The sequence below is a fragment of the Tamandua tetradactyla genome, chromosome 7 (genome assembly GCF_023851605.1).
Source record: "Tamandua tetradactyla isolate mTamTet1 chromosome 7, mTamTet1.pri, whole genome shotgun sequence".
In the NCBI taxonomy this organism is placed as follows: Eukaryota; Metazoa; Chordata; class Mammalia; order Pilosa; family Myrmecophagidae; genus Tamandua; species Tamandua tetradactyla.
In genome coordinates this window covers 9,298,737-9,370,825 of record NC_135333.1, presented here as the reverse complement: position 1 = coordinate 9,370,825, position 72,089 = coordinate 9,298,737, and the positions used below count along the sequence as shown (strand labels likewise).

The window sequence follows — 72,089 nt, the reverse complement described above, 5'->3', positions numbered from 1 at the left end:
TATCCTTCGGCTTTAGAAAGTGGCAGTCCCACCCCTTCCAAGGGCCTATGCAGTGGCCAGCCTCTTTCCAAATCAACCTCGGGGAACATCGAGGAGACCACCTCTGGGCTCCACTCTCTCCAGGCATCAGGGCCACCCCTGGGCTCTCTGCCATTTCTGGGGCACACGCTCAACCCCTCCACATGGTGGCAGCCAGGCTCTCCCAGTCCCCCAAGGAGCGTGCTACTCCTTTTCCAAGGCCCGAGGCTGCACAACTATTCCACTGCAATGAGGGGGGAGACTCATCCTCGTCCTTCAGGGGAAACTCACCCTCTCCATGCTTACAGGTGGGTCCACTCTCCTGGCCGAGGTTTCTTGGCTTCAGACCCGAACTTCCATGGTTCTCACTCTGCAAACTCCAATCTCTCCCTTTTGTGTCCTCCTTTGTCAAGATTGGCGGTGGTTTCATTTACACCAACAGTCTCTTCGAGCCCTCCAGGTCTTCTCCATCATTCTCTTCACAATTCCTCCAAAATCTTCCCCTTAGCCATCCAAAACACCGTTCAAACATATCTGGCATTTGCAAACCGCAGCAGCACCCCACTCTCCGGTACCAAATCCTCCAAATACTTTCACGTCCCTCCAAATACTTTCACATCTGAACCAAAATGAAGCAAAAGGCTGAAACCCAACATGAACCTTATCAAACTTTAGGCAAAACCAAGATTTCTCTAAGAGAAAATGGCACCTTAAAAGTCTGTCTAATCCCCTCTGATTGAAGTAATGAAAAAAATGATCAGGTCCTGGAATATGTGAAGTAACAGATGTGTAGATTTTGTTCAACATGAGAGTTGCTAGGGAGATAGAATTCCAAATACAACTTTAAAAAAAAAATTCTTCTGTGATCTAGGGAGACAGATTAAAGGATGGAGACTAAAGTAATAATTTCCACACTTAGAGGACTTTGCTAGGAACAGGACTTGAAGCTAACTAAAAACTGAAAGAAGATATATCTGTAATGTGTGGCAAATCTCCAACAGATTAAATGAGAGAGATTTAGAGAAGGAAATACAAATTTGATTCAGGGTTCTAGACCACCTCAGATTACTCCCAATATACACCCCCCCCCCCAGTATAGAATTTACAAAGACCTGGTTCAATTTAAAGATAGGTGTTACAAAAAAAGAAGGCATAAATTCCATCAAAAATGGAGGAATATTCTGAACAAAATTCTCCAGAATTTAAGATTCGTACTGATGACAAATTGAATCTACAAAATGGATTGCAGGACAAAACAGAAGAGCTTCAGAAAACAGATTATAAAGCAAGGCAAGGAGAGGAAAATTGAGCTGGGAAAGCTCATGAATAAAATTGAAAGGCACAATGAAAATATTAGAGAGAAAAATCATATTTAATGCAAAAACACAGGATGAAAATAGTCTGGCATATGTTCAGCAGACTTGAGGAAACTACACAGGCACAATGGGAAAAAACGATGATTAAAAACTAATTAGAGAAAAGATGATATATATGACAAAGGAGATCCAGTGTGCAAATGTTATTCTTAATGGAAAAGACAGCAGAACAAATAAATCTAAAAAGTTTTAAAACTCAGAATTTAACGAAAATAGTTTTTACAAATGCAGTTGGCAAAAATTAAATTATCAGATAATATCAAATGTTTCAAGATTACTGGGAAGCAGTTTTGGTAGTAAATTGGTAGAGCCAAGTATCAGGAAATTTGACAAATAATTAACAAAAGGTAAAATTTATATATCCTATGATTAAGCACTACTCTTTCAAATTTCTTATTCTAAAGAGATAATCACAGAAGTGCATACAATTTTACATTCAACTATATTTATTGTAGCATTGTTTATAGTGAAACAAAATGAATGCCTAGAATTCACTAATTGAAAAGTATCCCATGGTAATTAGATGCCTCTATGTTCAATATACATGCAAATGGTTGGGAAAAAAGCAGAATGATAGGCATAGTATAATACTGTATGGTTAACATTTAAAATGACAAACACATATCAAAAAGCAATATTGCAGAGATATATTCTCTACAGATATGTGGAATGTATATAATAGTATAAGACTGAAGTTATATGAAGCATATTTTAAAGACGATTCTTAGGAGAAAAAAGGGAGAATGGTTATATGTAGTGCTCAAAGGGAAACATTAAAACTCTAATGCTTTAATTTGTGTGAGGAATATTGTATTCACTCAGTATACTTTTGTGTACTGTATGAATAATGCTACCTTGGCCTTAAAATAAAAAAGGACAATTTATAGGCACTTTGAAGAATGTAATAATTTGGAAAATAAAATAGAGATGAGCACAAACTTAGGGAAATATTTCTGAACTAAAAAAGTGTCACAAAAGAGTTTACATGCTGTAAAGTACAACAATGCAAAACTAATGACAAACCTAATAAAATAGAGATGGGTGAAAAGGAGAAACAAGGAATTAACAGAAGTTGTTTAGAATTGTAGTTGAAATATACAATGATTCATTTCCTTAAGAGATTTTCATATTTCCCTCCTTAAGAGAAGAAAGTTCTTTCCAAACAATCTCTTTCCTGAAATTCAGCAACTATTCGATATTTGTTACAGATCACCTTTATTAAAACTAAGAGTCATTCAACAAATATTAAGATGCTTGTAATAATACAGTTCTCCTTTTTAATCTCTATGTATGTAAGTGTGTATTGACACATACACACACTGATGTACTATTTGGGAAATATAATTAAAGATTAAGCCTCCTACCCCAGAAAATCTCTCCACAATGGTGGAATAAAAAGGAAACATTTTTTATTTCATAAGCCTTAAACCAAAATGTGGTATGTCACAGGCAATCTGCAAAGACAGAGAGGCTCACCTATTTTAAATGTGGTTAAGGGGATACAACTCATTTATATTCATTCACAAGATATTTGGAATGAGTGAAGTCATGGGCAGACCGAAAACCAATTTGTGGGGATGCCTTCTGGGTTCTTGTAAACTTTTCTTTCCTGAGCTTGTTTTACCAGCAATTAAACTGGCTATAGGTTATAAATTGGAGCATGCACAGAAACACAAATTCTTGTCCCTTAGACACTAGAAACTTACCCTCCTTAGAACCAGACATTACAAGAATGAGGAGACATCCGAAGCAAATAAAACATGAGGTGCCCTTCAACAAAGAAGATCTGGTCCACAAGTATATTTCTACTACACATGGATCATTCCATAAGGAATCGATCAGAATACACCAAACAGAATCCCCATCGCTGTCCCCACCTCCCTTTGTTCTCATTGTATAAAACCCCTTTAATTCTCAGATCAGGGAGATAGGTTTGAGCTTCCGCTTGTTTCCTTGCCAGTTGACCTCGCAATGAAACTCTTTTCTTTAAACCCCGGGAGCTTATTGCTCAGTAACTTTGCAACTTGAATCCAGAAGTCCCTGAAAGTTACCTTAATCTCTTCCCAGGAAACTGGGAGGTGAGATCGGGACAAAATCTTCCTTGATTGTGTTCTAGAAGAAGAAAGAGAGAATTTATAATTCCAGGTTTCCTAAAGTACTTAGAGATAGGAGGGAGGAGAAAGTCTCTTCCGTTATGTTCAAAAGGGAAGAACCTGCTTATTATTATTGTTGTTATTATTATACATTTGTATTTCCCTTACAATCTATAACTATCTACCTACATATAATGGTATACTTTTTTATATTTAGAACTATATTTAAATATATGTTAAATGAAGGCTGAAAATACTTGCATCTAGGAAATTTTTGAGAGTTTTTTCTTTTTTAGTTTCTGCTTTCTTTTTTTTATCTGCATAGGCTGCTTATATTTAAAATATATATAATGAAAATATGATGGATTTATAATGATGAATCTATTTTACCTTTAATTGATGGACAACTGGAAAAAATTTATTTATGAAACATTAGGGCCTGGCTAATGTATTGTCAGTGGAAATAGAAATGAAGTGCTGGTTTCTAGAACTATTTTACATATAGAACATAAAGCATTTGATGGACAATTGGGTGTTGTTTGGAGATAAAAAGGATAACAAGGAAAAGCTGAAATAACTGATAGAGAAACATCAGATTAGGAATAGTGAATAGTGATAACATTCATTAAAGAAATAAGATTTGGAGGGCAAAAAATGATTTTTGGATGCATTAAAGTTTAGACAAATGTGTTCAGGTAGTAGTTGTATAATTTTTTTAAAAAGGAAGTCAGGAGAAAGCTAACAGATTGGTAGTTAATAGGGAATTATTTCTTGACGCTTGTAGCCATACTCCAATGTTGGCTGTGTAACTTATTTAATTTAAAAGGTGTATATAAGTTATTATATATTTTATAGATTGAGTTTTCTAGAACTTCTTATTATAAACTGCGTCTCATAAACAGGGGCATACAAGGAATAATAAATTGCTCATTATTGAATCTAAAAATCCAAAATTAAAATATGATGGTAATATCTTATCTTATTTGCTTCAAATTTTATTTAATAAATAAAACATAGCAGATATTATTAAAGTCCATTCTGCCCACACCTGTCTAGTCCTTCACTCTCTCCTCATTTGTGTGATTCAAAACATTCACCGCGTATATATGCATCCACGAAATCTAGGACTGTCTTGCATGTTTTACCCTTAATCTTAATATTATCATACAGTTTGAATCTCTCCGAAATTTTTTATCATTTCAGTTGTTCTTGAAATTTGTTCTTATTGAAACACTATCCTCAGTTCATTCACATTAATGATCTCACAATCTCTTATATGATTATATTACACTTTATCACTCTCCTATTAATGGATTTTTTTCATTTTCAATTTTTGCTTTTATAAATAGTGTCCTTAGAACATTCTTAAGCATATCTCCTCAGGTACAAGTTAGAAAGTTTATCTAATTGTGGATAGGAGTAGAATTCCTGAGTCAAAAGAAGTTATCATAAATTGTGTCCAAAGTTTTACTAAATTGGCTTTCAGACTTTTGAGGGCAGCTCTTTTCCATATTTTGGCCAAAGCTTTTTTCTATTGTCAGATGTTTAAATACAGTCTAATCTAATGAGATAAATTGTTTCTCATCATTGGTTTAATTTACCTTTCAATGATTTCTAGTAACCATTTGGACTTATTTTTCACAGAATTACATATATCCTTTGCTATTTTTAGCTGTGTCTTTTATTTATTGATGTATAAGCCTTTTTATATCATCACTACATTAATATTGTATAATATATGTACACTGTGATATTTCCTTCCATCTTGTGACTCAATTTTCATACTTTGTTGAAATTTTTGGCAAAGAGGTATATTCAACATTAATGTGGCCAAATTTATCAATCTTTTCCTTTCTGGTTTGTGCTTTTGTTTGTCTTCTTCAAGAGATCATTTCATATCCCAGTGCTAAAAAGTATCTTATAATTTCTTCAAAAATCACACAATTTTCATGTTTTACATTTCGTTTTTAATATACCTGGATCTGACTTGCAAATTTGCACTTAAATGTACTACACATTTTATTATATTTACTCCCAGGTACTTTACTATTTTCTTTGGGATATTTTTTCTATCAAATATGTAAATGATTATTACTAGCGTGCAGCAGCTCTGTTGAATTCTATAATTAGACCTGTATGCAGTAACCATGCAAAACTCTTTTAAACTTTTTCTATTGCACTGTATAGAAATGTTTATGTTCACATCTTATTTAATCATAATTTTGTCTCTTACCCTCCTTTTAGAGCTATAATATGTTTTTGTCATTTACCATCATTTAGGACCACAGTTGCAATACTATAAAATAACTTATTCTTGACCTTAATACTAGTTTCTATGTTTTGCCAGTGTGTGTATATGTGTCTATAAACTTGTGATGGGCAAAATTAACAGGCCAGGGAATTCCCTTTAATTTCTTGTTTGCTAGGAGGTTTATCCCAAATCAGCATACGACTTAATCAAATGGTTTTCTGCATCTGTTGAAATGATTATGTTTCTCTTATTTCATCTATTACTCAGTGAATTATATTGATATAATTTCTAATATAACTTTTGTACCTTTAAGATTCATCTTATATGATCATAAGATGTATTTTATATTAATTGTGGTTTTCACAAGCTAATATTTCCTTAGGATTTTAAATTTAACTTTCCAAATGGCATTGTTCTAATAATCTCTTATATTTTATTCTCATTTCCCAAGTTTGCTATACAAATACTGGATAACTGTATAATTAAAAAATAATTTTGGAAGAATTCTCTATTTTCTTCTTTCCTAAGATAATACATAAAATAAGGACTATCTATTCCTTGAAGTTTTGGTAAAACTGAAGTATAAAACTCTATAGGCCTGGTACCTTTCGTTGTGAAATACATGGGTTTTTAAACTACTTATTTAAGAAAATAAAAACATTGATTTATACAATTCTCCTATTTCTTCTGACAGGACAATAAATTCATCCCAGTTTGCCCCACCACTTCTGCAGCTTTAGCCCTGTAAGTCCCATATCTTGGAAACTCACTCCATTCAGAAATCAGACCATGAGTCACTCTGTGACTGGAGTCAATTATAGCCCTTTATATTGTTTAAGAATTTACATAAATTGTGAAATTTACTAGGAAAAAATGTATTCCAGGTATTTTCTTATATAAATTTCTGCACTGTCATTAGATGTTGTGTTTGTTTCTAAAATATATTCATCTGTGTCTCACTTATACTAGTGAACAACAGGGCTTAGAGTTTAAATATTTTATTATTCTTTACAGAGAATGAAACTTTGGTTTATTTATTATTGCTTTCTGATTTTTTTTACTTAATTTATTTATGCTCTACTGTTATTTTATTTCATCAACTTTCTCTGAATTTTCATTCTGGATGCTAATCATATGAACAACTCTACCCTACTTAGCTATCACCCATCTGGGAACAAGACTGTCAGAGTACAGGATATATGTTGTTTGTAAAAGTTTTCCAGAATCAGGCAACTGTGTTAGAAGGGAGGGAGGGAGGGAGAGAAGGAGGGAGGGAGGGAGGAAGGGAGGGAGGGAGGAAGGAAGGAAGGGAGGAAGGAAGGAAGGAAGGAAGGAAGGAAGGAAGGAAGGAAGGAAGGGAAGAAAATACAGAAAAAGCATTTACCTAACTTAACCACTTTCTTAACCTTTCTTTTATAAAATTATTGTTTATATCTTTGTTTAGGATACTCAAATATGCATCCCAATTGTTGTCAATTAATTTCCCCTTTATTTCAAAGCCTGCCCTTCAAATATCACACTGAGGAAGAGTACAATTTAAGGTAAAGCATATTTTAGCAAATGTCAGAAGAGAATTTGGCCATTCAAATGACACTTGTTTTGGTCAATCCTCAGAGGTGGTTGCGTGTCACTGTTACAACATAGTAGGAACTGTCTTTGATGATATCTCTCCTGGAGATATCATCTCTGACACAGGACATTCTTTGGTGCTGATTTTGAGCACAGGTAAAGGGATGAGACAGAGAAATATGGTAGTATTTCAGTTGTTGGACTTTTTACTGTCTCACAGCCATTTACATTATTTTCATAATACCACACACATTTTTCTTTGATAATACCATTTTTCCCATAGCTTATTCCACGGTACATGAGTTTATTGCTTCTACCCATAGTTTCAGAGGTGTTTTTTATTGTAATTTCTATTCCCTTGGCCAAATTTATTGCTTCAGAGATGCATATTATCCAAATTGTTCCAATAGTATGAATCTCAGAAATGGAAGGGTCTATCAGGAAAAGATAATAACTTTCTGCTGCAATCAAATCCCAATTGCATTTGACAAAACAATTCTGCAGCTTAAAAATTCCACAAAGTTGGTACACCAGAAGAATGGTCTTGAACCAGTGCAAAACTTACTTCATTGCAGGAGAAAGCTACTATCTTCGTGTTCAAAATAAATGTTAAAATTCAAAATTTACATGTTGTTAAAAATAACAATTTTGCTTGCAAAGTAAGAGTAATAACTAGTAGAGATATTTCCAGCAACAGAGAAAATAAAAGGAAAACTCATACATCAATTCAAGGTTTTCTTTATTTTCTTTTAAATATACTGATTTAACATTAAAAAACATTTTTTTAAAAATAACATTGCCTTTTTAAAAAAACATGCTAGAGCCCTTATATATTTTGACATGTTTTATTTTTTTCTGGGCTGAAGAAAGGTTAAATCATCATTGCATAAACAGCTATTTGAAATGAAGAGATAATTTCCAGAGAGAAAATTGCAGACTCTTACAGAGCAAAGCAGCCTTACATATTTCCTTTATTCCTGTACAAAAGGATGATGTACAAAGAAAGTGAGAAAACATTCTTTTTCTTTTATCCAAATCCTTTTGTTCACATGCACATCTGCATACACAGGCACACATAATCTGCTCACAATATTTGCAGAAGTAATTATCTTGGCTGCAAGCTAATGACAGTATAATATACCTGCTGCTGGTGGAACAAGCAGAAATATTCCCAGGTGAATAACACAAGTAAGTAGTCAAAACTAGATTGTATTTTCAACAAAGTAAAACTGTGGTCCAAAAGAAATAAAATTTTCTTTCCAACTTTTAGAACATTCAGTCATGACTTAAGGTCTTTTCCTGTACTTAAATAGCATCAGACATAAACACAGCGAACTCTGTGACTGCCATCTTAAACATCTTAGCAACCATCAGCAGGGCTTCCTTGACAGCTAAGAAATGACAAGAATCTTTAGCGTCCTTCCCATCAAACTCCAGTTTTCTCCACAAGGGAATGTACATCCAATTCCAGGTGGGAGCCAGGCTGTTCGGATGCTATGATATGAGTACAGCTGAAATCATCTTTTTGTGCTGCATCTCACCAAGCAGCTCTAACTCTAAATCTCCATCTCCTTGTATTTCTCGGTCTTTATCGCTCTCTTACTCTCGCTTCCTTCCTTCTTCCTTCTCTCTTTATTCCTTTATCCTCTTTATTCCTTCTTTCTTCCTTCTGTCTTTACCCTTTCTCCTTCTCTGCCTCCCTCTCTCTTTTTCTCTCCCCATTTCTCATCTTGGTGTACTAGAATATTCTTCACTGTTTTTACCTCTGCCAGCCATGGTAAAAGTACCATGGTTAAGAGTACCAGTCCGTAAATGGGAAAGATCATTTCCATATGCTATTGCTGCTTGTTAACAAATCTCTTTTGGAACATCAAAGAGATTGACCTGTGAATTGCATGCAGTTTTTACATTCCTTGTTTTGCTGGCCGCTGCTCTCCACAAAACTTCACAAAATCACAAACTAAGAGTGTCCAAGGCAGACAGATTTTTACCTGAAGAATGAATAGAAGGCTTATAAGAAAAAAGTACATTTGCTTTTCAATACTGGGAAAAATTAGCCCCAAAGAAAATTCAAATGGCAGAACACATCTCAGAAAATAAAAGTCTGCCTTGTTATAAATGCATAAGATATCTTCTATGATCTAAAAAAAATTAAAGACTTCAGAAATATTACTTAATACTGCCATTCGCTACAGAACCTTAAGACATTAACAAAGTTCTCAGTCAGTACAGGAATCATAGATTTTCAAAGATGGCATTTTGGTGAATGCAGGGTTTACATCAAAGCAGGGTATGTATTTCAGCGTTCAGGGTGCTGTGTTTAAAATTATATTCTTGGCAGTCCTTCCTGAATCTATGCTCTTCAGCATTAGTGTTTGAGCTCATTTTCATGAATTAAACTAATTCCCTAAAGGGATTAAGAAAAAGAAACCAAACATACAACGTCTCCCTCACAAAAGTTAAAATTTTGAAAGGTATTTGTAAAGTATAGGAGCTATGAAATGTTTGATGTGAAAATGGTGTTAAGCAACTCAGCATGAAATTGACTTATAAGGTCCTCTGGTCTTGGGAACTGTGAATTTGCTCCTACAATCATCTTCCCGAAGTGTCAGAACTGTCAGCTCCTTATACCTTCTTCCCTGAGATCAGGAGGAATGAACGCTGAACAGCCACCCACACCATTTAACAATATTTTATCCAAGTAACTTTGTTTATCCAGTTGTAATTGATCATTTTACACTTCAATATGTTTCATCTGGAGCTGAAAGTGTTCAACAACCAAATGCAGTAAACAGCCCTGTAGGAAATGTTTTTAGAACTAAATCCCGTGACTGAACATTGCATGCATTAATGTAGTTCCTCAGTTACACAACAGTATAATAAATGAAATTTCTATTGCAGACACTTAGTTTTTACAGGATTCATCTAATAAAGGATCACACATTTTCCTTGATCCTATATTGCCAGACCATACAGATTAATCCCCTAAATTTCCCTTCCACACCTATTAGTCCACAGAAAAAGCTGGGATGGGGGGATGGAGAGTTGGGGGTGGGTCAATAGGTAAATGTAAAAAGGGGCCTACATCCTTTGAAAAATGACCTGAACCTGTAGCATCAGCAGCCTCTATTCAAGCACAAGAGGAGGGAAAAGCATCTGCAGCTTCCATGTCATGATAGCAGATAAGAGTTTTCCAGGGCCTGAGCTTGAATTTTTGAGCTCATATTTATTTACAGAGGGAGGGAGGCAAGAAACTGAGATGGCTACTTTGACTTTAGAAGAGGAGGAGCTTTGGGAAAAATGTGAGGGCAAATAAGAAGGAAATGGGCATGCACAAGTCCCTGTTTCATGCACAACTAAAAAGGACTCTATTTGAGGGAACTGTTAAATTATGCTTTTTAAAAATAATATGTATTTATTTATTATGAAATATTTAAGATATAATTATTTGCACAGTTACTTCAAACAAGGAAATCTGATGTAAAGACAGATTTATCTTTACTAGCTGCTACAGCACAGAGTTTCTGGAGAAACAACTTCTAAGGGAGCAAGCGGGCAAGGATTTTTATAGGTCTTGAAGGGATACAGTCACCCTGAGGGCAAGCAGCAGAGGTTCTAGGAATGGAAGCCACAATGTTTCAAGCAGTCTTGCATTCAAAATTTCAGCAAAAAAGAATGTTGATTAACATGAGGATGGGACAAAATACCTCCTCTGCTGTTTCCTTGAGACAGTCTTCAGAGGTTCTTCATCAGGGACTTAGCTCTCCACCTGGGACACATTCATACCTCACTAAAGACCAATGAAAGAGAGAAGAACTTCTCGAGTGCAGCATACTATGCAACTCTTGTAAAAGTTATGCGGAGTTTAAGAAATTTTAGAGCACTATTTAAGACTTTCACACACACACAAAAATATTTATTCAAAGACATCGAGCCCAGCCAGTAGTTCTTCTGAGTCATGGGGAAAGAAGCAACCGTAAGCATACAGGTAAAGAATAAAAAAAAATTTTTCCTTTTTTTTCCCCCTCTGAGCAGTTGAAGGGTACACTTTATCAAGGCAGGAACTAGATCTTTAAAATAAGACCTACTTTCAAAAATAAGTACTAAATAAACTTTTGAGGTATATCTATTATATATGCCTCCTTCCTATTTTGGGGGGTTAGATGTGCATATACATTTTAAATTGTTCTTATCATTTAATTGTTTACACACACACACACCCAAACACAAACAACACTGAGTACCTACCATATGCCGCATACTGTGATAGGCATTTGGAGAGAATATGTTTATTCAGATATTTACATTTTTAAATATTTTAAGCAAAGCAGGGTTTTCTCTACCTGCAGCTTGAGACCATTAAATGCTTCCCAGGAGCAAGTAAATGAAACATTGGAGGGCCCCCGTTTTTGTACTTAGTGTGTGCTTTAAGTAGGTATTATTTCAACAATTGTAGGATTGACATATTCATTACTAAGTATATACTTAACCGTGTTGAAATACCAAGAAATGATGTGAGTTTTTAAAAACCTAAAGAAGAATTTATTATTTTCAGTAAAATTTTACTTTTCACATTATTCTCTAGAAAAGTATCATTTATTTACTCAAATTTAACGGTTTCTTCACACAAAAGGAAATTGATCAGTTAATATTTAATGATGAAAATGAATACTTGTTTCACTGTGGCATTGGAAAAGCCTTAATCATTGGGTGCTGATTTTTTAATTCTTATTGCTTTCCTCTGTACATTACTGAACATAGAAATAAGGGAGACATTTTGCAATTGAAGTAGGAGAGGATGGTTGGAAAACAATCCTTTGAAGAAATTTAGTTGGATTTTGAACATTTAGTGTCATTTATGAGCAAGGCTGCAGGAAATATTCTTATATATTCTAATTCAAGCAGAGTTTAATTTCATAGTAGTTCTGTGGGTGTTTAGCATCTGGAAATCGCATCTAATTTCTTGATTGATTTAATGCCTCTCTATTTGGCAGATTCCAAATTTTGCCCCTATCTCTGTGGACCTGAGATTAATCTGATTCTTTTATCTGGCCTTTATTGCTATGGCTGAATGGTTTAATCTCTATCCTCAGGAGTAGAATCAAATTCATCAACATTGAAATCTTGACTCCTATGTGACTTAGCTTTGCATCTGTGTTTCCATCTGTCAGATATTTCACTGGATTATCATTATTCTTTTCCCAGAGACTATTTAAAAAGAGTAAAACAAAAAAAAAAAGGAGAGTGGATGCAGCACATGTCCAAACAGTACAATGGTGACCCAGCACCCCGACAGTGCTGTGACATTCATCCATGGGATGAATACAAATGTAACATGAGAAATGTTATAAGCTAATCAGAGGTTGATCTGTACTGAAATTTTGGAGGACTTTTTCATTCCCTCCACTATGTACAGGAAGCCTGGGCTTCAAGCTTAATAAATGTCATTAATTCTCATATGTCTCTGGAACTGTCTCAATAAGGACCTAATCAGAAATCTTCCTTTATGTACTTCTCTCATAACTTTAGTATTAAAGTACCACAGTCCTCAAGATTATCACAATCAATGCAAGAATTCTGTACATCATAAGAGAGCAATATTGAATGTCTTCCTCCTACCTTAAATTCCCATATGCCTGTTTACTTCTAATAATAACAATAGCAATAGCTGTAGTAATATATCAGGCATCATATCATCATTGCCATAGTTTATAATATTGGGCCATTCAGTGGCAGATACTGAATTCAATATTCTGTTCAAAGCAATGTCCAGACTTCAAAAAAAATTTAATATCCCATTTGCCTGATATCAAAAATCACCTGTGAATTCTAAAAATTGGATCAATTTTTCATTTGTATTACAAATTAAAAAAAAATAAACTAGGAAGGTCACCACATACTTTTTCTCTGCGTGGTACTATCATTGGAGATTTTCATTTATTTCTTTTCATTTCAAAAATGAACATCTATATAATTTTATCTATCAAGTCATGACTTTTTTATCTATATCTTCATTTTTGTAGTTTGAAAGTATTAAGAATAGTTTTGTTTTATTTTCTGCATGTATCAGAAAATAACTCATTTTTCAAGGGAAATTGACAAAGGTAAAAGGTACATAGTCTTTGATGGTGAATAAGGAGTAGGAAGTATTCATATCTGGCAAGCTCTTTGTTTGGAAAAGTGTAAGCATTTGACAATTTTACATCAGCTTTTAACACACTCTCTCCCTCTCTGCTTTCTCTCTCTCTCCCTCTTGTACCCTATGCCTCTGAGCCTTATCTTATACTGTATATGCTGAATATTTTACAGGATTCCCAGAGAAGAGGAAGTATAAGGAAAGGTAAGATGTGAAAACGAAGCCCATTTATTGAGAGAGAATTCATTTTTTAAAAAATAGTTGAAGAGGATTTGGTTGGACTAGAAGACTTTTAAAAAGCAGGCTAGGGCATTTGCTATCATACTCAATAGATGCAGGAAATTAGAAATATCTGAGCACAGTAAGTGATACCATGCTAGAGAGAGCCCTAAATTTGATTCATCTTACATTAAGAGACTGCAGAGAGTCAAAGGTTCTACTAGTTCCACAAGTACAAACCAGGCAAACATCCATGGTGGCCTTGGATCTACTCTAAAGCTGAACCATCTTTTACCACCATGATCTTCTAAATCAGTGTGGAAGGAACTCTGTAGGTGCCTGATCTAAGGACGGGAGCAACTTTAGGAGACTGAAATTACTGGAATAGACTTTTCCCTTTAATTCCTAACACTGTTTCTTGAGACAAGAAAAATCAGCACGCATGGCAAAGGACCCTGCCATGGGAGGGTGGGGTAGTTCATACCAGTCCCAATACTCCCTAATACTGTGGCTATCGGAAAGTGTCTTTGAATCAAGATCTCAATTCCCTATTCGGTAAAAGTCAGACAAAATTATTTCTCGCGGTCTCCCTTAGCACAGCAAAATGACATATCTCAAAATTCTCTCCTTGGCTTCTGAGCTTAAGTAGACAGAAACAGTCCCAAACCATGTCATCCTACTTGTGCTATGTGACTGACCAGTTTTCTACACTTTAAACTAGTACATTGAAAGGCTTTCCAATTATTTGAAAACCCATCAAACAGCATGAGGCACACCTGAGATTTTGTTCCACCTTCCTGGGCAGGTAAGAGACATACCCTCTACAAGTAGACAACTTTCTTAAGTGCTTTATTATGACTGTGAATTCAGGGCACATGGCAGACCTCATTTACAACAATTGTATCCTGAGAAACTTAGAGAGATCTTGGAGGCTAGCTAATACATGCAAGGTTTCTTTCAATTTTATGGACACTCAATGCTCTCCCAACACTTTTTCCATACTACAGTGAAGAGAATAATACTTGTTCATATACAAACTTGCTATTAGTATCTTTAGAAATGTAAAAAAAAGTGAGCAATCACACTAAAGAAGTCAAATTTCAAGGCTTGAAAAATTACTTAATTTTAAAGGTACCTTCTAGTTACTCAGATCTGGATTCTCAGTTGTTAGCAGAAGAAGGAAAAAAGAGAAAACATTTCTCTGTGTGCCAGTTTGAGAGTATTGTGTACTCGAGAAAAGCCATATTTGAATTCTGATCCAACCTTGTGGGAGCAGCCTTTTCTTTTAATCCTGATAAAATACGGTAGATTGGAAACTTCTGATTATCTCCATGGAGATGTGATGTGCCCAATTGCAGGTGTGACCCTTTGATTCGCTAGAGATGTGACTCCACCCATTCTAGGTGGGTCTTGGTTAGTTTACTGGAATCCTTTAAAGGAAGAAACATTTTGGAGAGAGTCAGTAATGAAAGAGCTGATAGAAACAGAGCAGAGTTGATGCAGATACTGACATTTGAAGAACAGAGACACAGATGTTGGGAGATGTTTGGCTCTATCAAATATTACCATGAGCTGTTAAGCAAGCCAGCCCCAGAGAAGCTAAGTGAGGAACCCCCACAGGAACAGAGGCTGAAAGCAATGGAGCTCAGGAACAAAGGACCAGAGTGGCTTCCCAGCTGAGAGAGGTGTTCCAGACTCATTGGCCCTTCTTGAATTAAGGTATCTCTCCCTAGATACCTTAGTTTGGACATTTTCATAGGCTTAGAACTATAAACTGGTAACTTATTAAATTCCCCTTTGTAAAAGCCATTCTAGTTCTATTAGAGTACATTCCGGCAGTTTGCATACTAAAATAAATAGGCAGGAATATTCACTGACTTTTTAAATACCTTTGAAATCTTGCTTAAGAATATAGGGCCAAATGAACTCAAATGTTCATCAGATGAATGGATAAACAAAATGCGGTATGTACGGTGTGTGCAATGGTAATTCAATGGTAGAATTCTCACATGTAGTGTGGGAGACCTGGGTTTGATTCCCTGTTCGTGCACTTCCCCCAAAACAAACAAGCAAACAAAAATTCAACAAATAGTGTTGCAATAATGGGATTCTCACATGGAAAAATAATGAAACGTGATCTCAAGATACAGCATACAAAAATGTGGTATATACATACAGTAAGCAGTAAGAAGGAATGAAGACCTGAGGCATGCAACAACATGAATGACCCCAGAGGACATTATGTTGAGTGAAAGAAGTCAGACACAAAAGGACAAATATTGTATGAACTCAGTAATATGAACTGATTATAATATGTAAATTCATCAACATAGCATGTAGATATAGGTTACTAGGTTATAGAATGTGGCTAAAGATTGGGGGGAGGTTGCTTAATATGTGCAGAATCTTTAGCTCAGTTGAATTTAAAAGTCTGGAAATGGACAGAGTTGATGGTGGTACATTATTGTGATAAAAATTAACAGTATTGAATGGTGCATGAATGTGGCAGAAAGAGGAAGTTTAGAGTCACGTAATTCCCCAAAAAGAAAGCTGGAGTTTAAAACATGGGATTGTATAATACAGTGAGTCTTTTGGTGGACAATGTCTGTAATGAAAAGTTCTCTCATGAAATAGAACAAATGTATGACACTATTATAAGGAATTAATAATAGAAGGGTATCTAGGGAAAATGTATCGATTGCAAACTATGGAATATACTGAACCGTAATATCTTAATACTCTTTAATCAGGACTAAGAAATGGACTATACCAATACTATGGGCCAACAATAATAAGGTGGTACAAGGGTGATAGAAAGATTTGGGTTTCCTTTTTTTAAAAATTTTTTAATGGAGTAATGGAAATATTCTAAAATTGATCATGATGTTGTATGCCCAATTATATGATACTGTTTGCCAGTGATGGTACACATCAGATGTTTTGTATTGGGTATGCATATTTTTCAATACAACTACATTAAATGAAAAAAAAAAAGAATATAGGACCATATTATGTTTTTGGTCTAAAAATTTGATCCCCACGAATATGCTGAGCTGGCAGCTACAGAATTACGTAGGCTGCAACCAGAACTAGAACCCAAATATAGCCCCTGGCTGGCATGTACTTCTGTGGCTTGTCAGAGAGGAAGAGATATTTTCATCACTTTTGGGTGATATGACAGCAACCATACACATATTTGAAAGTAATACAGTTGGCAATGCAAAATATTCTCCCTAATAAATGATAGGTTCTTCTTTGAAATCCATATTAGTGTGGATTTTAAGCTCTGAGCTACCACATTCAGACAGAACACTAGTATTTTACACAGCAGCTTCCTTTCCATTTTTCTAATTTGGTAATCTACTTTGACAGAGCAACTAAGTATTTTTCCTTCTAACTAGGCCATTAAAAATTGTATGTAATACTTTCAGCCAACCCTTATTTATCATTTGATGTGCAATTGTTTTGCAGGTTTTTCCTTGCAAAATCATATCTTCTTTCAGTAGCTACTACACTGTGTTAGAATGTTAGATGGCTATGTTTTGCTAATCAATACTACAATGTAGTCTAGAAATTAAAAGGGCTAATGGTTAAAGAAAGCATGTTATCCAGTTTCTAGCAACTTCAAAAGCATGCAAAATGGTGGCACATCCAAGATTCTGACTCATTTTCAAAGTAACACAGAGCTATATTTTGAACTAAAAAGTAAATTGGTGAAGCAGGGCAAGATCACTGCATAAGGAGATATGGAATTCAATTAGTCCTCTAGAACAACGAGGAAATAGGCAGGAATTGTTTGGGTGACATCCACGACCAGACATGCATTGTATACCAGTCTGTATTGGATGGAAAAGCTGAGGTCAGAGCAGAGAACTCTAAGTAAAGCCCCAAATTGTGGTGGCTGGTGCCCCTTTCCCTCTGACATGGCAGGCTCTGTTGGATACACTTTCCTGTGGGAAAAAGAAGCAGTCTCTATTAGTAGCAAGGAAGGTAGCTTAACCAAGTTCCAATTGCAGTTTTAATTAGCAAATTTGGACTGCTGAATATAAGTTCTGAGCAAAGGTAAACATAGAGCAAGCAAGAAAGGAATGCTGAGGTCTCTCCTGGCAGTGAGGAGGTGGGGCTGATGGGGAAAAGTTTTAAAAAAGGAGGCTTTTGAGTCAGCCAATTTCAGAATACTGAAAAAGGGCTGTGCTCCAAGAAAAGGGGCACACAGAGCTGCGTATGAATCTGGCTCTTGATTTGCCAACCTTGGGAACTATGACTGGCTCTGAAAAAGGATTTCTTTTTGGCTCTGAAAAGGGATTCCTTTTTTTTTTTTTTTTTTTTTTTTTAACTATTCTAAGTAGCTCATTAGAGAAAGTCTCAGTCATTTTGAGTTGTCATCATTACTCAAGCAATGGCAGAGTTAAGATAGGTCTGAGAGACAAAGTAAAAGGGCAAGTGAACAAGATTATTCCATAAAGGGCAGATCTTTTCCAAGAAAAGGGGTGTGAAGGAAGGCCATCATTCGGAGAATTCAGACCCCAGGGGCTAGGAAACAGAAACAGCTTGATCTTACCTTCTACCTTAGCCTCTGTCTCAACCATGCCCCTGGCAAAGATAAGGTCTGGAAGAGTTAAAGGTGCAGTACCACTTCACAGCAGTGGGGAACTGTGGGCTGACAAGTGCCACCTGCTGGGCAGGATAGGAGAAACACAGAGTCTAGAGGAGTCACAGGAAAGTCTGACAACCTGCTAAGTCTCATCCTCAGGGATACTTGATATAGATTATATCCTTCTCCTGAGACTGGGCCTATCTGGTCTGGGGAAATCTGATTGGGTTCAGTCATACCTGGGGAGACACTCCTAAAAAGAAAAGGTTCCATATAGGCAGGGCAAGAACCAGAAAAATAAGAGCAGAAAAATCCTGATCAGTTAAACAGAAACTATACTAGAGGTCTAGAATAAGTTGAACTGCATGTCAAAGAACAGATACAGAACAAAACCAACCAGCAAATAAAACATAGATAAAAGAGTGAAAATGACTTCCAGAATAAACTAATCAAGGAAACCAGATGCCTAGATACCAGCAAAAAATTACAAGTCATACTAGGAAATATAGAGAAATGACCCTGTCAAGGGAACAAGCTAACACTTCAGACGAGAGACAGGAGTTGAAAACACATTAAAGATATTCAAACGAACATGCTAAATCAAATCAAAAGTCAAATCAATGAGCTAAGAGAAGATACAGCAGAGGAGATGAAGGACATAAAGAAGACATTGAGTAACCAGAAAGAAAAAGTCAAAAGCTTGAAAAAAACAAATGGCAGAACTTATGGGAATGAAAGGCACAATTGAAGGGATGATAAATACAACGAAGACTTACAACAGCAGATTTGAAGAGGGAGAAGAAAGGATTAATGCAATAAAGCACAGAATATCTGAAATCCTACATACCAAAGAACAGATAATGTAAAGAATGGAAAAATATGAGTAGGGTCTCAGGGAACTGAACGACACCATGAAGCACATGAACATATATATGTCATGGGTGTCCCATCAGGAGAAAAGAAGGGAAACAGGACAAAAAGAATAATGGAGGAAATAATCACTGAAAATTTCCCATCCCTTATGAAAGACATAAAATTACAGATCCAAGAAGCACAAAATACCCCATGCAGAATAGATCTGAATAGACCTACTCCAAAACACTTACTGATTAGATTGTCAAATGTCAAAGACAAAGAGAGAATTCTGAAAGCAGCAAAAGAAAAGTGACAAATCACATCCAAGAGGAGCCTGATAATACTAAACATGGATCTCTCAGCAGAAACCATGGAGGCAAGAAGTCAGTGAGATGATATATTTAAGATACTGAAAGAGAAAAACTGCCAACCAAGAATTCGATATCTGGCAAAACTATCCTTCAAAACTGAAGGAGAGTTTAAAGTATTTTCAGAGAAATATACAGTGTGAAAATCTGTGAACAAGAGACCTACTCTACATGAACTACTAAAGGGAACACTATAGGCAGATAGTAAAAAACAGAAGAGAGAGGTTTGGAGAAGTTGTAGAAATGAAGACTGTCAGTAAGGGTACAGAATAAAGTTATAACCCATGCAACAACGTGGATGAAATTTGGGGGCTTTACGTTGAGTGAAATTAACCAGAAGCAAAAGAACAAATACTATATGGTCTCACTATTATGAGCTAACATTAATGAGGAAACTCTGAGAAAAAAGTTGAGGACACAGGTTATTAGGAGATAGAAAGTGGGTAGAGATTGGGTATTTGATGCTGAAGGAGTATAGAACATTCAACGGGACTGATTATAAAGATCCAGAAATGGATAGCACAATATTATCTTACGGTATCACAATACTGTAAGTGCTCTGAACAAAATATGAGTATGATTGAAAAAGGAAGACTAGTGCATTATGACACCAGAAGGAAAGATAGGACATAAAGAATGGTACTGTATAACTTAGCAAAATTTCGAGTGGACAACGATGATGATTAAATGTACAAATATAAGAAAGTTTTTACATAAAGGAGAACAAATTAATGTCAACATTGCAAGGTGTTGAAAATGGAATAGTATATAAACAATATAATGTTTATATATACAACCAATACAAATTAGGGTCTATAATTAACAGTATTACTGTAATATGCTTCATTAAATTCAATATACCCAATGCTAAAAGCCAGTAAGAGGGAGATATAAGGGAGGGGAATAGGATTCTTGGTGGTGGTGTGGTTTCTCCTCTTTTATTTTATATTTTACCCTTCATTTTTTCCCTCTTTTTCTTTCTTTGTGAAAGGAATGGAAATATCCTCATATAGACTGTGCTAGTGGATGCATAACTATGTGGTCATACCAGGAACCAATGATTGTTTACTTTGGATGGATTTATGATATATGACAAAAACTGTTTAAAAAATAAACAGGGGCTCAGCAGGCAAGAATGCTCGCCTGCCATACCAGAGGACCCGGGTTCGATTCCCGGTGCCTGCCCATGTAAAAAAATAAAATAAAAAATATATAAATAAAAATAAACAGAAAGATACAAATGCTGGAAAAAATGTGGAAAGAGATATGTACCTATTCACTGTTGGTAGGGGAGTAGAATGGTTCAACAGGAGACTAAGTATAATCTCCTGCATATGATCCTGCAACCCCAATAGTAGGTCTATACATAGATGAACTGAAAGTAAAGACATGAATGGACATTTTCACACTGGTGTTTATGGTGGCCAGATTCACAATTTGTAATGGATGGAGGCAGCCTAAGGGTACATCATTGATGAACAGAAGGGTGAAATATGGCATATAAGTATAATGGAATAATGACCAGCTGCAAGAAGAAATGAAGTTGTGAGGCATGCAACTAGGTGAATGAACCTTGAAGACAGTATGTTGAATGAAATAAGATAGAAACGGAAAGTTAAATATTATAACATCTCACTAACATTAACATTAATGTGCAAACTCTGAGAATTGAATTTGAGAGTATAGGTTATCTGGGGAAGGCTTATTGTAAAGGTTACAGATTGCACACTCTTACAGCAGTCACATCTATTCCTGAGTTGTAATGGTTACTTCTAAATTCTGAAATGCTTATCTCTTTGGGTCTAAACTGGTTGCCTCCTGGAACTCTATCTATATGACACCCGAGACTCAGAGCTAGAGTTCTGTAGCTATGAAAGTCAGCATTACCCAATACAACAACTGTTAAAGAAGGTAAAAAAAAAAAAGGGGGGGGAGGATCAGACTTCTAACAGATAAATGAATGAAGGTGAGCTAGATAGGACTAAGGTAAATCAGACTAAAGGGTAATGGATGATATTTACTATGTTTTAAAACTTCAACGCTATATGAGACCAAAGGAAGAGATGTCTATCTGATGCAACATTTATATTTTCTGTAGCATACAATCTAATTTAACCTGTATGGCCAGTTTATTTGAACACTATAATTACATGGAACCTTGGATAGGGAGTGAGGTTTTTTCAGTTTGTTTGTTTTGGCAAGTTAGTGTAATCACACATCACAGAGTAATGTGTGCAGAAAATAAATAAATTATTGCAAAGTCCCCTTGACAGACTGGGAGAAAAAGTAGAAACATTAAACTTCCCCACCTGGGGAATTCCCATCTTGGGGTTTGACCTTATTAAAATTATTCCTGCAAAGGAGAAGCTAAGCCTCCTTATAATTATGCCAAAGTGTAACCCACAGAGGACTCTTTTGTTGCTCAGATGTGGCCTCTTTCTGAAAGCCAACTCAGGAGGTGAGTGCACTGCCCACCCTTCTCTATGGGACATGTTTCCCAGGTATGAGCCTGGCCCTGGCATTGTGGGTTTGGGAAAACCTTCTTGACCAAAAGAGGGAAGAGAAATGAAACAAAATAAAATTTCAGTGGCTGAGAGATTTCAAATAGCATCGAGAGGTCATTCTAGAGATTATTCTTATGCATTTTATAGATATTCCTCTTTAGGTTCTAGTTTAATAGAATAACTAAAGGGAAATATCTGAAACTGTTGAACTGTAACCCAGTATACTTGACTCTTGATGATGAGTGTATAACTATATAGCTTTTATGGTGTGACCATATGATTGTGAAAACCTTGTGAATGACACTCCCATTAACCATTATATGGACAGATGAGTAATAAAATAAAGACAAAATGAATAAATAATAGGTGGGGAATAAATGGTATGGGATATTTTAGGTGTATTTTTTTTTTTTATTTTTTGAGTAATAAAGATGTCCAAAAATTTATTGTAGTGGTGAATGTACAACTACATGATGATACTGGGAGCCACTGATTATACACTCTGGTGATTATAGGGTATGTGATTATATCTCAATGTAATTGGATAAAAATTAATTAATTAATGAATTGGCAATTTGAAGTAAGTAATCTATGGAATATAGATCTTTTTCAGACCTGAAGTAAGGATCATGGTGCAATGCCCTACTCTGATGACTCAGAAGAACCAGCAGAGAGAAATGCACAGCATTTAATCTCCTCAAGTTTGCTTGCCAGCATTGTGCTCCTGCATTGAGAAAAGTAAACTTATTAACCAACTGAATACCACAGAGAATAGTCCATGCTTTAGTTATGCTGCTTTAGATATGATACATTAGCACCATCCAGACAGACATGATTTAGATAAAGCCTGTAGCCTCAGAAAATGGTACCTGGAAATAGGGAGTATCCTAGGGATTTATAAAATGGATCGTAAAGGAATTGGAGGTGTAACATAGAAAATGAATGTTGGTCCTTTTTCCAGTTAGAATACATAAACTCCTGTATTAGCTTGATTTCCTGCTGGGCTTGGGTTCTATTTATATGGTGGTATGTCAAAGAATATATATAGAATGACCATTATATATGGTGCACTGTAGTAGGTAATGAGAAGTCTAAATATAGTGTCCTGAATTGAAAGACTGTGCAATATAAATGGAAATGTGGAATACAGAAACAAATACAAAATGAGAAATCATGTCCAAAGTTGCAGCTCAATGCAAAAAATATCTAAGTAAAAAAGATGTAAAAGTGAGGAGAGGATAATTAGAAAAGTCTGATATTGAAGTATATTTGCAAGTCAGGAAACAAAAACAATTGGTATTAAAAGAAGAGGATTAAATTTCACGTAAATTAATTTTCAGCAGGTGCCTAAATATGCCAGGTATTGAGCAAGTCACTAATAATTAACAAAATGCAGCCTATTTTACCCCTATAATAATAGATATACAGGAAAGGGAGGATGCTTGTCATAGTAAGGGCATAGCAGACATTTTTGCTTGCATGATAAATCAGCATTGGGTATAAGAAGAAATAAGGTGGGTAAGATAGGAGGCTTGAACTCGACATTTTAAACACTCTTGTGATAATAGATTAGGAGATGAAATTGACTCGCCTGGAAATACATTTGAAAGTTGTATCATTAGAATGACACTATATTGGCAGTGGCATAGCAGCTTCCAAAGGTTAAGGCCTCATCAAGGTCTGGTTAACACTGGGACTGTCACACTGGCCATATGGCAATGCAAATCAGGCTTTAAGGTAGCCAGGGAAACACAGGTCCCTAATGGTATATTCTACTCTAGTACTTCTTGCCTAGTGCACTTCTCTTCATGAAACAGGGCTGCTGGCACCGGTTCTGTGGAACACAAACTAATGCCAAGTGTCCAAAATTATAAACAAAACATTTCTTCTCCACATGACCACTATAAAGCACTTGGATTGTTGGTGTGATATCAAGTTATGCAATTCAGCAGTGGGGAAGAAGATTCTAAATGTACACTTTACAATCCAATGAAACAAGGCTTTTCACAGATGGCTAAGCACCACAGGGGTGTAAATTGTCATAAAGCTAAGCTAACTCCTTCCTCATATGTAGGAGGGATCCACTTCAGTTCTGTCCCTCAGCCTCTCTCCTCTGTCAATGCAGGATAACAGAACCAAGATTTAGGTCATGAGCAAATTAGGTGTGACAGCATCACAGAGCCATGGCTGAGCTCCCAGAAACAGGACAAGTTCCCAGCACTGAAAAAGCAGCTTTGAAAGAGACCATGCCATCCATGCCCTGGGGGAACCATAGCAGCCCGGAGCAGTAGCCCTGACACCAGGGGTCTACCTGACCTGTTTCTTTGGGATATTGTAACAAAAGTGCACACTTAAAAAGATAAGATAATAATAATAAGGCAAACATCATCGTGCCAAAACATCATTGCCCTAAAACAACAGACTAATTTATTTTGTGAGGAGTCTAAATGGCGTTTAGTACTAAGTGGATCAAGATCATTAAAGTATAGTTCACAAACAAAATTATACGTTGGTGCCTTCCAACATTTTATTTAACTCATTAGTGAAAGAACCAGCAGGTAGATTAAGCTGCTAGTTTAAAAAGCACCTGATGATAGTGGTTTATTCCGTTGCGAAGGGGGTACCTCACTAAGATTGCTAAATTAATTATAAGGCTGGATAACTTTTACAAGTCATAGAATCAAATCACCTTATTAATTAAATTCCAACCTCACAAGATGTATTGGCTGGGGACTGTTGGCCAAAGTGACCATCACAACAAATCTCATGTGAGGCTCAAGCAGAGTTCATAGAACATGCCTGAGTTTGATAAAACACATATCTTGTAATCATCTTTCAGTCTTTTTGTAAACTTAGGCTATTTGGTTCAGAAAGAAAATCTCCTTTACTGTATTTGTTTTCTTCTTTCAACCACATATGCAGACGTAGCCTCTGGTTCAGTTAAATTTACCAACTAGACTCTAAGAATAGTGAGGAAATCTAATCCATCTCCTTCATTTCACTTCCCTGAAAGTTTATGGAAAGAGAAGATGTGCACATTACCCAAGTCACTCAGCTTTTCAAAGCAGAAATGGAATCAGAACCCAGGTTACTGACCTCCCTTTAGGACTCTTCACGACACAGCGTGCTTTTGCTTTTGCTTACCCATATAAAACTTGTAAAACATTTTATGTATTTTGTGAGCAACTGTGGGCTTAAGAAAAAAACTGCACAATGGAGTTTTCGCTATGTAGTTCACATGTTTGTTTTATTTCTGTACTTCTGAGGTTTCATCTTAAGTAAGTCTTTAAAGCTGAAATGTAAGGGTGAAGTAGATAAAGTTCCCATTCTAATTGCTACTATAAATACCTAGTAATTAGGTTGATTTCTATTCAGGATACAGTTTCTGAATTCTAATAATTCTATATCCAAAGCATTGTATAGATAAAAAACAAAGGCTAAAAGAAATAAGCCATAGAACTCTTAGCGTAACTCAAGAAATTTAATTCTGGGGAGAAAAATTAAGAACCAATGGCTATGTCAGTGAGTCATTTGTTACCACATTCAGGCTTCAAGCCTTGCTTTTAAGGGAGAAAAATAAACACCCTCATTTTTCAATCTCAAATTTCAAAGTTCAACTGTAGCTAATCCTACACTTTTATATATGTTTGCAAATTAAAAATATTAAATGAATTATTTTCCCAAAGTTTTATCATGCAGTACCACTTCAAAGCCTTATGTGAAATTGGTTCCAAACCAAGCATGTGATTGCACTTATGGAGAACAAAAGTTCATACATATTGAAAAAGTAGTAGTGAGGGCTCTAGCCAATAAATAACAGAGCATTTCCCAAGCTTAAAAACAAAAAATAACATCATAGAATCATTTCTAAACTCTCATCAGGTTTTGCTTTGTTATTGGGGGGTAGGGTAGGGGATAGGTTTACTTAAAGTAAACTTATTTTTATTTCATCTATTGAATTAATGAGCCATTCAAATATAAATGGTTACTAAAGCCTGCTTCTATAATACTAATAATGCAATGAAGGGAAGTAAACTATTATACAGTTCTGAAGTCAGGAAAGATAGTTGGGAAGAGTGAATAAGTATTCAAAATGTAAACCTAAATTTCACCTCCCACATCTAAATTGTTAATCATTTTTTGTGTGATATTTTAAATTCCCCCCTCCATTTTCTTTCTAACAGTTAGTAAAAGATATGAGAAGTGAATGGAAGTCATTAACTTTCCTATTAATGATACAGTGTAGAAGTTCACCTAATTATTGGGTTTAGTTCACTTGTACTATTTTAAATAACCAACCTGACTATTAAGAGTTCATAAATACAAAACCCTGTATTATACTATTAACAATAAATGTTAAAAATTATGCACAGGCATCATCATCATCCTAATCATCACTAGAAAACAAAATGAAATACTTAAAAAATATCTCCCTGAAACTTCAACAGTTTTCCACTTTTTAGAATTTCTGTTCTTTACAGGAATTTCATACAAGTTATTGTTCATGGGTAAGCCAGTCAAATAGCCCTTCTAAGGTAGTGAAGACTTTCATTTTCGTTGTATTTATACTAGTGAGAAATAATGGTAGTTGTTCAATTGTACTGACTCTTCATATTCTAGGGGTTTTATTTAAAAAAAAATATTTTGTACATAGGCTTGAGTTCAAAGAATGGGCACCTTCATTTTAGAATGAGAGGCATTAAGCTGTACCAGGCAGTCGGGGTAGTAAATGATTTCCCCTTCTGTAGCAGTTTTTGGAATCATGCTTCATTGCACAGCTTGTCACTCATCTAACAAAATCCCAAGGGTCAAATCTTCTTGGACTATATTCCCTTATATTATAGTTTTAAAATCTCTTGATGATGCCATCATCACATATTCATTCCACAAATATTTATTGAGAAAACACTAAATGCCAACACTGTGAATGAGAAAGAGGAATGCCCAGCTCTCACTGAGTTAATATTGTAGATGGAGAGAGAGAGATAATAAATAAGGAAATATTACACAAGGCAGGGATGAGGGCTCAGAAGAAAACCCAAGCTGGTAAATTGATAAGAAGTGGCTAAACAGGGCAGAGGGTTATCTATAAAGTGACTTGTATGAAGATCTGGGAGAAAATTCCAGGTAGTAAGGATAGCCAGTGTTGAGGCATTAAGAGCAGGTGAGTGTTAAAGGAATCAACAAAGAAATCAGTGGGGGTGGGCAGGTGTTGATGTGGCATGGAAAGGGAAAGGGAAAGAGGTGGTGCAAGTAACACAAGATGATACCTGAGACTTAGGAAGGGACAAATTCATGTAGGACTTATAAGTTCTACAAAGAGTTTGGATTTTATTCCAAATGTGCTGGCGAGCCATTGGAGAGTTTTGAAAAAGTGGGTCATATGATCTGATTTACCTTTTTAAAAGATCAATCTGCTGCTGTCTATAGAATTGAGTGTGGAAGGGGAGAGAAAACCAAATGTAAATTTGAATTTTGGTAGGTGAAAATAGTAGTAGATAGGTCTAGGATTTTGGCAATGGAGGTAATGAGATGCAGTTTGTTGAACACGTTTAAGGTAGTGATTGTAAGATTTGCTAAATTTAATATCAAGTGTTAATGGGGAAAGGTGAAGCAAAGACCACAACTACATTTTGGTTAGAATAATTAGGTAGTTGTTGGTGACGTTTACTGTAATAGAGATGAGAAAGAATTAGGTGGAAGGGCATAAAAAGAGAGTTCTGATTCTGACATACACGTGAGATCCTAACTAGATGGGCAAGGAGAGGTTTCCAGTAGGCTATACTTTGGGCTGGGAGTTTGGTAGAACTTTCTGTCATGTTGGAAATGTCCACTAGAGTAGCACCAGTTACTTGTACCTATTACACACTTGGAATATGATATGTGACTAAAGAACTACATTTTAATTTTACTTAATTTTAATTTATTTAAAGTTAATTAGAAGCATATGGTTAGTGGCTACCGCAGTTCAGAATTAGAGGATTGGAAGAGGAACAAGAGCCAGCAAAGGAAAGGAAGGTTGAAGGAAAATCAAGAGTATGTGACATGTGCAGAGACACATTTTTCCAAAGGGAAGCAGGGGAATATGAAGGAAATTAGAGTTATATATGGAGTCAAGTGTAAAGTATAGATAAAGCTATTATAGGATATGTTGTTTAATGGGAATGATTTGTTAGTGAGGAAAAAACCTTGATTCTGTTGATGGTGGGAAAATGAAGAAGTTCTCTTCTTGCCTCTAATTTCTCAGTAAAATAATCTCTTTAGCTGAGAGTTGAAGTATGGGGATGTTAATTCCCAATAAGTCTTTTGCATTCCTAATTCCATCTGAGCTTCTACTTTCCAGAGAACCCAAAGCAGCACAGCTGGTACCCAAAATGGTCCAAGAAAGCAGGTGGTGAGATGGGGTTTGGGGCCCAGATCACTTGTGGTGGCCAGTAGAGTGGACCCCTCCCTAGTGGTTGCATGTAGATGATACCTTACCTCTCTCATACCAGCAGCTCTTCTAAAATTTCTATTTTCAACACAATGAAATCTTTCCATGATGTAATTTTTTTGTCTTAATATTATGTGACCTAGACATCATTTTACAGATATCCCCACACTCTCCTTGAAATATTCTTGTCTTTTGGCCTTAGTGGCACCTCCTTTCCCTGATCTTCCTAATTCTTTTTTCCTCAGTTCTACTTTCTACTCAGCTGCTAATCGATACTCTCGATGGCATGAGTAAGCCTTCCTTTTGTTTACTTTTTAACAGTCTCATCCTAGTTTGTTTTGTTTCCTCACTCACCAAATGAGGATAAACATAGTAGTCGTAAAGAATAAATGGTTTAATACATGCAAAGAACATATAACATTGCCTAGTAATATTCAACAAATATCCAATTATTATTATATGACTGCTTTTATTATTAGATTAACTATTCATTCCTATTGCTTTAAGTGCCATCCATATGCTGATGACTTTCAATGTTAAATCTTTAGCTGCTTTAAGCTCCATATTTACATTTATAACTGCCTATTTTCATCTCTACTGACATATTTTACAGATGTCTCAAACTTACTAAGTCCAGAATGCAAGTGTACCATTGCCCCTACAGTGAAAACCTGAGAGTCTCCAACCACCTCAATATCTCTGCCTCCATGTGGCAATTCAAAACAGAAATCTAGATATCTTTCTGGATTGGCCATTTTCCTTTAACACTCATACCTAATCAATTACCAGGTCCTGTCATCTCTAACTTCAAAATACAACTGAAATTAAATCACATCTCTTCAATTTCACTTCCACCAAGCCCATCCTGTTAGCCATCAGTTCTTTCTTGAACTGCAGTCATGACCCCTTATTAGTCAACTAAGTTCCATGAATTGTGTCATGCCATTTTTCACCCAGCAGGCTTATTTTAAAATTGATATTCTTAAAAATGTAAGTAAGATCATGATGTTTCTCTACTTAACACCCCTCTGTAAACTGAAATGCTTTTGCAGCAAAAGAAAAAAAAAGCCCTGCTTGACATTCTCATCCAGCTACCTCATTAGTGCTCCCTGCTGTGCTTGTCTCCCTCACCCAGTCTGGACTTTGTTCTGATTCTTGAATTTGCTGTGTTTCTGCCCAACTCAGGGTTTTTGCATCCCATTTGCTCTGCCTGTAATGCACCTCCCCCCAAACTCACCTCATCTCAGCCTTTAGTTATCAGTTTAACTGTGTCCTTAAAAGTAATCATTCCATGCAATGAAGTCACTCTCATTGTGCTTTATTTGAGCTTCATCTTTTATCACATTTTTGCCTTCATCACAATTTTAATTACATATTTTTGTGTTTGATTACCAAGTATGTGAACATCTCCCAATAAAAACAGAAATGCAAACCTATGAAGGCAAAGATTCGTTTCCTATTATTTCCCTAGTATACGGCACACATCAGTATACATTGGTAAAATGGATGAATTAATAAATAAATTGATAATCACTTTGCTCGCTAGTCCTCAATGTTTAAAACTGGTTTATAAATATTTACCTCAAACTTTCATTAAAAGTATGAGAATTAATGTGTTCAAAGTACCTATCAAAATTTCTGGTGCATAATAGTACCCTAAACATGGTAACATTTTCAAGAAATTGTCATGAATTCTAAAAATAAGCTCTATGGGAAATACTAGAAGACTTGACAACATTAAAAATGATAAAAGAGCTGCATTAAGGAAACTCCAGTAGTTACTTCTATATTAGATTCAGGCTAAAGCCAAGGGAAAGAGACATGTTGTTCACAAATGGCCAGGAATAAAACTTTCTTAAAGCAAATGAGAAGTAAAGTCAAGCCTAAATCTTCTCTAAATGTTTAAGTACTGATTTTCAAAATTGAAGGCAATAATTCCTTGGCATCCCTTTCTCTCATTCTGCCTCCTGTCTGATGCCCTAGAATACACAGAGACCCAGGTTTTCACTCCCAAAGGCCAGAGCCATTCCTCAGCCCTGCATCCACATTTAGAGAATTATGGGTAAAAGCATCTGGCAGCTGTAGCAGGTAATCTGAAGTGACACTCTGAGAGAAGCATGTTAAAACCAACTATGAATTGAGACTAAGGTCTATTTTCACTGAAAAAAAACCCTAAAGAAATGAGCTTTGGTTTATGGGGTCTCCCCTCCTCATTTTCTAAGAAATGTCATGCCTAATATTCAACAGCAACTCTTGTACATGTATGATGCATACATGGCTCTCCTGTTCATGAAATAACTTTCTGTTGCGTAAATATTCTCTCAGGCATTGGCACTATCAGACATTTTCTAGTATTTGGATGAACTCACCTGGAGAAACAAATGCTCTGTGATCCTTCAGCTTCCACAAAATTAATGCTGTATGTTCAGCTCAACATAGAGTAACCATGTGATTTAATGCTTTGTTTTCTAGAATAGGAAAGCTGATTTCTTGCTTGAATCTAATATAAATGAATCACTCCCCTTGCCCAGTAAATATTTCAGTGGCAGCTTTGCAGTATGGAAATGTTCTTCACTTACCCGCTTTGTGATAATCTTTGTTACCTGGGCAATCTTCTTTGTTGCTGAGGAAGCTACCTCCTGCAGCCTGATTAGAGCCGAGCTGAACCAATTCCAACTGAATTTATTTCCATTGTACCACTTACAATACTTTCAAATTACCTCTTTTCTTCATACTCCTTCCCCCATAGGACTTTGTAAAATAAAGAATAGGCAATATGGGCAAGTAGAAAGGACTGCTGGAAAGTGTCTTTTTGTGTATAACAGCTTTGTAGCAATGCTCACAGAGAAATACTGTTAATAAAAACATTTCAGCTACCTAGGTATCTATTAACTTCTTTTCCAGCAAAAATCTGTAACAGAAAATTTCCGTTCTTAATTTTTAATCTTCTGCTGGAGTAGCATTAACGGCTATTTTCCTGACAGAACATAAAATGTGATCCATTCAAGTAATATGTGTGCTTAATATTCTGCATTTGATTCCTTTCACACATTATTTAAGCTAACTCCAAGACAGATGTTATTGAAACAAAATTGACCAATAAAGCCATAGTTAATGAAAATTAAGACGTTCAGAAGTATGAAATTATTTTTATGTATTTATCATGGTGGCTTTCATTAAAAAAATTTTTTTGCAAATCAAGAACCCAATGTAAATCATAACTGTTGTGATCAGTGTTATTCCAGTTCTAGCCAATCCAAAGAATTGATTTCTAACTCTTAACTTTCCCAGTTCTGAACTTGACCTGAGATCACACTAACTTTTTTATTTTTGCCCAATGGACAATATTACTAACATAGGTAGAAGATAGAAAGCTAATGTATCTTTCTCTTGTGGCTGAAAGAATTAGATCATGATAAAAGGTAGAGAAAGGTAAAAGAAAGAATTAGATCATGATAAAAGTTTTGAGGCTTAATGAGGCACGGAATATTTGCTCTAATGAGACAGAAATTAAGTCAGGTTAAGAATTAAATACAGTGATTGCATTTGTAGTTAGTTATCCCTTCAAATACATGATTGATTGTGGTCATCCATAATGACCTCTGAATTTTTTCTGGAAGATGGTAATTTGCCCCTTGTAAGTACACTGTAGAAACCTTGAACTTTGTATGTTTTCAGAAAAAACAAACTCTATTCTTATTATACTTTAGTAAGTACTGATTAACTCAAGAGTTTCTAATAATACATTTTGAGCTTTTCATTCTTTTCTCGTTTGTATGCTGAATGGTAGGGTCACATTTCATTATTTTTCCATGTGGCTATCCATTATAGCAGCACCTTTGTTGAATTTTTGTTTGCTTGTTCTTTTTATTGTTTGTTTTGCTCGTTTGTTTGTTTGTTTTGGGGGAAGTACGCGGATCGGGAATTGAACCCGGGTCTCCTACATGGTAGGTGAGAATTCTACCACTGAACTACCTTTGCACCCCATTCATTATTTCTTTAACTCAGATTTGGCTTGTATTCTTTTTGACCTGTCTTATTCAAGTCTACGTTTTAGCTAGTTTTCTAGAGACAATAATGTATTTGCTACGTAAATTTGTTTTTTTTGCCTGAAATAGATTTTCTTCAATTGCATATTCTTCATTGGTCTTGTCCATGATATATATTTTCCTTTCCATATTCTTTCAGAATTCATAGTCAGCCGGTTGTTTTATTTTTTTGTTTTGTTTTATTTCTTATCTCATACCATGGCCTCATCAATATAGGTTATTTACATCCAAAACAATATAGGAGATTCTTTTTACTCCTTTATGTGCACTGGAATGAATCAATTTGTATCAACAGAGCCTCTCTAAGTATTATGGGACTGAGCAGTTAAATTAAGAGAGCAAATATATGAATGAGACTTTACATGAATGGGTGAAGGAATTGTGGGAGTGAGAATCTAGGTCTTCAGCCCAAGACTCAGTGAAACAGTCACTGAGCACTTTGTCCTGAAGTATTGGAGCAAGTCAAGAAAGCAGAAAACTCACAGGAATACTGCGAAGCTGTCACCTCCAAACTCCTAAACGGTAAAGCAGCCAGAGAAATCTGCAATGCTACTGTTTGGCCGCTCTGACCGAAAATAATGACTTCTACTTTACTTCTATCTTCCAAACCTTGGCCATTGGTTCATATCAGTAAATTTGAATGTGATATGCAGGAAAACTAATTCCACTAAATGCATTTCCCAGCTTTGGAACATAGTGGTGGTGATGCTGAGTTCAAAATGGAAAATGCAACTCAAAAATGTATTAGGATTCTCCCTTTACAAGTGAAAATGAAAAGCTGGGTAACAAAGATTCATTCATCCCATTTCATTCATCCAAGGGAAAATAAGGAACCAGATCTGCCAAATTATTTTCATTTTGACCCTGGAAGATTTTTATTTTTCCCGATACAAACACATCGCTGTAATTTTCTCTTTCTAGTTATCTATTTATCCAGGTTTTGTTCCAGTGTAGGGTATCGCTTTTTTTTTTTCTCTACATGTATGTGCCTCCTGACTTTGACATCTGTTGGGTCCTCTTGAAAGAAAAGTACTTCAGGTCAAGAGAGAGGTCTTAAATTCAAGGTAACTATCCATATTAGAGAGATTCTGGTTCCAGGAAAAGCTTCATGATTTACTACTTTCTGTTTATTGAAACATGAATAGATGTTAAGACTGTGGACGCTGAATATGAAATTCAAATATATGGTATCTGTGCTAGTTTGAAAGGATATATATCCCTAAAAAGCCATATTTTAATCTAAATCCCATTTTGTAAAGGCAGAATAATCCCTATTCAATACTATATGTTTGAATCTGTAATTAGATCATCTCCCTGGAGGTGTGATTTAATCAAGAGTGGTTGTTAAGCTGGATCGGGTGACAACAGGTCTCCACCCATTTGGGTGGGTCTTGATTAGTTTCTGGAGTCCTATAAAAGAGGAAACATTTTGGAGAATGAAGGAGATTTGGAGAGAGCAGAGAATGCTGCAGCACTACGAAGCAGAGAGTCCATGAGCCAGCAACCTTTGGTGATGAAGAAGGAAAATGCCTCCTGGGGAGCTTCATGAAACAGGAAGTCAGGAGAGAAAGCTAGCAGATGACGCCATGTTCGCCATGTGCCCTTCCAGCTGAGAGAGAAGCCTTCACTGTGTTTGTCATGTGCCTTCTCACTTGAGAGAGAAACCCTGAACTTCATAGGCCTTCTTGAATCAAGGTATCTTTCCCTGGATGGATGCCTTTGATTAGACATTTCTATAGACTTCTATGGACATTTTCTCGGCCTTAGAACTGTAAAGTAGCAACTTATTAAATTCCCCCTTTTAAAAGCCATTCTGTTTCTGGTATATTGCATTCTGGCAGCTAGCAAACCAGAACAGTATCCATCTTTGCCATGATCTCCTTCACTTTCTGTCCTTTATCCTTTAAATTATCAGATCCAGAACCCACATATTACTACCTGGTGATGTGAGGCAAAGCCATTCCACTATTAAAAATTTGTTTAGAGGAAAATAGATAGGATAATATTTTATTTCTCAAGTCCCACCACTCACTGCTCACTGTCACCTGAACTGGGGAAGATACTGCAAGTGGGGTTCACCTATGTCTTTAAGACATGTCTACCTTCATCCTAAATTAGTTGAGATCAGTGGATTATTGTAATATCTTCACTTATTTCCTGCCATATTGTAACACTCCAGGAGGGCGAATTGAGTTGTCACAGTTGCAATTTGCTGTATTCTAGCAGAAATTCTTTAAATTCTGTGACATATGCTTAGTGCAGTTCTATAATATAAAGTGTGTGCATATTTTCTATGACTCTTTCTTTTCTTTGTATTTTGACTAGTTTTTGATGGAAGAGAGGCATAATATGCCTGCTATAACATTCCCATTTTAGCATACTTTACATCATAGAAAAAAAATATTCAGTGACATAATTGAGAAGCATTTAAAATATTCCATCTAGTTTTGCAATCTCTGTGTCATTTTCACTTCTTGTTTAAAAAGCAATTAGCTTTGAGGCTTTAAGATGGGGAGGTTATCAAATACACTTGGAAAAGAAAAAAGATCTAGTATATTTTTCTTTAACGCTCAAACGACAAGGGAGAGCATTGGTAGGTACCAGCATGGTTCCTTTAAATAATCAGTAATAGTCAATTTTTTTCTTAGTCATGTCCTTTTCCAGCTCTACTTTATAAAAAGGAATGAGTCTTGCCTTCTTTAGAATTAATGAAGTTGTGTTTTAAATTTGGCTCCAGATGGAGGTCAGATGCCATACACTGGTAAACCTAGGCTGTAACGCATGAAAAAGAGAGTTGGTAACCCACAAGCCCCAGAGGGGTGGGGTTGCAATGAGGGGTCCACAGGAAGCCTGCAGGGCTCAACCAGGAAGTAAAGAGCACATAAGCAGAGTAAGAAGAACTCATAGGCTTGTGCCGTTATTGTGATCCAAGGGTAGCACTTAGTAGCTTTCCTACATGAGTCAAAGATTGGTTAGTTTAAAGCAAACACATGTGAAAAGGTAAGGGATCAGGGGTCTGAAAGTAGTAGGGATGCTTAGCCCATCATGTGGAACCAGCTTTGGGTTTTGAGTGAGGCATGTGGATGGTGTCGGTGGTGGTTGTAGTGCAGATATAGGCTCTGGGGAAGTTTATGACCCCGAATTGGAAAGTTGTTTATTGATTAGGCCAAAAATCAACACTGAGGCAAGTGGCTTGGCTAAAGTAAGATGCATGAGGCAGCACACAAAATATTTGAGAGTTATGACACCTTCATATTGTAAATTTACATATTTTTATATAGAGAGAGTATTTTTAAGTAAGCCTACTACCTTTAATGATTGTAGAAATATATATGAATAGTTTAGAATTCAAATATCAAATTATGAATCTAGTGAATAGTAGCTTTTGCTTATTCAGTAATAATGTAAATTCTTCTAAAATTCTTGAAAATAATGTGCTCCATTATGAGATACACACTCTTTTACTATACAGTTTACATTTATTGATATCTCCCCACTCCTTAGAGAATATATAAATGGGTCTATTAGTCCTGCTGAAGAAGGTATGGGTAATTAATTAGTAAGGTCCAAATTTATGGGATTTTACAGTTTAGCCATGCTTTTTTTCAGCTCAAATATGTGAGGTTGGGTGAGAATGGAAAGAATCCTCTAAATATATCAGCACAGAAGCCTGTGGATTTCAATTTATTGAGGATTAACATACATAAGTTGTTATTTTCTTTCTCATGGTTACTGTTATAGAAAAATCAACATTTCAGACTTGGAAAGAAATATTCTCCTTTGCACATTAAGCTTTTTAAGCAAATACATACTTCCCTGCAGTGAATGCTACCCATTTGCAGGAGACATAAAAAGAGCTTTAAAAATCATATGATATATATGCAACTTACTACAGATTTTTCATGCACAGTAATTATAGAATAGCTCATATGCTAGCAAGTTGGTATTTGAACATATTTTCTATTTGCATAAATATATTTAGGATAGTTATTTCTTAAAATAATATTTTTCCATTTGTTATTTCTGATTTTTATACATTCCTTTAATCTAGTTTTATCTTGAGACAAAAATCATTATTTTTTTTCTGATCATATATATTTTTTAATTGTGAAAAATAACATATATACAAAAAAGCAATACATTTCAAAGCACACCACAACAATTAGTTATAGAACAGATTTCAGAGTTTGGTATGGGTTACAATTCCACAATTTTTATTTTTTACTTCTAACTGTTTCCAAGACCTTGGAGACTAAAAGAAAGATCAACATAATGAAAATCATTATTTTTTAAGAGGACAAAAAAGATACTTACATTTTAAAAATTGGGGGAAGGATCACACAAATGTTTAATGACTAAACAATTTCATATAATCTTCTTTTATATAGACATTACAGGGCATGTTTTACGTTCCCATAATCAATTACTTTGCTTTCTGACTTGCCACTATCAAAATCAAGGTCATGTAAATTTTGAGCTGATAACATTTATTTTTCCTACAATTCTTAGGTATGTTTCCAACATTCATTTACAAGTCAGCAAATATATACTGAATTCCTATATATAGTATATATATATAGTATATATATATTTAGTCCTACCCATATTCTAAAACATCAGACTAATTTTTTAAATCACAGTGTTTTCAAATAAACCCTTCAATGTTAAAAAATATATAGAGATAAGCATTAGGATAGAGTGGAGTGGCAAAATGAAAATTAAAAAAAAGTCCAAGCTCACTTACATGGTTTGGGTTATGTTAATATTAGCACAAATAACGGTGTTTTGAAACTGCTTACAAATTTACCTTAAAAACAGAAGACTACAGTAAACAACCTATATGTAAAAAAAATTGAATGTATGCCATGGGGCCAGACAATGTAAAAAAAAATCTCATTGCTTCTAATTTTAACAAATTTTATTTTCATTTTCCCATTAGAGTATACTAGGATGTATTTTTCAGCCTCCTACTTATCAATGCGTCTGTCTAATATCAGAGAAAATAGGAAGCAAGCATTGGAGGGCTAATTCATTCACTGAGAGCAGCAATGGAGTAGCAGTGTCCTGACCATAATTTTGGCTTCAATTATTAGTAGTTTCTGCTAGGCTCATAGAAAGTGACTCATGAGGACTTTGCTGCAATGTCTGTAAGCACGGTCCAGATCACTGAATCATTCAGCTCTGCCTTTTAAATACATTTCTTTGTCTTTAAATATTCATCATGTAGAAAATACTAGTTTTACGGAAGAGACATATCAGAAGAGATTTATTCATTTTATAAAAGAACTTTGCACTTAACTGAAGGCTGTACCATATTTCTCTTTTTACTAGCAGGTTTCCTCGGGAATCACATGGCTTATTAAAAATAACTTATTCCTCCTGTTTAAATTCCTCTTTTGAGAATTTTAAAACACACTGATGCTATACTTGACATTTGATATATTGTAACATCCTTAGATTTCCCGCAGTTTTTATTTTGCTTGGCTTACAGCTAAACTAGGTATGGTTGACCCATGAGTATAGATATGGTTATCAGCAATTTGTAAATCTGAAGTCTAGGGAATTAAAATAATTTTATTATTTTGAAATTATTTAATTAAATTAGGAAATGAATGCACAAAACTCAGTAAAGTTAAACCATGACATGATATGTTTGAAGAGTTTTATGATAATTATTTAAATCTGAAAGAATTTTCCTCTTTACACTTACTAAAAACAGCTTTAAGCTGAATTAGAGCTTTGAAATCAGAGTACTAAAAATGCATGAGTAGTTCATGAAAAATAAGTACATAAAAAGTCATCCATGCATCCTAATTTCCAAATATTCTTTCTCAAATGTTTAGCCCAGAAATAGCTTCTCAGATGAATAAATATTCATTTGTTGAACGCTTCCATGGAGGCAACGTTAGAAACTGAGTGGGAATTGTGATCTACTTGAATATTCCTCTGTTTTGCTTGCTATTGAATGAGTAATATTTACACTGCAGATTCATACTGTCAGTGACTTGTAATAAAAGAGTCTCTTGGAACATTTTTCCTTTTAATTGAACTTTTATAAGTAATTAAAATTAGGCTAGAAGTTGCATTGCAAATAGAGATATACATAAGTTGTTTAATTATGTATTTTAATTATTTATTTCTTAGTAGTAAGGAATATATAACACAAATAAGGATAAATATGAAGACTAACAAAAGTAGAGGGCAAAGAATAATTAGCATAGTATAATCTTTCATACTATTAAAGAATAATGAGCATTTTTTATACAAACATTTAACTTCTTGTTAATAACTGAGATATATATACTATTAGGTTGCTAAATGTTTTCACTCTTTTCTACAGGTAAACCATTTTTGGAAAGCGATTTTTAGAAACCTAGGGAACTAGATACTCCATTTTGCCTGCTAGTAAAATAGCAATATATTATATCAAAGCCATACTTTACTTTGACTACTGTAGCTGCTAATGTTATCACCATGCTCTAAGAACTTCTTAAACTACAATAATAAGTGCTATGTTTTTGACCCAATTTGAATATAAAACATTTTATCTAAAAGTTTCTTCTTTATATCTTCACTTTATTTTGCCAATATTATTCACATACAACATACATTATTGTAAAATTTAAATTGCTCATTCACACTATAAAACATGAAGAGATGATTGCTAAATCACATACCATAAAACATGAAGAGATGAATTTCACATGTACATATGTGGGCATTTGATTTACCACTAAACACACTAAATTCATTCATTTGACAATTGTTTTGAAAATTCACCAAATGCCATCCACTGACTCAGCCACTGACAGTAACTACAGCCTCCAAAAGCTCAAAATGCTCTTCAGAAATATTTATTTCTCCCAGAAAATCATGTGCATTCAAATTAGATAAGTATCATCATCATACTTAAATGTTTATAACATTACTTAAATGCCAACAAAATAAATATATCAATGATTGATTTGCTTAAGCAGCAAAGGTCCTCTCCTGAGAGAAACTAACTACTTAGATAAAACAGCTCCTCTAGTAAATGTATCACTGATGAAATATTTTACTTTTCTGTATGCTTACATAGTTATTGTACATTGCCCCACTGGAATCTAAGTACATAAGAGGCCTTTAATGCATGCATGTTGGATGAATGCATGGAAGCTATCAATCTGTATAAAGCCTATTAACTAAAGGTCTAGTTCACATTTTAAAAGGCAAAGATTCACTAAAAGCTGAGGGATTCACCAAATCCCTCTCATGGTTGTGTTTTTTTCCCTAAATAGTGCCCGTTTACTCTTTATTGATCACTATTTTATATTTGAAAGTTGTTGTTTTATATGTCCTAATATTTTTAATCTTTGAAAGTATGCATTAAAAAAACTACAGGGAAAGGGTATTGAACCAAGCAATTTTTTTTTCAATAAACTTTTTTTTATTAATTAAAAAAATTAACAAACAAAACATTAAGAGATCATTCCATTCTACATATACAATCGGTAATTCTTAATATCATCACATAGTTGCATATTCATCATTTCTTAGAACATTTGCATCAATTTAGAAAAAGAAATAAAAAGACAACAGAAAAAGAAATAAAACGATAACAGAGAAAAAAAAAAGATTATACATACCATACCCCTTACCCCTTGCTTTCATTTACCACTAGCATTTCAAACTAAATTTATTTTAACATTTGTTCCCCCTATTATTTATTTTTATTCCATATGTTCTACTCTTCTGCTGATATAGTAGCTAAAAGGAGCATCAGACACAAGGTTTTAACATTCGCAGAGTCTCACTGTGAAAGCTATATCATTGTTCAATCATCATCAAGAAACATGGCTACTGGAACACAGCTCTACATTTTCAGGCAGTTCCCTCCAGCCTCTCCACTACATCTTGAACAACAAGGTGATATCTACTTAATGCATAAGAATAACCTCCAGGATAACCTCTCAACTCTGTTTGGAATCTCTCAGCCATTGACACTTAGTCTCATTTCACTCTTACCCCTTTGGTCAAGAAGGTTCTCTCAATCCCTTGATGTTAATTCTCAGCTCATTCTAGGGTTTTTTCTCAGTCCCTTGATGCTGAGTCTCAGCTCATTCCAGGATCTCTGTCCCACATTGCCAGGAAGGTCCACACCCCTGGGAGTCATGTCCCACGCAGAGAGGGGAAGGGTGGTGAGACTGCTCGTTGTGATGGCTGGAGAGAGAGGCCACATCTGAGCAACAAAAGAGGCTCTCTTGGGGGTGACTCTTAGGCCTAAATTTTAAGTAGACTTGACCTATCCCTTTGTGGGGTTAAGTTTCATGTGAACAAACCCCAAGCCTGGGGGCTCAGCCTATAGCTTTGGTTGTCCACACTGCTTGTGAGAATATCAAGAATTCAACTTGGGGAAGTTTAATTTCTCCCCACTCTCACCATTCCCTGAAGGGGGCTTACAAACACTTTTCCAGTCACTGATCAAATCACTCTGGGATTCATCGGGGCATCACTCTGGACAAACCAACAAAATCTCATGTCCTACCTGAGATTCCAAGTACTTATGACATTCAATCAAACTGTCTACATGAGTTATATTAGGAAATGCTCTGGTCAAAATATAAATTTTGTAACAAATAAACATTTTTTGCTTTAGTCTCACACATAAGGTGACATTTTAAAGTATTAATTAGCATCTATTTTCAACACCCTGCAATAATGACATTCCTTTGTTCTTCCTCAGGCAAAAACATTTCTTAAATTTGTACATTGTACATTTCACTATTATTATACACTCTAGGCATTCCTAGATTATACCATCTCGATCTTTACCATCTATCTTTCTTTCTGATTTCATTTATGTCCCCAGTCCTCCTCCCTCTATCATTCTCACATGCAGGTTCATTCAGTGTTTTAACATAATTACATTTCTGTTAGGTAGTATTGTGCTGTCCATATCTGAGATTTTATATTCAGTCCTGTTGCACAATCTGTATCCCTTCAGCTCCAATCACCCAATATCTCACCCTATTTCTATCTCCTGATGGTCTCTGTTACCAAGGAAATATTCTAAGTTTATTCACTAACATGTCAGTGAGACCACACAGTATTTGTCCTTTTGTTTCTGGTTAATCACACTCAGCATAATGTCCTTAAGGTCCATTCATGTTGTTACATACTTCATAACTTTATTCTGTCTTACAGCTGCATAATATTCCATCTTATGTAAATGTCACAGTTTGTTTAGTCAGCTGTCTGTTGACGGACATTTTGGCTGTTTCCATCACTTGGTAATTGTTAATAATGCTGCTATAAACATGTAAATGTCCATTTGTGTCCTTGGCCTCATGACCTTTGAGTAGAGACAGCATATACATGGGTCCTGTTTTTTAAACCATTCTGCCAGACTATGTCTTTTGATTGGAGAGTTTAATCCATTAACATTCAGTGTTATTACTGTATGGATAGTACTTTCTTCTACTATTTTGTCTTCTGGATTTTATATGTCATATCTAATTTTCCTTCCTTTTACCTTTACTCATAGTCTTCCTTTCTACACTCTTCTCCACACCTCTCTCTTCTGTCTTCGTATCTGTCTCTAGTGTTCCCTTTAGTATTTCTTGCAGAGCTGGTCTCTTGGTCACAAATTCTCTCAGTGATTTTTTGTCTGAAAATGTTTCATTTCTCCCTCATTTTTGAAGGACAATTTTGCTGGATATAGAATTCTTGGTTGGCAGTTTTTCTCTTTTAATAATTTAAATATATTATCCCACTGTCTTCTTGCCTCCATGGTTTCTGCTGAGAGATCTGCACATAGTCTTATTGGGCTTCCCTTGTATGTGATGAATTGCTTTTCTCTTGCTGCTTTCAAGATTCTCTCTGTCTCTTTGACCTCTGACATTCTGATTATTAAATGTCTTGGAGTATGCCTATTTGGATCTGTTCTCTTTGGGGTACGCTGCACTTCTTGGATCTGTAATTTTATGTCTTTCATAAGAGTTGGGAAATTTTCAGTGATAATTTCCTCCATTAGTTTTTCTCCTCCTTTTCCATTCTCTTCTCCTTCTGGGACACCCACAACACGTATATTCATGCACTTCATATTGTCTTTCAATTCCCTGAGTCCCTGCTCATATTTTTCCATTTTTTTTTCCTACAGTTTCTGTTTCTTGTTGGATTTCAGATGTTCTGTCCTCCGGTTCATTAATCCTATGTTCTGCCTCTCGAAATCTACCATTGTATGTTTCCATTGTTTTTTTCATCTCTTCTACTGTGTCTTTCATTCCCATAAGTTCTGTGATTTGTTTTTTCAGATTTTCAGTTTCTTCTTTTTGTTCCTTCCTTGCCTTTTTTATATCCTCCCTCAATTCATTGATTTGGTTTTTGATGAGGTTTTCCATGTCTGTTCGTATATTCTGAATTAGTTGTTTCAGCTCCTGTATGTCATTTGAAATGTTGGTTTGTTCCTTTGACTGGGCCATATCTTCAATTTCCTTAGTGTGATTTGTTATTTTTTGTTGGCGTCTAGGCATTTAATTACCTTAATTAGTTTATTCTGGAGATTGCTTTCACTTCTTTTATCTAGGGTTTTCTTGCTGGATGAATTTGTTGTCTATCTGTTCTTTGACATTCTGTTCAGCTTTATCTGAACCTTTAGCTTAGGTTTTGTTTAACAGAGGAGAATTTTTCAGTTCTTGTTTTCTTGTTTCTTGCCCTGCTTGTGTGGTACCTTTCCCCCCCACACACTTAGGAGGGTCTGCTTAGATATTATAGACCCCAGCCAGATTTTCCCAGACCAAACTGGCCTCCTATCAGGAGGAAAGAGTCACCTGTGTCGGTTTTCCCTGAGCATGAGACCCAGCAGGTTGAAAGACTTTCCTGTGAAGTCTCTGGACTCTGTTTTTCTTATCCTGCCCAGAATGTGGTGCTTGTCTGACTGCAGGTCCCACCAGCATAAGATGATGTGGTACCTTTAACTTTGGCTGGGGGTTTGTTGGAGACAGAGGAGAGGTTGTAGGCTGGTTTTAATGGCTTCAAATTACCAAGCACTGGTGTCTGAATTCCTTGATGGAGGGATTCCACCTGGGTGGGCCTTCACCCCTCCCCTGGGGAAGGCACAGTCTCCAGATAAGCCCCCAAAAGAGCTCACTTCTGTCTATGCCTGGGGCAGTTGCAGCCTGAAAAGTCCTGCCGCTGTATCCAGAGGCAGTCAAGCCTTTGTAGATACACAGCCACAAAAACCTGTTTCCTTCTTTATTTTCCCCCTTTTTCTGTCAGTCCTGCCCCCTTGGTGCCAGGGCAAAAATGAACAACCTCCGCTTTGATCGGGTTCACCTAAGCTGGGGGCCTATTTTTAGTAGTCAGAATTTGTTAATTAGTTCCACAATTGGCGTTTGATTGTGCCCAGTCCCTGCTGTTGGTAAAGTCCTTTCCTTTCCCCTCTGGGAAGCAGCCTGTGGGGGAGGGGTGCTGGCTGCCGCAGCTTCGGGAACTCACAGTTTTGGGGGGTACTCGCAGCCGGTCCAGCTGGTCCAGACTGGGGTACGCTGTGTGTCTGGTCACTGACGTGGCCCCAGGAGCTGTTCTGTACTGTTTCTGGTTATTTAGCAGTTGTTCTGGAGGACGAACTAAAATGTGCACATTATTAAGCCGCCATCTTGACCCGGAAGAAACCAAGCAATTTTTAAGGAGGTACTTCTGACTTTAAAATCCAATGCATGATTATAGTCATATATACATATAAATATACACATACATATATACAGATAAAAATGTATCCTATATATTTAATAGTGTTGTTGAAAATCAGATGGCTGTAAAGTGATGGAAAGGTAGAGATCAACTATATTGCAATATAAGCTTATAATCATTTTGATCAAAATGTGGATATATCAGCCATTCATAGGTTTAAGGGATTATCCTTGTTAAAATAGTCAAAAACTTTATAATTCTCATCACAAACTGACAAAGAATTCAAACAAAGACTGAAAAGGTTAAACCACAATTGATTGAGCCTGGCCAACATCTCTGTTTGTGATCTCGGTAATTTCATTATTTAAAAAAAAAAAAAATCAAAGTGGAAGAATTTTTGTATTATACAGACTATTTTAAATAGACAGGATTATAACTTAAAAGGTGGCCTTTATTTTAGTCCTGCCTGCCGTTCGGATTTCAGTTCAAACCTTTTGTTAGACCTGTGTATTTAAATTAACTCACCGCTCAGTACTAGTTCCTTACTTTAGATTGACACATAACTTATTTTCTCAATAATCATTTAATTCTTTTTGTATATTATATTTTATTAATATAAATAACTTAATAAAGCTACTAAACTTATGCATTGAATCCTGTACTTTGGTACTCTTTTTACCCTCAAAAATTTTGACTTATTGGGTTCAAATGCCTTTTGTAAAACCCCCAAGCTTAAAAAAAATAGCAATTAGAAAAACACCACAATAAGGTCAAATCAAACAAAGTAATTAATTTATTCTCACAGAGCAAATCCACATTTCACAGTTTGGTCATTTGTGTTAGCCCATTTCCAGTGAAGATAAAGAAGAGAGTGTTTCTTATAAAAAAGGGTGGGGAGGGTTTATGCTTTGGATTCTTTGGTAATGTGGTGACAGACTGCTACAATCCCCACTTGCTTTTCCTACAGCAACTTCACTTTTGCAATTAAAAACTATCTTATATGGAACTCTCATAAACCCCTACTTCCAAATAGCTGAGTTTTACCATAATCACCAATTTAAGGTTATTTAATTTGAGTGGAATGAATCTGTAGCATGTAATTAAATTCCCAACTTCTAATAAGTACTTATCATGTTAACACAGCAGTCATTTTGCTGCAGAATGTACAGAACTATCGGCATTATTCCAGATAAATTAAATTCAATAAACATATGATTGATTAACTACCATGTAAGCTTTAGAAACCAGTGACAGATGAAGCTATGACATCTAAGGGCCTGAGGCAAGTAAATACTGATTGATAGCTTTTTGCCAGGCAAAGGTGGCTGACCCTTGTGTTAAATGCCTATTTTATTTTTCTGGCAGCCTACAGTGATAACCAGATATACTTATCTCCATGATGAAATCTTCCTTCCTCTCCTGGCCCCTTATCTGTGAATACCAGTCTCTCAGTAATTAGGTCCATTCTACCTTTCCATTTGCCCTTTTAAACACTGTTTCAGTCTGTGATTCCTAACCCAGATGGTACCTCCCATTTATCTGTGGGACTTACAAAATGCAGACTGAAGAGCTCCACCGTAGACTAGAGGATCATATTATTTAAGTTCTTTACTCTTTTTGAGAAGACTCCAATGACATAATTTCTAAGATGTATAGTATAAATTTTTCATCAACTTTTTTTATATAAATAAATTTTATATAATTCCTCAGTTTTTTTCTTCTTTAAAATATATTCAATGCCACAGCTTCTTTGCTCACAAATCATATTGATACATGAACTACTGATTCTGGGGATGGATCCTATTCGTCAAAGTTACGTTCACCTAGATAACAAGATTCCTCCTTATAAAAGAAGTTAATTCTCATTTCATTAATTCAGATGGCAAAGAAAAATCACCCATTTATTACTGCATGAATGAATAATTCATGTGTTAAAGTAGCACAATTTTCATATTTACTACATTGAGTCATGGTTGAAACACCCCTTAGTAATGGTTCACAGTGGGAGAATTTATGTCACTAGGCATTACGAGGGTTACATGTTTTATTAGTTTGGATGCATATTTTATAAGGATTGTATTTTATACATGCACCAATGTATAATAGTGGAGAAAATTGACTACTACCCAATTTTACTAATAAAGTATCTAGCGCTTTACAGCTTAAAGACAAAATTGCACAAAAACTATAAATGTGGAAGAAATACACTGCAACATCCACCACTCATGTCAGAGTGGAAGAATTCATGAATTTTGGAACCCTATTAGGCAAGTTATCATTTCATACAATTAAGCAGATTTAAATGATTTAAAGAACCAGGCAAATTTTATGGAACATGCAAGCAACATTAAAAATTTAATAAACAAGTTAAATGACAGTGAAATTTATTGATACTAGTTACGAGTCCATTTTTCAGCCTCCTGGGGATATGTAAATGACTTAACTGGAACTGAGAGACAGAGATATCATTAATTTAAATCCATTAACTTTCTATATCCATTTTAAGAATTCCCACTCTCAGCAATAACCAGAGCTCTACTCCCTCAACATGCAAAATGACTTATTTAAAATTATTTCTCTTACTCTAGGTTACCTCTAACAGACATAATAAAAAACAAGGATATTATGACAAAATCTGAATAGCAGCCATAACTGAATTTCTCTTAAGTTGTGAGATCACAATTTGCCATAATTTAAATGTTGTTGAGACTCATGTGCCGGTCTGAAAGTATTATGTACCTCAGAAGAACCATGTTTTAATCCTGATCTAATCTTGTGGGAGCAGCCTTGGCTTTAGGACATCTAGTGCAGTACCCAAGACCATGAAGAAATTGTTCTCTAGGGAACAGGGGAAATTTTTATTTGTGCAAATGGGGGAACTCTTAGGAATTCCAAGACAAGACACATGTGCAGAAAAGATCTGGCAGGCTACTAGGATTTGGCCTTGAGCTACTCCCTAAACTCATTGTATATATAAGCTCCAAAGGGGAGCACTCAGTCTTCAAAGACTGTCAAAGGTGTTTTATTTTTTTTTCTATTAGCTCCTTGCATTCAGGGAAGGCTCTGCCATAACACTAGCTGGACACAAATTCAAGGAATAGATGCCTCCGAGTCTAAGTTCCAAATAAATAAAACACTAAAATAGCAAAATCCAGGTTTCAACCAAAGATTACAAAATGAAGAAATGGAAAGTGACGATCCTGGCCAAAGAGAAGATTAAAGAACTTGCAACCAACCATTAATGAGTAGGCCCATATCTGGGTCATAGGAAATAAAGACTTTAAAAATAGGTCCTGTTTCAGCTAATGCTGCTAGAATGTATTATAGCAGAAATGAATGAGTTTTATAAAGGGGATTTATTAAGTTACAATTTTATAGTTAAGACCTCAAAAATGTCCTAATTAAGGCATCCAGGGAAAGATACCTTGATTCCAAAGAAAGGTCAATGTCTGCCACGTGGTAGACATGTGGCTGGCATCTAAGGTCCTTGCCTCCAATTCATTGTTTCCAGCTTCTGATTACAGTGGCTTTCTCTCCAAGCATCTGTGGGCCCTAACTTAACTTCTCCAGGACACAATTCTGGGTTTTATCGCTCAGCTTAACATCACCCACGGCCAGAGATTTCTTCTCTTCAAGCATCTGTGTCCTGGTTGCTCTAAGCATCAGTGTTGGCACTCCAAGCATCTACAAATGTCTGCATCTGTGTCAGCTATGAAATCTTTCTTTCTTTCTGAGCTCTGTTAAAGACTCCAATAAACTAATTAAGACCCATTTGAATGTGTGGAGTCACATCTCCATCTAATCACAAGAGCACACCCACAAAGGGGTATGTCATATCTTCATGGAAACAACCAAATTAAGAGGTTCTACCCTACATACTGGATCAGGATTAAAACGACATGGCTGCCCTTACAAATTTGAATTAGGATTTAAAGAATATGGCTTTTCTAGGGTACATAACAGTTTCAAACCAGCATAGATCCTAACTATGCTCAAAAACTAAAGGAAACCATGGATGGAGAACTAAAGGAATTCAGGAAATTTACTGATGAACAGAAAGAGGATGTCAGTTTAGACATGGAAATTATGAAAAGGAACAAAACATAGACTAAGGTCACAGTAAAGGAAATCAAAATACCCGAGATGGGTTCAGCAGCGAATTGGACTTGACAGAAGAAAGAATCAAAGAATTTGAAGATAAGACCCTTGAAATCATCCAACCTGAGAGGCAGAAAGAGGAAAGATGAAGAAATGTAAGCAGAGTCTGAGGAAACTGTGGGGCACCATAAAACATACCAATATACTCATTATGGGAGACCTAGAAAGAAAAGAAGAAGAGAAAGGAGCAGAGAGAACATTGAAAGAAATATTGGCTGCAAGTGTCCCAAATTTAATGAAAGATAGGAATATACACATGCATATGCTTAATGAACTTGAAACAAGATAAACCCAAATAGATATTTGCAACATATTTTAATCAAATTGTCAAATGTCAAAGACAAAGAGAGAATTCTGAGAGCCACAAGAGAGCAGCAACATGTTATAATCACGGGAGTCTCAGCAAGATTAAGTGTGAATCTCTCATTAGAAAACATGGAGGCAATAAGACTAGAATGTCATTTAAAGTGTTGAAGGCAAAAATTGCTAATCAAAACTTCTATATCTGGTAAAAACATCTTTCAAAAATGAAGGCCATATTAGACATTCCCAAATAAACAAAACCTGAGGGAGGATGACATAGAGACCTAAGACACACGCTGAAAACACTCCCCATATTTTCAGTGAGTAAAAAGACAATCGCAATTGCTTAAAACTTTGGAGGATTGTAGAGACTGGAGAAGGACTTCACTAGCACTGAATCAAAGAAAGAGAAAAACATCAGGTAGAAAACTTCTGTCCTGGGCCCCTGGTTCTATTCCTTCGAACTCACTTATTTATATGTAGCTTGGGAATTGCTCAAAGGCAGTGGTCTGATCCGTCCCAGCCCCCACTGGGGACACAGACTATCAATTCACTCATAGCGGTGAGTTAGAAGCCTATACACATGAAAGCAAAGGGACCCAATCCCCAATGAACCAGGGCAGAACCTAAGCTGCTGAGGAGTGCGGCATACCAATGGACCCCAATCAGTTGGGTAAGACAGAGAATAGAGAGAGAACACAGTAGAATGGTGGTTGCCAAATGGGCCCTCACTCAGTTCAAATACTGTCAGTTAGACCACCTAAAGCAGTAACCCACTTTTCTGGAATAACCTCATCTGGCTCCTTAGGGTGGGATACCCTAACAGGGAACAAACTGGAGCACAGAAAAACCTCAGAGAGAAAAAAAGAGGAGTTAAATTGAACTGCTTTAAGACAGGAGGTTCTCAGAATAGAAAAGTACAGGGAAACAGAGCTTACGTGAAGGAGATAAATTAAACAAATCATAGGAGTTGGGAAGAAAACTCTGCATAAAAACACACAGAACAGATCAAGATTCTAGAGAAGGAACAGAGAACAGGAAGCTTTTTCCTGGAGGTGAAATAATTATGCAAACATTGCAATCTTTTTTTTTTAATTGCCATCATAAGAACCGTACCACTTATCCAGGGTAAGAATCAGATGAAGAAGGGCTGAGAAAATCTCCTCAGCTAAACATGGACTAAAGGCCCAGAATAAGTTGGTCAAAGCAACCAACACATTAAGTATTAAGAGCTTAACACAAAGACAAGAAAAAATAAAGCCATAGAGAAGAGGGAGAAACTGACTTTCAGCGTTAAGTCATCAAGACAATCAGATGCCAAGACATAAGCAAAAAAAAAATTCTTGTTTCTTAACCATACTAAGAAGATATGTCAAGGGAATGAATTAAAATTTCAGAAGAGACACAGAATTTGGAGTAACTAATTAAACTAATTAAAGAAGTTCAAATACATTTTGTAAAGCAATTCAAGAGGATGAAGGAAAATATGGCTAAAGTTATAAAAGATATTAGAAAGACATTGTGTGAGTGTAAAAAATAATTTGAAAGTAAAAATAGAAATATAACAGAAATTATAGGGATGAATGTCACCAGTAGAAGAGATTAAAATACACTAGAGGCACAAAACAGCAGATTTGAAGAGGCAGAAGAAATGATCAGTGATCTGGAAAACAGAACAATCAAAATCTTACAGACAGAAGAACAGATAGAGAAAAGAAAAGAAAAAAATATTAAGCAGTATCTTAGGGGCTTTCAGTGACCACACTAAATGCACAAAACAACCTGTCCTTGGTGTCCCAGAAGAAGAGAAGGCAAAGGGGGCAGGAGGAATAACTGAGGAAATAATGACTGAGAATTTCCCAACTCTTATTAAAAGCAAATATCTATATCCAAGACACGCAATGAACTCCAAACAGAATAAATCCTAGTAGACCTACTCAGACACATACTAATCAGAATGTCAAAAGCCAAAGATCAAGAGAAAATTCTGAAAGTAGCAGTAGAAAACCAATTGATCACATATAAGAGATACTCAATAAGATTAAAAGCATATTTCTCATCAGAAACTACGGAGATAGGAAGGCAGTGGTGTAATATATTAAGGTACTGAAAGAATAAAACTGCCAACCTCAAATTCTTTATCCAGCAAAACTGTCCTTTAAAAATGAGTGAAAATTTAAAATATTCACAGATAAATAGAAACTGAGGGAATCTGTTCACCACAGCCATGTCCTACAGAATTAGTAAAGAGAATTCTGCAGGTTGAAAGAAAAAGAAGAGAGTGGCTTGGAGTAATGAGAAGAAATGTACATTCTCAGTAAGTGTAAATAAATGGGTAAATGCAGAACCCAAAGGTATTGTATCCTCAATATACAATGCTATTCTTTAATTCATATAAAAACATCAGAATACAATTGAACAAGAAAAGGGCATATTTCCTGAAAATGCACATGAAAAATATAAAGTGAAGTGGAACAAAAATAACAGAAAGAAGGAACAGAGGGATATAGGAGCAGAGGACCTGTATGCTATTGAAGCTAAAATGGTATCTTCTCAAATTAGTATGCTATAGATGTAGGGTGTTGTACCAGTTTAAAACTATTATGTTCCCTCTAAAAGCCATGTTTTAATCCTGATTCAATCTTGTGGGGTGAGACCTATTGTTTAGGGTGGGGAACTTTGAATGGATTGTTTGCGTGGAGATATGACACACCTGATTGTGGGTGTAGCCTTTTGATTAAATGGACATGGAACTTCACCCACTCAAGGTGGGTCTTGATTTAGTTTACTAGACTCCTTTAAAAGGAGAAATATTTTTGAGAAATCTCAGATGCAGACGCTTGGAGAACAGTTGCTTCAGAGCTGACAGAGACAGGGATCTTTGGAAATGCTTGGAGTGCCAACAGAGAGAGCTGATGCCTAACCACAGGCAAAGCCCAGCAGATGTCGCCATATGCCTTCCCAAGAGATGCTAAGCAAGCCAGAACCCAGAGTTGTGTCCTGAAGGAGCTAAGTGAAGGTCCACAAATGCTTAGAGAGGAAACCACTGGTATCTGAAGCTAGAAGCAACAGAACCAGGAGCAAGGACCAGCCAAGACTAGCCATGTGCCTTCCCATGTGACAGACATTGACTTTTCTTGAGTCAAGGTATCTTTTCCTGGATACCTTAGTTTGGACATTTTTCTGCCCTTACAACTGTAAACTTGTAGTATAATTAATTCCCTTTATAAAATCCATTCCATGTCTGGTATATTGCATTCTGGCAGCTTTAGCAAACTAAAACAGGTGTGTAATATAAATCCCAGTATAACCATAAATTAAGTATTTTTAAATTATATAGAAACAAAAATAAGAAAGGGATCACTTAATCATATCATGAAGATCTATAATAGGGACTTCTGGGGAAAATAGCAAAATAGGGAGCTCCAGAATTCAGTCCTTCTACCAAAACAATGTTTAAACAGTCAAAAACACCCTGAACCAATAGTTTGGAACTCTAGAGGTGACAAAAACACTGTGCAGCATCCAGAGAAGAGTGGGAGGAGGAGGCTGACAATTTACAGTAAAGCAAATAAAAGATTCTCTCTACACAGCTGCTACCAGTACCCATTCCCCACTCTTGTGGAGTCTGCCATGGGTACAGCCCTTGGCTAGCTTAGTGGTGAAAGACAGGGACATTAAAATCCTCTTCCCCAAGACCAGGACTGGGCACAACTGATCACTGACAACCACCTATGATTAGTGAATTCAGAGCACTGGGTCCTAGCTCAGAGGGCAGCTATTGCTTCAATGTGCCCCAGATGACCACTGTTTCAATCCCACTCTCAAAAAGACACTGGCAGTCATTGGCTCAATCCCACCCTGAAAAGGTGGTAGCAGTCACTTTTTTAATACTTCCTGGACAGAGGTGGAAGCAGATGAGATTTAAGGATGCAGTGCCTCCTCAGGGCTGTGGGGGGCAGTTAGCTAAAGGGCTGCATTTGCTGGCAGGCCAGAAAAGCTCAGCTTTGGGGAAATGTTGGAGAATCTCTTAATGCTCCTGCTGTTTCCCTCCCCAGGGCACTCTGAAGCCAGTCTGCACCCATTCTGTGACTCTATGGCACTGCTTTGGCTTGAAAGACTGACTTGAGACAGCTTTCTCTGCCATGGCCACCACCCACCCTGGAATCTGCCTCAGGCAAAAGCAGCTTGAGACAATGACAAAGGTATAAAAAACCATAGAGGTAGACTGTCTTGGAAAGGCCAACCATCATCAAACACTCAGGAAATAGATGCCATATCCTGAGAAACAGAGGGGAAAACCAAACTCCTGCAAACAGGGGAACTCCAAAACAACTAACAAGCAATAGCCCAGGATAAGACAGAAGCACAGAAACCCAGTGGAAAATATGAACAATTCATTTGCTTTGGACTGCCCTTCCATAAAAAGAGGCTGAAGATCAATTAATTCTCTGTCTTATTACTTACTAGTTACAAAACTAAGATATAGACATCCAAGGGAATAAATCTGAGATTTAACATCATAAAACATTAAAATATGCAGTGCATGCAACACCAGAGTACAAGACAAACAAAAAAAACAGGAAATAAAGGCCCATCCAAAGGAAGAGAATACATAAGAGAAAACACTAATGAAGAAGATAGAATGTGGACAGACTGAACAAATTCTTTTAAAAATGATATTAAGAATATTCAAGGAGATGAAGGAAAGTACAGATAAAGAACAAAAGGTTATGAGGAAAACAATGAATGAACAATATGAGTGTTTAGGGAAAGAGAAATTTTAAAAAGGAACCAAACAAAACTACGGGAGTTGGAGACCACAATCACTGAAATGAAAGTGCCAGGAAGATTTCAATAACAGTTCTGAGATGGCAGAAGAAAAAATGAGTGAACTTGCAGACCAGACACTTGAAATGAGTTACACCGAGGGGCAGAAAGAAAAAAGAAATATTAAAAGTGAAAATAGCCTAAGGAATCTATGGGACACCATCAACCACACCAATATATAAAAGTCCCAGGGGAGAAGAAAAAGAGAAAGGAGGAACAGGAATATTCAAACAATAACAGAGAACTTTCCAAACTTAGCAAAAGACATGAGTGTGAACATCCAAGATCTTCAGAGAACAGCAAACAGGATAAAAGTCAGAAAAAATACACCCCATCATATATTGCTTATGTGATTGAAAACAAAGGACAAGGAGATAGTACTTAAAGATGAAAGAGAAAAACAATGTATTATGTACAAGGGAGATACAATTAGATCATGTGCCAATTTTTCATCACAATTCATTGAAGCAAGAAGGCAGTGGGTTGAAATACTTAAAGTAATAAAAGAAAATAACAGCCAGGCTTGAATTTTATATCTGGTTAGACTTTTTTCCAAACATGAGGAAAACATTAAGACATTCTCAGACACACAAAAGCCGAGGGAGTTCATCACCACTAGACCTGCCCTATAAGCAATGTTAAAGGGAGATCTACAGACTGAAAGAAAGGTCATCAGACAATGAGTGGGTCAAAGAAGCATAAAGAATGAAAGACCTCCAGTGAAGGTAACCATTTGGGTAATTAAAATGCTAGTACCATTTTATTGCATTGTTTGGTATGTAAGTCAACTTCTTAATTTCTAAAATGTAAATGCCTAGAAAGTAATGATAAATCCATGGTTTTGGACATACCATGTATGGTGGTACAAATGGTAGCAAGCACACAAAAATGGTGGGGGTACAGAGGGGTGTAAGACAAGTATATATGCATGCTATTAAAGTTAAATTCGTATCAAAGCAACTATGATTGTCATATATCAAGGATGTTAAATTTTATACCCATGCTAACCAAAAGTAAAAAATGAAAAATATATCAGATAGAAACAAAAAGGCACTCAATATGGTACAAAACAAAAAATCAAACAAATATAAAAGTAGGCATCAATAGGAGTGAAAGCATAAAAGGTATATGATTTTCAAATGTTAAACAGCAAAATGGTGGGAAAAAATCCTGTATTTTCAGTAGTGAATTTCAATGTGAATAGTTAAACTCTCCAGCAAAGTGCAGAGACTGACAAAACGGGTTAAAAAAAAAATGACCCAACTAATTGCTCTCTGCAAAATATTCAGCTTAAAGTCAAATATACAAGTAGGTTGAGAGTGAAAGAATAGAAAAAATATACCATGAAAGTAGTAAGCAAAGGAGAGCTGGGCTAGGCTGTGCTGATACAGGGTAAATTAGACTTTAAGTCAAAAACAGTTATAAAAGACAAAGATAGCTGTGCTGGTATGTCCCCTAGAAAAGCCATGTTTTAATCTAAATCCCATTTCCTAAAGGCAGAATAATCCCTATTCAATACTGTATGTTTGAAACTGTAATCAAATCATCTCCCTGGAGATGTGATTTAATCATGAGTGGTTGTTAAACTGGATTAGGTGACAACAAGTCACCACCCATTTGGGTGGGTCTTGATAAGTTTCTGGAGTCCTATAAAAGAGGAAACATTTTGGAGAATGAAAGAGATTTGGACAGAGCAGAGAATGCTGCAACACCACGAAGCAGAGAGTCCACAAGCCAGTGACCTTTGGCAATGAAGAAGGAAAACGCCTCCTGGGGAGCTTCATGAAACAGGAAACCAGGAGAAGAAGCTTGCAGATGACACCATGTTCACCATGTGCCATTCCAGATGACAGAGGAACCTGATTTTGTTCACCATGTGCCTTTCCAGATGAGAGAGAAAATGTGACTGTGTTCACCATGTGCCTTCTCACTGGAGAGAAACTCTGAACTTCACTGGCCTCCTTGAACCAAGGTATCTTTCCCCCTGGATGGCTTTGATTGGACATTTCTATAGATTTGTTTTAATTGGGACATTTTCTCAGCCTTAGAACTGTAAGCTAGCAACTTATTAAATTCTTCTTTTTAAAAACCATTCCATTTCTGGTATATTGCATTCTGGCAGTTAACAAGCTAGGACAATAGCCATTACATATTGGTAAAGGGGAAAATTCAGTAGGAAGATGTAACAATTATAAATATAGATGTATCCAATGGCAGAGCATCAATATATATGAAGCAAATACTTTCAGATGTGAAGGGAGAAATTGTTCTACATTAATAGTAGGGGGCTTTAACAAATCACTCTCAACAATTAATAGGACATTTAGTCAGAGGAGCAATAAGAAATAAGAGGACTTGAATGATAGACAAAACCAACTAGACCTAACAGACATATATACAACAATGTACCTAATGAAAATAGAATATACATTCTTCTCAAGCACACCTGGATCACTATTCAGCATAGACCACATACTGAGTCACAAAACAAGTCTGAATAAATTAAAAGATATTGAATCATACCATGTATATATTTTCACTACAATTGAATGAAAGTAGAAATCAATAACAGAGAAATGAAAAAATGCACAAATATGTGGAAATTAAAGAACATACTCTTAAGGAAACAATGGATTAAAAAGGAAATCAGATGTGAAATTAGGAAATATCTTCAAGGGAATGAAGATGAAAATAACAACACACCAAAAGTTATAAGGATGCAGTGAAGGTAGCACAAAGAGGGAAATAAATAGCTTTAAATATCTACATTTAAAAAGAAGAAAGACTTCAAATCAGAGACACACCTCAAAACTGGGACAAGTAAAAAAAGAACAATAAACTAAGCCCAAGGCAAGTAGAAGGATGGAAATAATAAAGATTAGAGAAGAGATAAAAGAAATAGAAAACAATAGAATGTCAACAAACCCAAAAGTGAGTCCTTGAAAAGATCAGTAAAAGTGATAAATATTTAGCTAGAGTGCCAAAAGAAAAAAAGAGCAGATACAAATGACAAAAACAAGAAATAGAAAGGGGGATATTACTACTGACCCTGCTGAACTAAAAAGGACTATACATGGACACTATGAACAATGTATGCCAATAAATTAGATAACCTAGAAGAAATGGACAAATCTTTAGAAACATACAAACTACCAACCTTGTCTCCAGAAGAAATAGAGGAGCTCAACAAATCTAACACTAATAAAGAGATTGAATAATAATAAAAAATCTTCAAACAAAGAAAATCCCAGGGCCAGATGGCTCCACAGGGTAAATCTGCCAAACATTCTAAGACATAGCTGCAATTCTGCTCTAACTCATCAAAAATTGAAAAGGAGCTATCACTCCTAACTCTTTCTATAAGGCCCAAATCACCCACATACCAAAGCCGGGTAAAGATAACACAAGAGAAAAAAAAACACATAGACAAATATCTCTTATGAATATAAATGCAACACGTCTCAATAAAATTAAAAAGATTGAAATTCTAAAAAGTGTCTTCTCTGAATATAATGGAATGAAGCTGGAAATCAATGAGGTAGAGAACTCGAAAATCCAGAAACAAATGGAAACTAAATAACATACTCTAAAGCAATCACTGGGCCAAAGAAAAAATTCCAAGAGAAATAATTAATATAGAGAGATGAACCAAAATGAGAACAAGATATGTCAAAACTTATGGGATGCAGCAAAGGCAGTGTTAAGAGGGAAATTTATAGCCTTTAACCCTTACACTGAAAAGGAAGAGCTAAAATAATTAACCTAATTGTACTCCTATAAGACAGAACTAGAGACAGAACAGCAAACTAATCCCAAAGCAAGCATAATGAAGACATAACAAAGATTAGAGCAAAATACACGATACTGGGAAAAAAACAATAGAGAGAATTGCCAAAAGCAAAAGTTGGTTCTTTGGAAAGATCAATAAAATTGACAAACCCTTAGCTAGACTGAAAAAGACAAAAAAAAAAAGAAGGTGCCAACAAAATAAGAAATGAGAGAGAAGCCATTGCTACTGACACCAAGGAAATACAATAGATCACTAGAGTATACTATGAACAACTTTTTTATTGTTTCCTTGTATTGTTTCAAGTTGGGACTGCTTACTGGAGCCCTTTAAGATGGAACAATTTTGGAAAAAGCTGAGATCTACCAGAGCCAACTAAACTGACAGAGCACCAGGGAAACTGTTGACGAAGCCTGGGAAGACAACTAGCAGATGTCATCATGTGCCTTTCAAGCTAAGAGAGAAACCCTGATCATCGTCAGCCTTCTTGGACCAAGGTACCTTTCTGTAGATTACTTAATCTGGACGTTGTTATAGCCTTGCCTTAATTTGGACATTTTCATAGCCTTAGAGCTGCAAATTTGCAACTTATTAAATTCCCCTTTTTAAAAGCCATTCCAGTTCTGGTATATCACATCCTGGCAGCTTGCAAACTAAAACACTACTCAAAGCAATTTATAAAGTCAACACAATCCCAATAAAAATTCCAACAACCTTCTTTGAAGAAGTGGAAGAGCCAATCATCAAATTTATATGGAAAGGTAAGGCACCCTAAAGCCATTTTGGGAAAAAATGAAGTTGGAGGACTCATAGTTCCCAGGTTTAAAACCTGTTACAAAGCCACAGTAATCAAAACCACATTATAGTGGCACAAGGACAGACTCATAGACTAATGGCATATAATTGAGAACTCAGAAATCAACCTTCATGTTTATGGTCAACTGATTTTTGACAAGGTGGTAAAGATCAGTCAACTGATTTTTGACAAGGTGGTAAAGATCAGTCAATTGGTAAAGAATAGTCTTTTCAATAAATGGTGCTGGGAAAACTTAATCTCCACTTGCAAAAAAAAAAAGAAAAAGAAAAGAAAGGAGAATTACCTCACACCAGGTATAAAAAATCAACTCAAAATTGATCAAAAACATCAATAAAAGAAGTAAAAGTATCAAAGTCCTAGAAGAAAATGTAAAGACGCATCCTCAGGATTTTGTGTTAGGCAATCGTTTCTTAGACTTTATACCCAAAGCACAAGAAACAAAAGAAAAAAAAAATAGGACCTCATCAAAATTAAATTCTTTTTGCCTCAAAGGACTTTATCATGAAACTAAAATGGCAACCTACACTATGGGAGAAAATATTTGAGAACCACATATATGATAAAGGTTTACTATTCAGAATATATTTAAAAAATCCTTCAACTCATCAAAAAAAAAATTCCCGCAACCCAATTACAAAATGGGCAAAGTCTTGACCAGAACATTTCTCCAAGAACAAATACAAATGCATAAAAAGCACATGAAAAGTTGTTCAACTTCTCTCACAAATAGGGAAATGCAAATCAAAACTTTAATGAGATTATTTCATATCTACTATTAAAAAAAAACTTGTAGAAAACTACAAGTATTGAAGATGATGTGGTGAAACAGGAAGGCTCATTCATTGTTGATATGAATGCAAAATGGTGTATCTACTACGGAAAACATGCTGGCAGCTCCTCAGGAAGCTAAGTATTGAATTACCATATGACCCAGCAATCTTGCAACTAGATATCTGCCCAGAAGAATTGAAAACAGGGACTCAAGCAAATATTTTCAAACCTATGTTCATAGTGGTATAATTCACAATTGCCAAAAGATAGATGCAATATAACTGTCCTAGAACCAATCAATGAATCAACAATATGTTGCATATACATACATTGGAATACTATCATCCCTAAAAAGGAATGCAAACCTGATGTTGTGATAACAGGGATAAGCCTTGAGTACATTATGCTGAGTGAAGTAAACTAGATACGAAAGGACAAATATTGTATGATTTCACTGATGTGAACTTAATTAGAATAAAAGCAAAGTTAAAATCTAGAATATAGGTTACCAGGGGATAGACTGGGATTAAAGAATGGGCAGTTGAGGCTTAATTTGTACAGAATTTCTGTTTAGGTTGATTGCAAAGGTTTGGAAATGGATGGCGGTAATGGAAGCACAATATTGTAAGTATAAATTAATACCACTGAATTATATAGGTGAATGTGGTTATAAGAGGAAAACTTAGGTGATATGTGTTATTAGAATAAAAATTAAAAGGTAAAACATAGGTCTGTGCAGCACTGTGAATTCTATTTTAGGCAATGGACTGTAGTTAATAGTAAAAATATAAAAATGTATTAGTGTTGTACCTTTGTTATAATGTTATAATTCATGAAAGAACAAGGTGGTAATAATAAAGTAGTTGATATACGGGGAAAATATACCACACTTAGATTATGGACCATAGTCAATAGTGCCATTTAAATAATCTACCATCATGTAATAAAAGTAACCACTGTTAAAAAAAAATAGTACAGTTGCAATAAAAAGTGCTATCATCAATAGAAACAAATGTTTTACACCAATGTAAGTTTTTGGTGAGGTGGTGTATAGGAATCCTGTATTTCATGCATGATTGTTCTGTAAATCCACAAACTGCCTTATAGAAAATTTGCCTTATAAAAAATTTTTAAAAGAACAGCTAAGAGAATTTATCACCACCCTAGTCCTTTGAGAGAAGCTAAAGAGAGTTCTGCAGATTGAAAAAAGAGGACAATAGAAAACAGATCAAAACCACGTGATGATCTCTGGTGAAAAAAATGCATGTGTAAACACAATGGCTAGTATTGTATTTTTGGTTTTTAACTCCACTTTTTACATTAGGCAAGTACATTAAAAGTAATTATAAATCAGTATTTCTGTACTTGTGATGGATAAATATGCAAAATTTCTGGCAAGAACTACATAAAAGTGGGGGGTGGGGATAAAGGGGTAAAGGAACATAGTTTGTGTATACTACTGAAGTTAACTTTGTTGGAAAGCAAACAAGATTGTTTTAGATTTAGGATGTTAAATTTAAGCCTCGCAGCAACTACAAAGAGATCAGGAGAATATGCAATCTCCTAGCCACAGAAAGTATACAAAAATTCACCAGGGGCAAGGATAAGGGAAATGCGGAATTAATGCCTAACAGGTATAGAGTTCATTGAAATCGGGAAAGTTTTAGTAATGGATGGTGGCAAGGAGGTACCACATCGTTGCATATGTAATTAATCTCATGGAATGGTATGCTTGGAAGTGGTTGAGATGGGAAAGCTTATGTTGCATATATGTTCCCACAATTATAAAAATTGCAGTACATGATTCTGGATGGAATTTAACAAGGGAGGAGAAAAGGCTCAAAAGAAGACTGAGACATATGGAACTTTCGGAAGATAGACTATAAGCTTTATATGAATATTAAATTTCTTGAACTTGATAACTGCATTCAAGGTAGTTATATAAATGAATATCCTTGTTCTTAGGAAATGCACTTGGCAGTACTAAAGAGTATGATGTATATAACCTTTACTCAAATGTTCAGTAAATGGATTGATAAATAGATGGATGATGAGCTAGATGGATTGACTGATAGATGAATAGCTGAAGACAAATAGACAGATAGATGGATGAAGGATTGCCAGAGAAAGAATAAATGATAAAGCAAATGTGACAAAATGTTAAAATTGTGGATCTCGGTATTAGGGTGGATGGGGGGATGTTAGAGTTCTCTGTATGGGTTTTGAATTATTTTGCAATTGTCTTGTAAGTTTGAAATTATCTCAAAACAAAAAGTTAAAACAAACAAACTAACAACAACAACAAAAGAATCCTGATGGAAAAATTGAGTTGGGGTACAACAGTCAAAAAATTTATGCATGATAGATAAAAGAAGATAGTGACTTAGTAAAAATCACATGTCTTTATACATGGTTAAAACATATATATAAATATTACATTTAACGGTCACTTTAACTTGACAAAAAGCTAATTGCTTATGGAATACTTGTTGGAAGGGTTATAGTTTGTGATTATTATGAAGTGGTGGGAGGTAGGATATTAGGATGTGGGAGGCATGGATGGGGACCACACACGTGGTAAACTGAGGCAGCTAGTAGATGTCTGAAGGCTGTGAATGGGTGCTTCATTCTTTTCTGTAAGACAGGTTTCAGCTGGGGTAAAGTTTTCTGCATTCACCTAGTGTTTTTCTCAGACAACTACATGAATAAGAAATTTGAAACTTACATTATACTCCATTTATTCCACAATGTATCAATTGCGTTGGAATAAATTCACATGTTCAAATTAGGCATTTTAGCTATACTGACTATATATATCACTATGAGTATATTCCAACCTTATCCAGTCCATCCTGAAGAGAATTCTGACAAATGACAAATGTATAGATAAGCCAGCAAAATAGCCTGTAGGACTTTGAGTGGGATGAATAAAGGAATAACAAATACAGTGGTCTAGGCGAAATTCATCTTTTAAATTTATGTTCCACATGATCGAGGTTTGGGGGATTAAATTTTTCTCTCTTATCCCATGTGGCTCATTAAGTAAGATAAGTATCTTGAGAGGGTTTCCCTACCCTTTCATAGCCATGTGGGTTTCAGGGAAAAGTAGAGAGTGAGTTCAGTGCCCTTCATTTTAGGAACTAAGTCAAAGAGACAAAGCACGTTCTAAGTGTTGATATGAAGTTGGCCCTAGCTACTCTGCATAGGCTATAATAATAATATAATGCAAAAGCTTAGATCATAGAAATTATTTGCCTAGAAAGTCATTGAGCAAATGCCATTTCAAGGCCAGATAGTTGAGAAAGGGTAAAAGACAAAATAAAAATATTGAGAAGGTGACTAATGCTGATATAAGTATGGCTAATATTGGTCATCATTAGATTCAGTATCTGCCTAACTCATGACAATCAAAGTGTACCAATCAGCAACAGGAGAGTGTCAAAACTCTATTGAAGAAGAAAGGGGAAGAATTACTAAACTGAATAAAATGATGTTCTTAGATAAGAGCTTAATTTTCCACATATTAATCTACACATTTTATTTAATTCCAATTAAAACACCAATGACAGCATTTGGGAGAAGATAGTGTTGACAAAATTGAGAGTTAAATTTGCTGGGAAAATATGGTAAAATGTCCAGCATGTATGCCACACTGGGCAAACATTTTAAAACTTGATGAAACACTGTACCTGAGGCAATGTGGTTAAACACCTCCTCTCAAATATGATTACAAATAGGTGGGGCAGGTTGAGGGGCAATGTGTCAATATCAGCAGAATAAATGACATACCTTTTTATCCAGCAGTTTTACTGTTCAGAAATTCATCCTATAGATTTATTTGTGGAAGTATGTGTGGGTGTTCCTTGAAACATCATATTTAAACAGTTTAAAACACTACACTTTAAAAATAACAAAAGCTAATACTTAAAGAATGACCACAGTTTTTAATTTGGCAGTCCTTAAGTCAATAAATTCTCAATCCTTAGATGATTCTATTGCCAAAATACAGTTTAAAAAAGTTTATCTTAAGATAGGTAACCAAGAATTCTGTGAATCAGATAGTTAATTGATTCATTAATTAATACTAAATTACTGAAAGATAATAAATGATTGATTTTTGTGTTGCAAAGTCATCTGGGAAATGCATTTTTGGACTTTTGCTTTTTATTGTCATTGTTTTGTTTGTTTATTTGTATGTTTGTTTTTCATTCCTATCTTCTGTTCATTACATGGATTTGGAACAGCTGTTCAGCAAAACTGTACAGTGCATCAAGCACAATTATTCCATTCAAATGATATTAAATTTGTACTTAAATACTGTATCTTGTTTTCACAGAACTAGCATTCTTTCCTATGTAGGATTGTAGTATCCATAAGGTACTCGTCTCTTTAATGTATATTCTCATACATTTCTTTATTTGTGCTCATCTGAAGAAAAAAAAAGAATCACTGGAAGATTGGCAATATCTGAATTTAAGCCAGTGTAAACCTTCAGTAATCAAATCACTATGGTATTGATTAAAGGATAACACCTAGTTCAATGGAATAAAATAGAGAATCCAAATAGACCCACATACATATAAAATTTGATTTATAACAAAGCTAATTTAGCAATACCATGAAGGTAGGGAAGACTTCAACAAATAATGCTAGAACAACTTAATTATGTATAGAAAAATGTGGATGCTGTTCAGTTGACCCTTACTACACACCCATTACAAAATTTAACTAAATGTATCATGGATCAAATGTAAAATGTATAATTTTAAAGTTTTGAAAGAAAATCTAGGAGAAAATATTTTTGGCCTTTGCAAGGCAAAGATTTTTAGATAGGTCGTGAAAAACAAAACTGACCAAATTAAAATTATACATCGTACAATAAAAAATTAAAAATAAATAAAAATAAAAATTAAAGCCTTCCCCCTTTAAAAGAAAACTTGAAGAAAATAAAAAGGCAAGTCATAGAATGGATGAAAATGTTTGCAATAAAAAATTTATCAAGTTTTATCCAAAAATATAAACTACCATTGCAATTAAATAATGTGATTTAAAACCCTTTAAAATGGACAAAATACTTGAACAGATCCTTCACATATTAATTATCTATTGCCATAGTCAAGGTTTTGTCCAGGGATGCAGTTTCATATGAGGCTTGACTTAGGGAAGACTCCACTTCCAAAATAAGCAGTTGTGTTTAGAATTCAGTTTTTTGCATTTTTATGATTAAGTGCTTGGCTTCTTTGCAGAATGTTGGCTAGAGGTTCCCTGCAATTCCTTGTCACGTGGGATTCCCCAATAAGGTCACTTACTTTCTCACAGTCAATAAGGAAGGAACAAACTCCAGCAAGATGGTGGTACAATCTTACCTAATGTGAGCAGGCACAACTCATCACCTTTGCTGTGCTCTGTTGGTCACAGGTCCCACCCACACTGACGGGGAAGGAATCACATGATGTGAACACAATGAGGTGGAGCTCATGGGGTTCAACTGAGGGGTCTGACTAACATACCTCCCTATTAAAGACAGGGCTAAAAAGCTCCTGGGTGTTGCTCAGCATCATTAGTCTTCAGGAAAACACAAAATAAACCCACATTATGATATCACTACACACTAACTAGATTATAGAAAGTTTAAAAGCCTAAAGATAGCAAGTGTATGTGAGGATATATAGTAATTGGATCTCACATTTTGTAGGTGGAAATGTAAACTTTATTGCCAATTTTTAAAATTTTTTAATTTTTCATGGGCAGGCACCAGGAATCGAACCCAAATCTCCAGCATGGCGGGCGAGAACTCTGCCACTGAGCCACCATGGCCTGCCTGCCAGTTTTTTTTTTTTTTTTAAGTCTTACATATATCTACTATATGACCTATCCATTCCATTCCTAGTAATTTTTTCAATAATTGAAAAGACACGCCCTATAACAGCTCTATTTGTAATAGACCAAAGCTGGAAATAACTCATATCCATATGATAAAAACTATGCAGCAATTAGAAAATGAACAACTGAAAAATGCAATAATATAGATAAATCTTTAAAGATTTTTCAACCTGAAAAAAAAATCAAACAACAACAAAAAGGTTTATATTATATGATTCTAGCTTTATAGCATTCTAGAAAAGGGAAATTAATTTATGGTGACAAAATACAGATTAGTAGTTGCCTGTGGCTGGGAATAAAAGATACAGATTAGTAGTTGCCTGTGGCTGGGAGTAAAAGGAAGAATGGATCACAAAGGATCTTTAAGAAATTCCAGGTAGGGGATGACTAGTAGTCTGTATTTTTTTTATAGTGATTTCACAGTAGCTTTATACATCTGTCAAAGATCTTTGCAATGTATGTTTTCAATTAATGCCAATTATTGTACATAAATTACTCCTCAGTGTACTTTAAAAATAAAAAGGAATACCGTAGTTAAAAAATGAAAAGGACTCCAAAAAATATTAAAGGCGCTCATCTACTTTCTTCCCTTGCTTAGACATTTCTCTGATATTTGCTTGCAAAGTGGGTGTTCTAGTTTGCTAGCTGCCAGAATACAATATACCAGAGACGGGATGGCTTTTACAAAGGGGGAATTTAATAAGTTGCTAGTTTACAGTTCTAAGGCCGAGAAAATGTCCCAATGAAAACAAATCTATAGAAATGTCCAATCAATGGCAGCCAGGAAAGATACCTTGGTTCAAGAAGGCCAGTGAAGTTCACGGTTTCTTTCTCAAGTGGAAGGGCACATGGTGAACACAAAGTTTCTCTCTCAGCTGGAAGGGCACATGGCGAACACAGTGTCATCTGCTAGCTTTCTCTCCTGGCTTCTGGTTTCATGAAGCTCCCCGGGAGGCGTTTTCCTTCTTCATCTCAAAGGTCTCTGCTTGTGGACTCTCTGCTTTGCGGTGCTCCTCTCTCTGAATCTCCCACTCTCCAAAACATTTCATCTTTTATAGGACTCCAATAAACCAATCAAGACCCACCCAAATGGGTGGAGACATGTCATCACCTAATCCAATTTAACAACCAGTCTTGACTAAATCACATCATCCAGGGAGATGATCTGATTACAGTTTCAAACATACAGTATTGAATAGGGATTATTCTACCTTTATGAAATAGGATTTTGATTAAAACATGGCTTTTCTAGGGGGCATCCATCCTTTTAAACCAGCACAATGGGCTTAGATTTGGTTTGGAATTTCTTTGGCAATTCAACAGTTAAGAACAGCTGTTAGAACAGAGTGATAAAGAAAAAGGTCACCAAGGAGTAGAATTTCCCTTTTCTGTCAGCAAGAAATCAATGGTAAGTCTTGTCATTCAAGCAGAAGGATTACAGGGACATGGTATAAGAGAAAGGGACAACATGGTGATTAGTTGGGCAGAAGTGTCATAGACACCTGCTTCATAACATAAAAATCCTCCAAACTGCTGCTAGATGATTCCTTCTTTCACCATTGCACCTTGATTAAGATTGATAACCACTCTATTATACAATTTAAATGGCAAATGCATTTGCAGCTAACTCATTTTTAAAGCACTCAAAATCCAATTTATCTTCCTGACAGTACGTGTTCTGATGTAACTCTACTTTTATAGGTTCAGTATGGAAATTCTATATAATTCAGTCATAGAACACAAAGTTGGTAGCGGGAAACATGGGACACGCAGAAGAGCCAGAGGTGTGTAAAAATAGGTTTAAAGTCTTGGAAAATGGAATTTTAATTATAAAAAATTAGACTCTAAAGGAATTAGACAAAAGCAAGAGAGTAAATTAAATTATAAATTCAAAAAGTAGATGCTATACTTTTCCAAATGTACCTTCTATAAGTAAAATATTTGAGCATAACTTCTACATTTATTTATTTTATTTAATCATTAATTATAACATTAGTATCAGCAATATTATGTGCATTACAAAATATTAGCAAAAGAGGAAATAAACAAGCTTTGAAAGCATTGAAAATTTCATTTCCTTTATCAACAGTATGATAAATCAAAACTGGGTATCTATTACTTTGTGACACAGAAGAGTGCAATGTTATGTCAATTATATTTTAAATTTTAGTTTTAATGGTTCCAAAATGTTAAAAAAAAATTTCTTAATAAAAATGGGGAGAGTTCATCACAGGTTTATTTCTCAATAATCTATGTCCAGCTATGGAGTGACTTACAGGACATCTTATTAAGCTTTTTGAATGACCTTTTGTGTAAGAGAGAGGTAAAAATAAAATTACATATGCAAACATACATATTTTAAATCCAAAAATTAATAAATGTGTTTATCTCTTAGAGGAAGGAGGGTGAGTCTTTCAAAATCTGCTTTGATCATGTCACTACTTCACTTTCAATTCACTCAGAGGAAAAGACAAATTTCTTAAAATGGCTTACAAGTAGTACAGTGAGATAGAATGCAGATCACAGATAATTTTGAATTTCAGATAAACAATAAAAAATTTTATAGTGTAATGTGCCCCAAAATTGCACTACATCTTATTCTTGGCTAAATATAGTACACTCTATATTAATCATTTGAGAGTATTATGCTAATATTCCATTTTGGTATTTGTTTTGTAGTATTCTATGGATCATTTCATATTATTCAACCTTTGTCTCCATTCTGAAGTGGCATCTATGGCTTTTTTTTATGCAAATCTTGGTTTATGTTCTATTAATAGTTGACTTTAAAGATGGATTTTGAAACATGCAATAGTAATTTAGAAACAAAACTCAGAATATGGAAGCCAGTTTCTTTAGTTTCTATCATGATTTGAAAGAACAAAATAATAATAATAGTGTACAATGAATTAGTGGCTGTTTTTCCAGTACCTTGGATTAACGTCTTGGGCAGGCCTCATGTCTTGTCAAGTTTTCTCTTACTTAGAAACCCAATTGAAGTTTCAGTTTCCCTCCACTGGCCCCTGTTGAAGAGGCACTGTGGTCTCCCTGCCCTGCACAATCGAGGAGCCCTGCCCCTTAGCCCTTTCCTCAGAAGTGCCCTGCCTTGTGTGATACAGGAGCCCACTGGTCCTCTGCAGCTATAGTGGGGTGGGGGGGGGGGGGCACGGGACTCTGGCTAACATGGACGGCAGATGGTGCAGCTCATTGCTATAGGTGGGACACCGAGTGGGGCGCCCCTGACCGCTCGCTGGTATTAGCCTCAGAGGGATCCCTGCTGTGCGCTTGTGTAGGATGATGAAGAGGACTGTTCTAGACCGGCCATGGGAGTCCCAGGAGATACAGGTGGAGGAGACTCTGTGTGTGAAGGGGTGGGGGTAGGGGGGTGAGGAGGCAGGAGCGATGCCAGTGTGGGGGAAGCGGGGCATGAGAAGAAACCTGCAGACAAGAGAAACTTCAGGAGTTCTAGGGGGACATGGAGAGGGGTCATAGATGTACAGCAGTAAGATGTGCAAGGTCGAATATTAAACAGAAAGAAGGAAACTGACCTGGTGCTGAGAGGGGCTGCAGCCACTGAGGTAGATAATAGACAGACTCCTGTATCAACAGAACCAAAATCAATTTCGGGGGATCAAGGTGGGGATGGCAGGGAATGGCCCATCATCTACTCTCAGAAAATTCCACCGTCATCCAATTCAGGGAGATTCCAAGAACCCCACCATACCCCAACCTTGGCTTTTGAATTTAACCAAACGGTGGGTTATGAGTAAAGGATACCTAGAATTCAGACTAGCCTAAGCTGCTGCAATATACTCTTTCCCTGAGGCAAATCATGCTACAGAATATTCCTTAATGTCAAACCCCTCAGTGGCTGGAGGATTCAATGAAATGAAATGGCATTTCTTTTCTAACAACTTTTTGTGACTATGATGAGTGTGTGACTTTCAGTGGAGTTTCCTTCTACTTTCTGAATGGGATGCTGCTCAATTCAGGCATTGGTGATTAAAGTGGTGAGATCCTAAATTGCATTAAAAGCTTTTCTTTTATTAATGGGAACTTGATTTTCTGCATGATTTTTCTGTAAACCTATAACTTTTGAGAGTGAGAGAAGGAGAGAAAGAGAGAGAGAGAGAAGGAGTGAAAGAAAGAGAGAAAAAGGAAGGAAGAAAAAGAAAGATGGAGTGGCTATATTGATTTCATACAAAGCAGAACTCAGAAACAAAAGATTATTAAGGATAATGAGGGATATTATGTAAAGGTAACAGGGTCAATTTTCCAAGAAAACATAATAATTTTTAATTTGTATGCACCTAACATCAGAGTATCAAAGCACATGAGACAGAAACTGATCAAACTAAATTTGAAAATAGACAAATCCTATATTAAAGTTGGAGACGTCAACACCTCTCTCTCAGTAACTGATAGATTAATCAAGTATGAATACAGTCAGACTGAACAAGCCCATTAATGAGCTTTATCTAATTGACATTTACAGACTATTTCACCCAACAAAAGTGACATACACTGTCTTCTCAAGCTCACATGGGACATGGATGAAGATAGACCACCTTCTAGCCAATAAAGCACACTTCAACCAATTAAAAGAATGTAAATCATAAAACATTTGTTCTAAGAAAACAGGTAACTAAACTAGAAACGAACTACAAAAGTTAGCAGGAAAATGCCAAAATATTTGTAGATTAAACAAACACTTCTAAAAAGCAGGCAAATCAAAGAAGTCTCAAGGGAAATTTAAAAATATAAATGAAAATTAAAATACAACGTATCAAACTGTGAGATGCAACGTAATCAGTAATAAAGGGGGGATTGTAGCATTAAAAGTATATGTTAGAAAATAACAGAAATATAAAATCTATAGGCTTACTTCCACCACAGGAAATTAGAGAAACATATGCCTAAAGCAAGCGGATGAAAAGAATAAAAATTAGAGCAGGAATCAATGAAGTTGAAAACAGGAAATCAATAGAGAAAATCTATGAAACTGAAAGAGCTGGATCCTTGAAAAGATCAATAACATTGATAAATCTTTAGCTTGGCTAACAAAAGAGAGATAAGTGTTGCAATGGGGGTGGGGGGGCATGGTGGTGGTAGTGAGAAATACAAATTACTAAATATCCAACATGAAAGAAGTATCATCATTACTGATCCCATGGACATTAACAACTTTATTACTTGAAGTATTAACTACTTTATTCCTTGAAGTATTAACTACTTTATTCCTTGAAAACCACAAACTACCAAAGCTCACACATGGAGAATGGACCATCTTAATATGCTGATAGTTGTTAAATTAAAGGAATCAAAAATAACATTCCAAGAAAGAAAGGACCAGGACCAAGGGGCCCATCATAAATTCTAAAATCATTTAAGCAATAAATGAAATTAATTCTTCATAATCTATCACAGAAACAGAGGGAATACTTCCTAACTTATTCTGTGAGACCAACATTATCCTAAGGCCAAAACAAGCTAAAGACATTGAAAGAAGGAAAACCACAGACTAATATGTTCATACATGCAAAAACCATCAATAAAATATTAGCAAATTAAATCGAACAATGACAAAAAAAGAATTATACATCAGAAACAAGGGAAATTTATTCCAAGTACACAAGACTGGTTCAACATATAAAAAGTAATTAAGGGGGTGTAAGGGTAGTTCAGTGGTAGAATTCTTGCCTGCCATGTGGGAGACCCAGCTTCAATTCCTGGCCATGGACTTCCCAAACAAACCAAGAAACCAACAAAAACAAACAAAAATTCAACAAGTGGTGCTGCAGTAATGGGATACTCACATGGAAAAAGAATGAAATGTGACCCCACCCTACAGCATACAAACAAAAAAGTAATTCATCTCCCACATCGACACAATTAAGAAGACAAATCACCTGATTATATTGATTGATGCAGAAAAAGCATTTACCAAAAGCCAACACTCATTCATGATAAAAAAAAAAAACTCAGCAAACTTAGAATAGATGAACACTCCCTCAACCTGATAAGCAAAAAGAAAAAAACTATAGCTAACATCATATTTAATGTTCAGAAAAAGGATATTTTCCCTCTAAGTCCAGCAACAAGAGAAGGATATCCCCTCTCATTACTTCTGCATTCATCCACATCCACGCCAGTAACTTTTGATCTCTATGGAGATGTGACACACTCAATTATGGTGTGACCTTTTGATTAGATGGAGATGTGACTCCACCCATCCCAGATGGGTCTTGATTAATTTGCTGGAATAGTTTTAAAGAGGAAACATTTTGGAGACAGTCAGAAATAACAGAGCCAACAGAAACTTTAGAGCTAAAAGAAAGAGCAGAGACATGGATTTTTGGAGATGCTTGGAGCCCAGCAGATATTGCTCTGTGTCTTCCCATGAGATGTTAAGCAAGCCAGAACCTAGAGAGAGCCAAGGGAAGCCAAGAGATGAAAGCCAGTCCCAGAAAAGCTAAGTGAGGAACCCCCACAGGAACAGAGGCCGAAAACAATTGAGCCCAAGAGCAAGAGACCAGCAGATGCCAGCCACATGACTTCCCAGCTGACATAGATGTTTCAGATGCATTGGTCTTTCTTGAACTAAGGTAACAGTCCCTGGATGCCTTACTTTGGACATTTTCATAGGCTTAGAACTGAATACTTGTAACTTATTAAATTCCCTTTTTAAAAGCCATTCTAGTTCAGGCATTCTGGCAGCTTGCAAACTAAAACAGACCTATATCCAAAATACACCAAGAACCCTTAAAATTCAACAATAAGAAAACAATCAGCCAAAATAAAAAGTAGGCAAAGATCTGAACAGAGAAGATATACAGGTGAAAAATATGAATATTCAAAAATGTTCATCACTTTTCAGCAAGGAATTGCAAATTTAAATGAGAATCTACTACACACCTATTAAAATGGCTGAAGTCCAAAAATAAACTAGCAATGCCAAAGGTTGGTGAGGATTAGAACAACAGAAACTCTCGTTTGTTGCTGGCAGAAATGCAAAATTCTACAGCCACTCTGAAAGACAATTTGGCAGTTATTTACAATGCTCAACATAGGCTAACATATGATCCAGCAATCTTACTTCTAGGTATTTACCCACTTGATTTGAAAACACAAATACCAGCATGAAAGCGTTTAAAGCAGCTTTATTCAGTATTGTCAAAATCTGGAAGCAACCAATATGTCTTCAATAGGTGAGAGGATAAACAAACTGATAAACACATACAGTAGTATATTATTAGGCAATAAAAAGAAATCATCTGTCAAGGCACAAAATGACACAAAAGAACAAATTCAATCTGTCCAATGGCAGATCAGCATTGCTCTTCTGTGATATGCAGGATACATGTTTTAAAGACCATACTTGGGATACAATTAGGGAACTTAATAT

General features: G+C 35.6%; 1 long non-coding RNA gene across 1 annotated transcript; it reads right to left on the bottom strand.

Moving 5' to 3' along the window:
- Positions 1-17,414: 17,414 nt before the first annotated feature.
- Positions 17,415-64,312, bottom strand: LOC143689474 (uncharacterized). The gene is made up of 4 exons (XR_013178800.1): positions 64,168-64,312; positions 61,376-61,435; positions 22,599-22,707; positions 17,415-17,612 (listed from the first exon to the last, which is right to left on the bottom strand). It is a non-coding gene; the product is annotated as an uncharacterized LOC143689474 (long non-coding RNA).
- Positions 64,313-72,089: the final 7,777 nt, after the last annotated feature.